The sequence below is a fragment of the Nelumbo nucifera genome, chromosome 6, assembly GCF_055504915.1.
Source record: "Nelumbo nucifera cultivar China Antique chromosome 6, China Antique-T2T, whole genome shotgun sequence".
Classification (NCBI taxonomy): domain Eukaryota; kingdom Viridiplantae; phylum Streptophyta; class Magnoliopsida; order Proteales; family Nelumbonaceae; genus Nelumbo; species Nelumbo nucifera.
Genome location: NC_142654.1, coordinates 63,688,837 through 63,760,925, shown reverse-complemented (window position 1 = coordinate 63,760,925; position 72,089 = coordinate 63,688,837). Strand labels below are relative to the sequence as shown.

Below are 72,089 nucleotides of genomic sequence, written 5' to 3'. Positions count from 1 at the left end.
GAGATGGTATGGGAACCTGTTTGACCAAGTGGTATGTTGCCCTGTTATAATTAATTAAATTTCAGCACAAAGTATAGGTAGGGCTGTGTTTGTCCTTGCTTCAACCCTGGTGGGATTTTGCATAATTGGACGCGTTAGATAATAAAATACCTATTTAGGTACTTCACCTAACAGCTTAAGCTTTTAGGTTGAATGGTTTTTTGAGATATTTTATTTTTTCTTTGCTTCATTTCATTACAGACCACAGAAGAGGGTGCTTTGATGCTTTACAGTTTAGATGCTTAGTAATTTAAGTCTTCAAGATGGAGAATTTAATCAGGGTTTCACACAGACTTGCTCACTCTCTTGCACAGTACTACTGACTCTCCTCCTAGTTGTATTGTTTCTTTAATATCTGAGGAGGCAGTCTTCTGTACTCACCCTGTTTTTGTTGATTGATGAATGATTGCTGTACAGTTGGGGTAGGTGCCACCGTGCTGCCAGCTCTGAATCAATGCCAATTCAAGGGCGGGTATGAGTGCTATAAGTGGAGTTATTTTAAATTTTGAATTGTTGTAGGTCTGCAGTTCAAATCAGAATTCTAAAGTGGAGTACAGTCTAAAAATCTCAAAAAAAATGGTAACGACGCATAGTCAATCTGAGACTATGAAGGCTATTGTTAGATTTCATCAAAAAGAAATTTACTAGATAATTTGGAGTAGTGAAATCTTTAAGACTTAGGTGGCGTTTGATAGAACTTTTCAGACATCTGAGGTCTGAAAAACGTTGCTTTTCAGACCTCAGACCCGTTTGGTGTCTCCTCACAAATAATATCTTTTAACTTTTCAGATTTCAGATTTCAGATTTATCAAAGGCCACCTTAATACAAATATGCTACATGAAATGATAAATGTGATGCAGGAGCATGTTTGTAAACGTTGCAGATCAAGACTGAATACAGCCTGTTGTTTCCACATTACAACAAGACATACAATAGAATTTATCCAATTGTTTATTTGAAAATGTGAAGGTCTTTGATTGGTCAATCATGTCTGTTATGCTGGGTTTGGGCTCCATTTACCGGCTTCTTTCCTGGGCTTGGGCTTTATTTAGACTAATTAAAAATTTAAAATATATAGTCTAGGGATGGGCTTGGAACTGGCTGCCCAAGGCACGGCCGTATGCACCTCTACTTATCAAAGATTGATGCCAGTCAAAAGTTCTATCATGTTATATTAGTTTATTGAATATTACTTCTTTGACAGAAGGGTTGGGGCTGGACAGTGTACTCTAGGCTGCGTTTGGAAGGAGAGCAAATGCTGAATCTTTGCAAATTTGTATTCCGGTTCAGATTTGCATCCGTTTGGTACGAATATGAATTTGCATCGATAAATGATACAATTATGTACATGTGTCAAGTTTTGCCTCGAGAATGAGAACTGAGTTTTCTCCAAAAATATCAAAGCAAACTATACTCTCATTCACAATCGAAGGAAAGAGGCAGATGGTTTGCTTCAATTCTCGACTGAAACCCTTAGAAAGAGACGACAATGGCTCTGTTTGAACTACGAAATCTACCATCACAGACTTAAAAAAACTAAGGATTTGGCCAAGACGTTAGTAGATCTTGCGACTTTGACTGAGATCTAAGCCATATGTTGCTTCTTCCTCATATGATGGAACTCAATATCAACAATAATTTCTATTCTTACTATCTAGTTTCGATATACTTATATTTATGAAAAATTTGCATCCAATATTGCAATACAGGTTAGATCTACTTATCAATTGTTTTGTTTGTTTTTGTTTCTAGTTTTTAGGTTACCTACCCTATCAAAAGCGAGGTTCAACCATGTTGTCCAAAGCTTCACAGCAAATCCCTTTTTCTTCAAGCATTTGAAGGGAAAACCTTGGTCTGTTGTAGATTTTATTCTCATCTTATCCTCCTTTTTTAGATATGAGAAGCTTGTTTCCTTTTCTCAACCAGCTAATGATAGATTTCTATTAATTAGGTTCAAAGTTTGGTTTGTGTGCTTTATGGTTTTTTCTCATGCTTGTTTGAGTTTCCAATTCTATGATTGTTCATATATGACGTTTCCAATTTTTCCAAATAGATCCAAGTCGTAATTTAGTTCTATGGCTGTTCATCCTTGTTTTTGTTTGCTAAATGGGGTTTCCACTTTACCCCCTATTAGGATGGGTTTGGTATGTGTTTGCTAAGATCCCAAAGCAACCATTTAATTACTGTATTCCAAAAATTTTGGAATGGAGGAGATACTTAGATTTTGGAATTTCTTGGATTTCATGACAACTTAAAATCTAGAAGTAGCTTTTTTTTTTTCAATGTTAACAATTTCCATTTCTGAAATGAATGCAGAAACCACATCAACATGTGGACTCTCTAAAGATGGGCATGGATTTCCATACCCTTAGTCAAAATCCCAATTTGTTGAAGACACAATTTCACAAATAGGAAGTAATATGCCATTTAAAGATGCAATAAAAAATAAAATTGGAGGTTAGATTAATTGTTCTAGTAGATCCTTATCCTATTGTATTAATAGTATCATATTTGGGTGAGTACCAGTTGTCATATTTATTGTATATCTTTGGCAAAAGCAATTTGTTTCAGCTCTTAAATCCTTATCCTATTGATACAGTTCAGATTTTGTCCATGTGCAAGAAACTTGGCTGAGCCAAACTATGCATTTTGTAAGGGATGTAGCAACAACTATAATAATAATGCCTATTTCAACTATACACAACCTTAAATAGTAGTTCTATGCTAATTTTGTATTGATTAACCCAGTTTCAGGTGAAAATAGAAATGATACCAAACATTACTTTTACTCACATCATTCATCATTCACTATTGGTTCCCATAAAAACTGATATTACTTGTATTGTATATCATGTACAAATTGGGATTCTTATCAACAGATTTGACAATGATAGAAAGAAAGAATCAAAGTCTATGTGTGAAAACATAAAATGATATTTTGATCACTATTCACCTACCCACCATAACTTTTGTTTGTTTGGAAAATGAGTGTATATGACCATCTCTTAGTGGAAGTTTTTTAACATAATTTCTCACATAACATAATGCACCCAATTAGACTAATAACTAGGTTTTCTGTTATTTGGGTAAGCCCCATTCAAGAAATCACGTAGATATTCTCTTAATTACATCTCTGCTAGTGGCAGATAAAACCTTTTGATTCTGATTCAGAATGACTAATAAATAAAGGCTAAGTATCATTTTTCTATAGAATTTTTCTTTGAAAATTTTGGTATATATTCTCTCTTTGTTTGAGAGAAAACTAGCATATAAAGAAATGAACATTGCATGCAAAACAAGTAAATAGGTATCATAAAAAGCATGTTTCATAAATAAGGCTTCAAATGACCTTTAAATTGTGGTGTGCATTATCATGTTGTGAGGAACTATAATCAGCCAAGTTTCATGAACAATGCTGTAGATGATTTTTCCCTTCACACATAGGTTAATAGGTTGTAAGGAACCACAATCAACCAAGTTTCATGAATAAAGCTGTAAATGGTTCTCCTTACATGTATTTCAATATGAAAAAAGGAAGAAAAGAAAAATAAAAGGAAAAAGGAAAGGAGTGAGAGGGATAAATAGAATATGGTCTTCCATCTCATGTGGGAAGCACAAGGTATAGGAAGGAAACCAGATTCCGTACCTTCTTCTTTCTTTTTCTTTTATGTTCTCCACACCAATCTTCTTCTCTTTTCTCTTCCCACTTATTTCTTAATGCTAGAAATCCTATAAATCAATTGGTATTAGCCAATAAAAAGGCATTAGCCCCTTCTCCTTGTAGGAGAGGGGTTTATATAGAGGAGGTAGGTGGTTAATTCCCCACTCCTCTCTTCTTAGAGTGTCAAGTATCACTCCACTTAAAATGGGTTAAGGAGGGAAAAGAAAACTCTTCATTTCTAAAGTGACAAGTGTCCCCCCACTTAAAGTGGTTAGAGGAGGGAAAATAACTCTCTCTCCCTTAGGGTGACGTGTCCCCCCACTTCAAGTGGTTAAAGGAGGGAAAATAAATCATTTTCCCTAAGGTGACATGTGTCCCCCCACTTCAAGTGGTTAGAGGAGGGAAAATAACTTTCTCTCCCCTAGGGTGACATGTGTCCCCCCACTTCAAGTGGTTAAAGGAAGGAAAATAAATCCTTTTCTATAGGGTGACATGTGTTCCCCCACTTCAAGTGGTTAGAGAAAGGAAAATAGTCCTCTTGTTAGAATAGGACAAGTGGCATCTCCTCATGAATAAGTGGGACACCTCATAAGAAATTAATCAAAATTGATTTATTCTTTTAGGGCCTACTTTTCCATTAAATAGACTCTATTACAGGCCCATTAAATGTTTATTGCATTATAAATAAGCCCAATTAATTTGGGGCCTATTGTTCACTAAATTAGACTGCAGGCCCCTTTCATTATTAAAATGTTTCAGCCCACTAAAAGGACAGACTGGGCTTATAAGAAAGTCATTTTTTTTCTTCTTTATTATTATTTTTTTTAAGTTGTGATTGGGAGTATCTTAATAACCTGCTCCCAGTCCAACAAACTTAAGGACTTAAGTGCTCCATTGAGCATTGTGAGCTCAAGAAATGGCTTGGGGTTGCAATGTTCAAGCCATTTTTAATTGATTGGGACATATTTTTGTGAATCAGACTTGATTAAGACTTACAGTTGAAAACAAAAACCCCACCAATGGGCTTGAAATTGTAAAAGAAAAGTCCTATACATATATTGTTGGGCTTTCTTTTATTATTATTATTATTATTGGCCCGTATGACTTAAGTGTGGCCCATTATCTAATCGACCCAAAAAGATTTTATATAAGGCTTAAAGAGTAATTATGTATGGATCCATACATAAAGTGTGGTCCCATGTTTTAAATTGGAATTGGCCCAAGTTATGTGTTAATGAGCCTAAAAGCTTTTAACGCAAATGGGCCTTAGTAATATGTTAATGGGCCTTAAAATCTTTTAAATAACTTAAGTATGGATCATTATTTAAAGTGTGGTCCCCTACTTTATGGGCTTAAAAGAAAGGCCTAATTTTTAGTTAAGTAAACAAAAGTCCTATGATAAGGACTTCTATTTAGATAAGTATAAGAGCTTTTAACTTCTTTATCTCATTACTCCAGTCAAAAGAGAGAAAAGAAAAAAGTCTCAGCCTTATTGAGTCAATCTCTTTTACGTATAGGCTCCAAAAAGAAAGGGGGACATTATTTCTCAAAGAGTTGTTGCACCTTCAACAAGTCAGTCTTTTCCAAATTTTAGGTATGCTATTAAATTTTTGTTTAATTAAAAAATAGATAACCTCTCTTTCTTTTATGTTTTTTTTACTATTGCTGAATCCTTGAAATCATTAAATAGGATTTTATTTCAACCATTTTTTTTGGACTACAGTCACCAGAAAAAGACTGGTTCTTGAAATCATAACATAATTATGATTTTTTGCTAGTGGAATCATTAAATAGGATTTTATCTTTTTCCTTGATTACTGTTAACAACAAAAAAAAGACTGAATCCTAAAGCTATTAAATAGGATTTGATCTTTTTTTTTTCTTACTACTGTTAAAAAAAAGGTTGAATATGATTGTTTTTTTTAACTGTTGTTAATAGGAAAAAGGCTGAATATGATTTTGCCTCTTTTCTTTTTTTTTGACTTCTATCAATAGCAAAAAAGCTGACCCTTTAGATCATTTAATATGGTTCTATTTGAAAGGATTTTAGTTCTGATATTCCCCTAATCCTGGAGTTTAGAATTGCGATTTATTTTTTTCACTAATGAAAGGGACTTAATTTGATCTTCAACATTGTGCTTTGGGGTTGTTTTACAAGCATTCCCAATCTCCCTGGGAATGTTCATGGTTGCCCTAAAATATTAGGGTAAAACTATTTTAGCCCAAGTCATATTTAGTGATCTCCAGGTGTAGATCACAAATAAAAAACGAAAATCAGATTAGAAATAAGATCAAAAAGATTTTAATGGTTTTGATGATATCATTGAGAATTAAGAACCCATATAAGAATCAAGGTATAGATGATTAGGGATTAGTGGTTCTGATGATCTCCAGGTGTAGATCATCATATAGAACCAACATCAAGATGAATGACTCTCAATGATTAAATGAAATTCAGGTTCTCATGATCTCTAAGTGTAGATCATCACATAAAACCTATCAAGAGTTAAAATGCTTAAAATTAAGTACATGTTTTGATGATCTCCAAGCGTAGATCATCACATAGAACCCATCAAGAGTTAAAATGATTAAAATCAAGTACGAGTTCTGATGATCTCCAAGTGTAGATCATCGCATAGAACCCGTCAAAAATTAAAATGATTAAAATCAAGTACAGGTTTTAATAATCTCCAAGCGTAGATCATCACATAGAACCCATCAAAAATTAAATTGTGATTAACAAAGATTTGAAGATGATTAAAACTAATCAGTCAATATTAAAGGTTTTGATGATCTCCAAGTGAAGATCATCAAAGGCTTCATTGAAATAAAGGTTAAAGATTAGGGATATGGATGATTAAATGCACAGATCATTATATAGAACTGATCAAGAATTAAAAATCAAGATTAGAGGTTCTGATGATCTCCAAGTGTAGATCATCATGTAGAACCTATAAAGAATTAAAGAGAAAAAATGTATGTTTAATGAGGATGTGGTTGGATCTAAATATTAGGCTTTACATACCCGTTTGGGATTAAGGCAACATAGTTCGTGTACTGCTCCAACAGTTTAACCACATGAGAGCGATTAGTGGGGCATTATAGTAGTTTTACCATGTACTAATACCATTGGTGGTTCATCCAAGTAGTTTAGCCACATACGGACATGGTGGTCTGTCCAAGCAGTTTAGCCACGTGTAGACATGGTGGTTTTACTCATCAGTTTAACCACATAAGAGGCATTGGTGGGTTTTAATCAAGGTTCAAAGTATCGATATGATACGCCCTGTATCGGGCATATCGTGTCGTATCTTTTGAAAATGATACGGTCCGAAATGCCTGTCCCCAATTTTTTTAATAATAAAAAATAAGTTATAAGCTTTCCAAAAAACCAAACTTTGAACCTTGGTTTTAATTAAGTATAAAAACGCTTAAGGAATTTTCCATTCACACAAGGATATCTAATTTGGCCTTCAGAGTTGGATAACTCATATGCCCCCTTTTGGAAAACTTTAGTGATGATGTATGGACCCTCCCATTTGGGTTCAAATTTTCCTGAAGTCTTCTTTGTGATTATGATAGGCTTTCTTACGGTTAGCACTAAATTTCCCACCGCAAATGACTAATATCTCACCCTTTTATTAAAGACACCTGCAACTTGAGCTTGGTAGACTTCAAGTCTTTGTTGAGCTATGTGTCTCTTTTCATCAAGAGCTTCAAGTTCAACAAGCCTTATATTTACATTTTCTTCTGGATGTATGAGTTGTGTTGCAATCTTTAAAGAGGACAATTGAACTTCTAGAAGAAGAACAACTTCTGCCCCAAATACCAAATTATAATGTGTGCATCTACTGGTTGTTTGCATTGTTGTTCGATATGCTCAAAGTGCTTCAGGGAGGTGTTCATGCCAATCTCTTTTCTTCTTCGACACCGTTTTCTTAAGTATTTTGCAAAGAACTTTGTTGAAAGCTTTTGCTTGTCCATTTGATGAGGGGTTATATGTTGCAGATGTAGAATGCTGGAATTTATATTTCTCAGATAGCTTTATCATGGCCTTGTACCTAAAGTATGAGGCATTATCCGATATAATTTTGGAGGGAATTCCATATCTGTATATGATATGGTTTTGAATAGAGTTGGCAACATCTATTGCCCTAACTTCTTTTAATGGAATTGCCTCTGTCCACTTGGAAAAGTAATCCGTGGCAGCCAAAATATATGAATGTAACTTATAAGATGATGATTTAGAAGGACCAGTCACATATAATCCCCATGTTTTAAATGGCCATGATAGAGAAGTAGGATGAAGAGGCATTAGTGGTTGATGTATGAAATCTCCATGTAATTGGCATACTTTACAGAAGGATGCAATTTTTATTTGCATCTCGAACCATGGTAGGCCAATAATAACCTAGCCCCTTTAATTGCCCTGCTAATTTTGGCCTAGCTTGATGGGCTCCGCATGTGTCATAATGGATTTCACATAAAGCATTTTTTGCCTTTTCATCAGATAAGCACCTTTGTAGGATTCCTTCAAAGGATCTTCTATGTAGTGTATCGCCGAAATATGTAAAGCGAGGGGCTCACCGTCATATGCCAACCCTTTTCTTTGGGTCAATAGGCAACCTTCCATGTTGTTCAATGATAGGTTGCCTCCAATCTATATCTTCCTTAATTTGGTAAATTGTGACCATGCTCACATATGCAATTTCTTGTAATGAGTTCCTTTGCCTTTGATAAGTGACACAATTCCTCACGATGTAGATAACATCCAATATAATAGTGGGCCAATAATATCCCAACTCTTCTAAGTGTCCTACCATCTTAGGGACATCTTGATGTACATTGCAATTTTCTGCATGTACTTCATGGAGAGCTTGCAAAGTTTCATCTTCAAACAAGCAGTTTAGGAGAATTTCGTTTATGGATTTTCTATATAGAGTGCCATTTAAATACTTGAAGTGAATAGCTTGGCATTGTACATTAACGCTCCTTCTGGGGTCTATTGGAATAATCCCATACTGCAAATAATTGATTATGGGTTTCTTCCAGTCTGTAATTTCTCCTTCTAATTGTATTGTGACAAAGTTCACGAATTCCACTTCTGTATCTCTTTCATTTACAGATGGATACATTTTTCACCAATAGCGATTTGTAGTTCTTTTCCTTCTAGCAAAATGAATGACATGGCCAACTTGGCCAATACATCTGATTTGTCATTCTCTGATCTTGGTATATAACCAATAGAGATATTGGTGAATTGAGTTACAAGTTCTTGTGAATTGAGTTACAAGTTCTTTGGCCTTTTTGAAATAAGGGATTAAATTCAAATGCTTATCCCCATACAATTCATTTAACTGGTTAACAACCAATTGAGAATCTCCGTACACTTGTAAGTGTTCAATGTTCATCTCCCATGCAATTTCCAACCCAACAATAATTATCTCATACTCAACAATATTATTTGAGCATAATGATGTTAGGGAGAATGGATAAGGAATCAACTCCCCTGAAGGTGTGACAAATACAATTCCTACCCCTACCCCTTGTTTTGAAGAAGCTCCGTCAAAGTAAAGTTGCGAAGGCTTCGCTACATCTACATGCAAAACCTTCTCATCTGGGAGATCTTCTGAAAACTCCATATCATAAGGAACGGGATGAGCTGCTAGAAAGTCAGCTATTGCTTGCCCTTTGATTGCTTTTGAAGGAGTATATTTGATCTCAAATTCTAAAAGGATGAGAGACCATTTGGCTAGTCTTCATGTTAAGACCAATCGGGAAAGCAAATATTTTAAGGGGCAGGCCTTTGAGATTAATAAGATCAGGTGCAAGCAAATAATGTCTTAATTTTTGAACATAAAACACTAATGCTAAGCACACATTTTCAATTGGAGTGTAATTGAGTTCTGCTCCTACTAAGGTTCTACTCAAATAGTATAGAGCATTTTCTTTCTCTTCATCATTATTTTGGGCTAATAATGCTCTTAGAGAGTTTTGTAAAGTTGAAATGTATAAAATTAAAGGCTTTCCCTTTATAGCCGCTGCTAGCATAGGAGGTTTTAGTTGATAATCTTTAATGCTTTGGAAAGCATTTTGGCATGCTTCATCCCATTTAAAGGGTGTATTTTCCTCATTAGCCTTGAAAATGGCTGACATCTTCCAAATAAATTGGAGATGAACCTCCTTATATATGCTGGCCTTCCTTATAAATTCTGCAATTCTCGTAAATTTCAAGGAAGAGGCATTTCTATGATTGCCTTAATTTTTGCATGATCAATTTCAATTCTTCGATGTTGCACAATGAATCTAAGAAATTTTCTTGAAGTTACCCCAAATGCACATTTTAAGGGGTTCATTTTAAGTTGATGTCTCTAGAGTCTATCGAAAACCCTTCTTAGATCATCTAGATGATGTTCTTTTTTTCTAGTCTTCACCACTAGATCATCAACATAACATTCCATAATGTTGTGAAGCATATCGTTGAATTTGACTGCCACGGCTCGCTGGTAAGTAGCTCCAACATTTTTAAGCCAAAGGGCATAACTGTGTAGCAAAATATCCCTTTTGGAGTTTGAAAAGTAGTTAGCTCTTCATCTTCTGAAGCCATTTTAATTTGGTTATAACCTGAAAAGCCGTCCATGAAGGACAATGCTTCAAACCTTGTAGTAGCATTCACTAGCAATTCTATAATAGGTAGTATTTTATAATAGGTAACGGAAATTCATCTTTTGGACATGCATCATTAAGATATCTAAAATCTATGCAAATGCGGATTTGTCAATTTTTCTTTTTAACAGGCACGATATTAGCAAGCTATGTAGGGTATTTAACTTCTTTGATAAAACCAGCTCTTATTAACATGTCAACCCCATATTCAATTTGTACAATAAGCTTAGGTCTAAAGCGATATTGAGCTTGCTTTATAGGATGGTTATCCTTAGAAATAGTTAATCTATGTACAACTACCTTTGGATCTAATCTTGACATGTCTTGATATCCCCAAGCAAAGACATCGTTGTATGCTTGAAGTAAAGATTCATATGATGCCAACTCTTTCTTGGTGAGTAGAGCACTAACAAAAATGGGCTTGGGGTCTTCAATAGTTTCAATGTTTATTTCTTGAAGCTCATCTACATTTGCTTGGCCTCCATCTTCAAGCTTTTGTGGTGCTGGTTGAGCTTTCTTGATTTCTTCAAGACTTTCACCTTCAGGAAGAACTTCAATAGATTGAGTTTCCTCTTCCTTTGAAGATTCCATTTGTTCAAATTTATCATAGTCAAGGTTTATATCTTCCACTTCTACTTGAGTAGTAGAATTTTCAATAAGATTCATACCTTGTCCTCCTGGATCTACAGATTAAGGTTATTTGGTGGAGATGTAGTTGACTTTTATTTTGAATTCTCCACCCTCCTCCAACTTCTTAATGGTAATGTTAGGTTGTCACTTATTTTCTACAATTTTCCAACTATTTTTGCCAATCCCTTAGGATGGTCATATGAATCTGTTGAAGACAAAAACTCATTTCTTTTCATGCTTAACATCTTTTAAGTCTCCAAGTCATTTGAACACAGAGGCTTGAGGCTTTATTTCCTCTTGAGTAAAAATAGCCTTTTTACAATTTGTGAGTATTGAAACCTCTAAAGTTGATGCTGCATCACTACAAATAGGATTGCCGTTATCCCTATTCATAGTCATAAATGACAAGGGCTTAAACTTGCGGAGAACAATCCTCTTATTTTTCCCTTTCATATTTTGAAGGGAAGTTGATACTATTAATTGAGTTTATGGGATTGATTAATCAATCCTCCTTAATGGACATGTGTAGCTTGTCATTAATGTTGTCATAAAATCCTGTAGTGATGTGAGGGCTTTCTGCCCTTGGCTTCTTTGACTCTTAGGAGTGTACCTAAAAGCAATTATAGGTTTAGAGTGAATTGACAATTTTGGCTCTTCAAATGTGATCCTGACAATCTTGATTTTTGGGGTCTTTGGTGGATCCTCATGCATTGAAGGTTTGTGCTCCCTATTCATGCTACTTCTTGTGACTCCTTTCTTTGGAGAAGTCAATGATAGATCAATAGTCTTGTAAAATTTGGCATCTGCATAATGCACCTCCTCCCCTTGGAATGGATTTGGATCAACAATAACCTTCTTTATTTCTTCATCTTTGTTGATGGGATTACTCCATATGTATGCAACCAAGGACATCCTAGGAGGACATTGTAGGATGTGTTTGCATCAATAATATGAAATAGGGCATTTGAATACAATTCCCCGGTTTCAACTTTTAAGGCAATAGTACCAATTGCCTTTTGTCCTTCTTGATTAAATCCTTGAATAGTTAGATATGAAGGAGATAGTTGGCAATGTATCATACCCATAACCAATAGTCTTCAAGGGCAAAAGATTTATTGTAGATCCACTATCGATGAGTATTCAAATAATGGGTGTATTACCCACTATGCCTGACACATATAAGGGACGGTTATGATACTCCGTTCCAAACTGCAAATCTTCATCATCAAAGGAAATGCATGCCATACATAAGGCACACATTTTATGATAACTTGGTTGTGCTACTACCTGATTCACTTCATCTTTGAATTGTTTAGGATCTAATAATGCTTGAACCAAGGACCTTCTTAAATTTGGAGAAAGCTACAATGCATCATAAACACTTAGCTGAGCCATAATTCGCTTCAAGTGAGCAAGAACATCATACTTGACATGCATTCTAGCTTCTTGTATAGGACGAACTCGAATTGGTGTTTCTAATTGTGAGTTATTTGTCCTATTTTCTATAACAAACTCCCCATCCTCTTTTTCTTCATTTCTACTTGTGTAGTAGAGTTATCTGCCTTTTCAATTGCCTTCTTACTTGAAGAAGGTTCTTGTGTAGAAGGAAGACAGTGCCAACTATATTGTAAGGTGATTTGGTCCACTTCATTTTGCGTTGTAGGCACATCTTATTCTTGACAAGATGTCGTATGACATGGCATTGTTGAGACCATCTTCACTTCATCAAGGCCTTCATCAAGTATTTCTTTTGGAATATATTCCTTTAGAGTAACATGGAACCTTGGGGGTTGTTCATATTCATCGTCGAAAATTATCTGAGACTTCTTTCTGGACTTTCTTTTCTTATTCTTCTTGGGGACCTTACGTTTCTTGAAAGTGATTCTTAGAGAGATAAACTTTTCTATTCTTAAGGGTTTAACTACCCCTTTTGGCTTTTTGTTAACAATTGTCTGCCAACTTTCTTCATTCTTTGAAGTAGAGGGATTATCAAAACATAACATGCTTGGATACGCCATTAATTCATATAAAGAAGGGATAATTGGAGCCTTTTTTTCTACAAGAGATATACTGTTAGTAGTTGCAATAGTCTCTTTTGTAGGAGGTTCAGCTAATTCAATTTCCCCTTTGTTTATCATTGATTGTATAATGTCCTTAAGGACAAAACAATCTTTTATGGGATGATTGACCATCCTACTATAAGGACAATACTTTGGGTCCTTTGTCTTGTTGACATTATTTGGTCACTTTGGATATGGTAATTTAATAGCATTTGCTGCCATAAGGTCATCAAAAATCCCTTATACATCTTCATTTTCAAAGGAATACTTCTTTTCCCTTATTTCTTGTAGAGTCATGGGCTTAGGAACATCATTTCCTTTAGCCTTATCATTCATTTTCGCCATTCTTTTTAGTTTCTGAAGGATGATTAGGCTTGTGTGCTACAATCTTTTGCCTAGCAATTTTCCTTTCCACATTGCTGGCTTTAGAGACCAATGCATCAAATGATTGTGGTTTTGCTATACCTACAAAGGTAGCAATCTCTGGTGAGAGATTGTTAGCACATATTTGTACTGTTGAAGTTTCCTTTAATGGCTCAACACATTGAAGATTTATGTTTCTCTAGCGTGTAATGAATTCATTTACACTTTCATTTGGCCTTTGTTTCGTTTTAGTCAATTTTGTAATTAATAATTTCCTCTTGGAGTTCATAAATTGTGCTAAGAAAGCACATTGCATATCTTCCCATGTGATAATTGATCCTAGTGCTAATTGTGTGTAACAGGTAAAAACTGCTCCTTTTAAAGATTGCACAAATTGCCTTATTACTAAGGCATCAGACATTGCTGATTCACCGCATGCAGAATAGAAATGGGCCAAATGTTCATGGGGAGACCCATTTATTCCATCAAAATTTTCAAAGTTAGGCTTTTGATATCCTGAAGGAAATGGGAGTGTATCATAGTGGGCAGGATACAGTTTTCTGTATTTGAAGACTAGTGGAGTCAATGATGCCTGAAACTCCTTAATTCCTTCTACAATCAATGCCTTTAAATCTAATTGAGAAGTAGGGGTAGGAACCGGAATAGACTGCTGTGAAGTTTTCCTAATGGAACTGCTAGCTTGAGATGCCAATTGTGCAGCTAGGGATGCAATTTCAGCATCCTTTTTAGCCAATCTTCATTGCATATATTGGATTTGTTCTTCTAGGCTTGAAGTGCTTGTTACAAGAACTGGCATAGAAATTGGTTCCTGGTCATTTGCAATGATTGCACTTTCTTGAAACTGAGAAGATACATCTTCCATAGACTCTATGTCTAGAATTAATGATTTAGGATTGATGCTGTGCAATCTGGGCACTCCTAGGTAGCAACTGACTGGCTCCTCGCTGGCGACGGACGGTACCTGAGAAGAGAGCGGTGAAGGATTCCTGGGGGACTTGCCCGGTGGGAATACTCCGATGCTTAAGTTAGAACGCTGGAGAAAGTAGTAAAGAGTGTAAAGAAGGCTAAGAGTGTAGGTCGCGCTAGATCATTGAGTTAGCTCGAGAGAAAGTTTGAGATATTCAAGATAAGATATCAGATCTTCGAGAAAGCCCTTTTCTTCAACTAGGGGGCTCTTATATATGAGTGTTCTTGTCAAATTAGGTGTAATTGCCACTGGACCTTTATCGCAGCCGTTATCTTCCAGGGCTGCGTAGGTAACCGTTGCAGTGTACTACCCAATCGGATGAGTGACACGTCTCGAAAGGACAGACACGCCACCACCTGTCAAGAGATGTGGGCGCAGACTTGTCGGGCTGGCAGGGACTGTGCCGTCGGTCAGGAGATGTGGCGTATTCTGATGGGTACGGTCTTGTCAGATAGAAGCTTCCTGAAAACATCGCGTCGCTTAGTAGCGAGTTGCCCTGTAGCGAGCTATCCTGTCGCGAGCTACCTTGTAGCGAGCTCCTGAGGGTATTGCGAGGTGATTCCTCCTGAAGTGGCCCCTTAGGCAGTTTTTCTACCTAAGTATTGGAGCGAGCTGGTTACCCTAGCTCGCGATCTGGGATAGATTTGTCTTGGAGTATTCCCTTTCAGTACATCAGGGGTCCTTGAGCTCGCGCTATAGCGGGCTCCCTCTATAGCGAGCTATGATGTAGCGAGTTGTCTTGCGGGCCCGTTACTTAGTCGCGGTCAGGCTGTGATGCTGAGCCGTTACTTATGCTGAGTCATGTCCACGTGTCACCGTCTCAAGGGGTCGGGTCAAATCACCCTTCATCAAGGATCTTTATACATCGAGTTGATTTTTTGAACTATGAACATCTCATTAGTTGATTCTAATTGACTGCCTGAACTTACCCTTGAGGTATCATCCCAACTATGTGATAATCGAGCCTTCGCTCTTGTGATGGGTCCTCTATAGTGTTTAAGTTCTTCGGTGGGCATGGTGTATGCCCCCGGCTTGAAAAAGATTTCTACTTGCTTTGCATACATATATCCTGATATGAATGCCCATTTCTTTGCTTCTATATCTGATTTTGATTTTTGTGATTGTTTTGCTACAAAACCAACAAGTGACATAGAGGCTTCAACTTGAGATTTTTTAGTCTTTGAAGATCTTTTAAACCTACAAATGATATTGGAAGATTCTCTTGATGCGTCTTTTGTAAGGGGAGAACTTTGATTGAAAACAACTTTCTTTCTACGAAGGGTAGAGTCTTTTCCACTTAATGACCCGAGTTCAATAACTCAAGGTTTCAACTGTAATGAAGTAGAAGCATTTTCATTCTTTTCCTTTGAAACCTCGGTAGAGGTTTTGGAAATAGAGTTTTCTTTAGAGATGATCACCATCGTGACTGGTGCTTCTAGAGGAGTTGGCAAATTCACGAGAATGGTTCTAATCATGATTTGAGTTGGGGCAACCACTCTAGTCCTTGGTTTGGTAGACTTTATTTGAGAAACCACCTTTGAGTTTGTGATCTTTAAGGTTGATGAGGCAACCTTTTTGGTTACCTTTGCCTTGGAGGCTTAAAACTTGCCCTTTTGGCAGAGTTGAGCATAGCCTTTACACGTAGGCTATTTCTTGCAGAAGAGGTCTTAGTGACCTTTCTCTTTTTTTCCTTCTTAATTTTCTTCTCGGTCTTAGGAACCGAGGACATGGTGGCAGTAACAAGGGGATTCACATCCACAGTGAATGTTGCTTTGTGGGAAGGCTTCTTTGAGCCTCCCATTTTCTCATTTTCTACAGTCGTGAGTTCAAAGTAGTGAACAATTACTTTTGGTGCCATGAGTTTTTTCTTCATAGGCACAACACAAATATAAGGATAATGTATGAACCATCACCATTTTTGAAGTTTTAGCCTATTTTTTCATTTCAACTTCTTTCACCAGAGATGAAAAGGAGAATGGGTCCCACCGAGCGTGCAAAAATTATGTTAGTGGAAATTTTTTAGCTTAATTTCTCACATAACATAATTCACCCAATTAGGCTAATAATTGGGGTTTTTGTTATTTGGGTAAGTCCCATTCGGGAAATCACATAGATATTCCCTTAATTACATCTCTACTAGTGGTAGAGAAAACCTTTTGATTATGATTTAGAAGTAACAATGAATAAAGACTAAACTAAGTATCATTTTTCTACAGAGTTTTCCTTTGAAAATTTTGGTATATATTCCCTCTTTGATTGAGAGAAAACTAGCATATAAAGAAACGAACACTGTATGCATAACAAGTAAATAAGTATCATAAAAAAACATGTTTCATCAATAAGGCTTCAAATGGCCATTAAATTGTGGTGTGCATTATCATGGTGTGAGGAACCATAATCAACCAAGTTTCATGAACAAGGCTGTAGATGGTTTTTCCCCTCACACATAGGTTAATAGGTTGTAAGGAACCATAATTAGCCAAGTTTCATGAACAAGGCTGTAGATGGTTGTCTCTTTACATGTATTTCAATATGAAACAAGGAAGAAAAGAAAAATAAAAGGAATGAAGAAAAGAGTGAGAGAAATAGATAGAATATGGTCTTCCATTTTATGTCGAAAGCACAAGGAGTATCATATTGAAAAGGTGTAGGAAGGAAACCAGATTCCCTACCTTCTTCTTCTTTTTTCTTTTATGCTCTCCACATCAATCATCTTCTCTTTTTTTCTTCCCACTTGTTTCTTAATGTTAGAAATCCTGCAAATCAATTAGTAATAGCCAACAAAAAGGCATTATCCCCTTCTCCTTGTAGGAGAGGGGTTTATATAGAGGAGGGAGGTAGTTAAGTAACTCCCCACTCCTCTCTTCTTAGAGTTGCAAGTGTCACCCCACTTAAAATTGGTTAAAGAGGGAAAAGAAAATTCTTCATTTCTAAAGTGACAAGTGTCCCCCCACTTAAAGTGGTTAGAGGAGGGAAAATAACTCTCTCTCCCTAAGGGTGATATGTGTCCTCCATTTCAAGTGGTTAAAGGAGGGAAAATAAATCCTTCTCCCTAGGGTGACATGTGTCTCCCAATTTCAAGTGGTTAGAGTAGGAAAAATAACTTTCTCTCCCCTAGGGTGACATGTGTCTCCCTACTTCAAGTGGTCAAAAGAGGGAAAATAAATCCTTCTCCCTAGGGTGACATGTGTCCCCCCACTTCAAGTGGTTAGAGTAGGAAAAATAACTTTCTCTCCCCTAGGGTGACATGTGTCTCTCTACTTCAAGTGGTCAAAGGAGGGAAAATAAATCCTTCTCTCTAGGGTGACATGTGTCCGCCCACTTCAAGTGGCTAAAAGAGGGAAAATAGTCCTCTTGTTTGAATATGACAAGTGGCATCTCCTTATAAATAAGTGGGACACCTCACTAGAAATTAATCAAAATGGATTTATTCTTTTAGGGCCTGTTGTTCCATTAAATGGGCTCTACTACAAGCCCATTAAATGCTTATTGAATTATAAACAAGCCCAATTAATTTGGGGCCTATTGTTCATTAAAGTAGACTGTAGGCCCCTTTCTTTATTAAAATGTTTCAGCCCACTAATAGGACCGACTAGGCTTATAAGAAATCCCTGTTTTTCTTCTTTATTATTATTTTTTTAAGCTGCGACCGGGAGTATCTTAATAACCTGCTTCTAGTCCAGCAAACTTAAGGACTTAACACCATCCAATTGTAAAAAGCATATTATTAGAGATTTAAATAATTTGCACTAGTGTATTAGGTGGGATATTTAGATTTTTATGTAGTGTTTTTTTTTCAAATTTAATTCTTCAATAGATAAGATATTTAAATTTTGGAATGTTTTGATTTTCACGGCAATCTAGAATCTAGAAGTAGTAGAATTTTGGAATGTCTGAAGTATTCAATAACTTCAAGGTAGGGTAAAATAATTACTTGAAGAGTGCAGATTGAATAAGGAAACTTTGAAGTGTGTGGCAGTATTTCGAAGGTGTGTGAGGCTTTTATTCTTGAAGTCCATGTAGAACTGAGGCCTTGAAATGAGATTTTGCTATTATGGGCAGTGTTATAATTGAATTTTTGGCACCAACATTCAATACTCAACTATTCAACTTAGTATGGTTAAACGTTTTGTCTACAACCACCAAAAATATGTAAATTTAGAACCCATATAGATCTTTTTAGTGCTTCAGAAACTTATATTTGATTGTGGTTTATGTTTGTATTTACTAGTTGTAATGGTGCTTCAAAAACTTGATGATTTGAGCAGGTTGATATCTGATTTAAAACTTGATGGTGAAACAATTTGTTAATTTATATAGATTGTTGAATGGACATGTTGCTTTTCTTTATATTTTCCAGCTATTCTTTTCATTTTTGTTTAGCTAATTAGGTTGTTCTTTTCTGTTTGTTGGTAATCAGATTGCTAAAGTGAACAACTTTGGTTCATGGATAGATGCAATCTGGGTGACATAGGTTTTGGATAGAGGTGGGTTCGTGGATAGGTTAAGATTTTGGTATTGGGTGTGAGTATAGCATTTTGGGTTCATGAGAGCATATGCCCTGGGTTTAATATATGGAGTTTTGGGTTCATGAGAACATAGTGGCTGGGTTTAATATATAGTGTTTGGGGTTAACAAGAAAACATATATGGCGATTTGGTGATGGCCCCTCTGCCTCAAAATCAGAATTCAAGTTCATGCATACCTGGTCCCTTGGACCTGCGTGCAAACTGTAAAATAAGTCCAGTGTGCGCCTAATCCATCAAGCCAGCCCAATCCATTAACATCCTGGCAAGAAACTAAGCCCATTGGTTAATTAATTCAAATATAGTGAAAAAACCGTAAAGTTAGATTTGATAGTTAATTAATTAAAATTAAAAGAAGAATTGATAGTTAATGGCAGCTGATATATATTGAACTCAGCCTAAATCCCAACCATTTAGGGTTGGCCACACGAATCCTATCCCACCGCTGTGGTTCATAAAGAGTGTAAAGGCGGCTGAGATATGGACCAAAAGGATTGGTACTACAACCGTACAAATAAGTTGGTTAATCTAGTAAGGAAATCAACGGTGGCGGAACTACATCCATACAAAACATGAGGACTTGAAATGAGTCTTGTTGGGTGCAAATTCATTGAACTCAAATGTATTGTTTCAGGCATAGAAGGAAGAAACAAATAATTTGACTTGTATGTCCACCTTGATGTGGTGGTTCAGTAACAAGGAACATCTTCGCCATATGTACCTTGTCGTCATAAGGGTGTCAATTAGACTGAATTTGATCCAATATGATCCGGTCCAATATGGATCCATTAGAAATGAAGCAGGTCTAATCCAATCTAATGAGTACTTTGGACTGGTCTAATTCAATTTCATAATCATCCAATTTGTTCAAACTATTCTTATAATTTAGATTGGTTGCAACTCAAATAACCTAGTCCATTGACACCTGTTTTTTTTATCTTTGACCAGATTGGTTCAATCCGACCTATCCATTATAAATCCATTATGGATGGGCCAGGTCCAATCCAGTCCAATAATTTTTTGTTGCACAATTATATTTGAATTGGTCCAATATCTTATTGGTCTGACCAACATAAAACCGGTCCATTGACACCCCTACTTATCATGCATCATCTTATTTGGTCCAATGAAAGCAGGAAACTAAATTTGAACTTAGTATGTGATTACTTGTCTATCCTTGACTCCTTATATATACAGTCATATAGAGAGAACCTCCATTAATTATTAGGCCAGTACGGCAGTACTAAGCACCCTCCTCGCAACCTAAGGTCTATGGTGAGTTTTAGATCTTTATCTTGTTTGTATCAGCATGGTTCAAGGCCATGGTAAAATCTAAGGCTGCGTTTGGTTGTAGTGCAACTTTATTTGCATTAATATAAATGCAAGTTCTGGTTTGATTTAGTTTTGGGTTTTATTATATTTTGCTTCAAGTCTTATTTTATTTCGTTTTTTTTACTGAAATCATGGTAAAATTTGAAACAAAAATAAATCAGAATTTAGATCCAAATCATTTGCACTACTATAATTTTGCACCGGTGCAAAAAAATTTACATTGCAACCAAATGCAGCATAAGGGGCGGCTTAGAGAGATGACAAGAAGGTGGAAGAAAGTAGCCATTGTTAGCGGGAGAAGAAACTCATTGCCCAGATTGGTGATAGATATATGCAACGAGTCGGTTAGCAATAAGGGTATATGGCACCTATATAAGAGAGGTTTTCGTATAGTTCCCTTGGCATATGCCAATAGCAATTGCATTCATAGAGCTCCTTAGGCCCCATTTATTTTTCGGTAAGTTATTTATCTGGGTAACCTAGGTAAGTGCATTTATCCATATTCTTTTATTTTTCAGGTAAATAAAATAATGACGACCATTCTAACTATAAAAATTCCATAATCAAAATGGGCATTTTTGTCCCATCCAAGTAATGGCAACTTCCCAAGATGGGAAAGTTAATTTACCCACATAAAAGGTAAGTGATACATAGGAAAATAAACTTTTCCTGGTCCCCACATAACTGACTCACAATCTCATTGACCAACTTTCCCCTCTCTCAAAATCCCAAAAAACAAAATAATGTACTGAGAGGAATTTGGGTACAAGTCATATGCTTAATGACCAATCATCTAGATGAAAAAGTGTTTTTCTGCTTTTCAAAAGTAAAACTAAAAACATGTTCTCAAGGTTTTCGAACCGCCGTTGGCCCGGATGATTAGACCGTTCGGCATGGGAACCGTCCAGGCAACCAGTTCCGTTTTACCCCAAAGCTGGTATTTGGTCAAAAGCCGTTAAAAAAGTCAACAACCTGTTGACCCAGGCGATCGAACCGTTGAACTGTTCATTGATTTTGACCATTTTTTATTTTTTAATTTCTTTATTTTTTTATCAGAACGGGCCATCTGTTCCAATCAGATGATTGAACCGTCAACCTGGAAACTAGTGGCCAGAACGGTTCCACTCCTAGATCGTTTTTTAAAAAGTTGCATGTTCTTAAAAATCTTGTTCCAAAAGCATGTTTAATTTACTATTGGACCTATTTACATGTGAGTTGGTGTTCCCCACGATAGCTTCAAAACAAACTTTATATCTACAGGATTTTTTAGTACGTATTAGTATCCCAAGTCAACCTTGTATGTTTTTGTTTTTAAAAGCAGCTTTTTGTTGGATTCAGGGTATTTTCTGAATCAAAGAGAAATTATTTTTGATTTATCATGAAAAAGAATGCGTTTTTTATTTTTGATTTTTAACGTTGTGTTTAGAAACGATGTAACTAAGTGTGAATGCAAATATGTAGTATAAAATGGTTCAGATAAATTGTAAAATCGGGTTAGTTTTGCACTGACAAATTTACCTTCTTATCAAATAGACTCTTAACTCTAATGGATACAAGCATGAATTCCAATAAAGCATATGATTTTTTTTTTTTTTTTTTATCAAAAGCCCACTTGGATGCAAATTTACTTATCTTTTATTGAAGTAGGATGTCGGTTGGCTGCAGATCTTTCCTCCCCAGTTGCATATTCTCAAATGCATCCAAAAAGAGGATGTCGGTCGAGCTACCAAAGTTAACCAGAATCCGCTTTACCTCGAAGTTGTTGATTATCATCTTGAAAACGGGGGCGTCGTCCTCGTACTCGAGCTCCTAAACTGAGTTTCTTCCCATTGCACTGGTTCATCCTACCACAATTGAACTGCTAGTGATCATGTTGATCACTCCACAAATAGGTCGCTCCGATGGTGGTGGATCCCAAGGTGGATGATCTTGATCCCTATCCTGGTTCCTGCTTGACTCTAGCACTTCTCTTGGCTAGTCAACAAGCCGGCTCCAGTTGTTGCGCTTGATGAACTGCTTTAGGTAGCTGCGACGGATCAACTCCTCGATCTCGTCCTTCAAGTTTCTGCAGTTCTCCATGTCATGGGTGGCCATCTCACCCTGGGTGGCCTCTCATCCTGGGTGGCCATCTCACGTACTCGGTCGTCTTTATTTGCATCAAAATTTCGCCCCACTTTGCATTTAGGGCGGTGTAACTCCGGTTTTGAACTAGAGGGGTTTTGGAATGCTGGCCTGATCTAGAACTTCGATGGGGGGACCTACTTCTTCTTCTTGGCGACTTGGTTCGCCTGTTGCGAGGTGACCAACTTCTCTTTGGCGACTTACTCTTGCACCATTGCTTACTGCTTCCTACTTCTTCTTCAGCTCGCTTCGTCTTCCCAGTTAGCTCTAACTGGGATCCTAGCGCCTCTTCCGCCTTTGTGAACTTGTCGGCATGGTGGAGGAACTCCTCCATAGAGGAAGGAGGGTTCAACTCAATTTCCTAGTGCAAGTCAAGGTGGTGAACGCCATTGATCATTGTGGTGAGCTAGACTGCTAGGTTGAGGTTCGGAATCTAGAGGCACTCCAAGTTGAACCTCTCGATGTAGTCTTAGAGCGTCTCATCTGGTTGCTAGTCCACGTTCAGTAGGCAGGTCGCTAATTCTGGGCACCTCTTGCTAGTGGCGAAGTGTGTTGTAAAAAGATATGTGAACTGGTTCTAGCTTTTTATTGAGCCTGTGGCCAGTCCCAAGTACCACATCCGAGCTGTACCCTAGAAAGTCGTCGGGGGCCATGCAAAGGCTTGCATCATTTGCCCTGTGAAGCTACATCAGGGACTGGAAACTATCGATGTGGTCGATTGGATTTGTTGTGCTGTCATATGATTCTAGTCTCGGGGCTTTGAAGTCCTTAGGCCATGGGGTCGTAATGATATCAGGTGCAAGTGGAGAGGTGCGGGTCATCTGCTGTATTGCTGGTTGGGGGATGACTTGGCTTACTTCATCTTTTCTGTCTGCCTCCTCATTGTTGGTGGGAGCGAGGTGACTTCTCCTAGAGTGGTTCTGGTTGTTGTTGGGTTGTTGCTGGTGCTACGGTGGTTGCTGTGTTACCAGGGCGGCAAACCGCTCCTCCCACGTCCTCATCTACAAATTCATGCCTTGAACGTATTGCACCAACTCGTGGAACTAGCGCATGTCAATCCCAGTAGGAACCATAGAGGGCTCGACTGGTGGGAGAGGTGCATTCACTTGGTGTAGGGGGAAAGCAGGATTTGACATTGCTGGTGCACTTGGCAGAGTCAAGGGCACTATGAACTGCCCAATGGTCATGGAGTGGACTTCAAGATGTGCTCTGGGCTGGTCTTGCCCCCCTACGACCTGGTTGTTGTTGGCGAGTTATTTTTTGCTTGAGGAAGCCATTGAAGTAATAAAGATAGCAAGGGAGTGAGAATACGACTTTTTGTTGCATGTTCTCATAGACGACACCAATTGATGATGCATGATTTGAGTGCTCCTTGTTGGAGGACAGCTCGAACGTCGGACTAGTGATGTGGATGGGTTGAATTGCAAGACAAGACAATCAGAGTGTTCAGGGGTTCTTTACCTAGTGTGGTCACTCTGATGCTTAAGTTAGTGATGGAGGTTTTGAGAGAGTTGATAGCTTGAAACCAAGAGAATGTGAGAGATAAACCACGCGCACCTTGTGAAGTTGGGGGTGAGGCCTTTATACAGGCAAGTTGTCGTGGGCCTCATGATGCGTGCCCGGGATCACCAACCCGTCTGGTTTGGAGTTAGTTTCGCACCCAAAGATGGACTTTGTGTAAGCTGATAAGGCTTATCAGGTTCGTTCGATTCGAGCGGAGTGAAGATAAGATCCATTGGTGTGCGTTGTGATCCCAAAGAAATCAGAGACAATTGGCTTACTTCTAGAAGGAGGCTACGTGGCACCTTGGTAAGTCGATAGATGTAGCGAGCTGCTCGGGCATCGGTCTAATTAAATGGCCTGAGGTGACTTAAATTACTTAGATATCCGAGGTCACTAACGTGTCATTATATCACATCAACGCTCTAGGTGTCATCATATTATTCAACGGGCCAAATCGTTCCTCATCAGAAACCTTCTAACATTAATTTTAACTTTCAACCCAAAACCCAACCTGACTTGAGTAATAATTGGATTGGGTTAAGATTTAAAATCTTGGGTGGGAAATCGGTTAGGATTAAGGATGAGGTTTTAAACAAACACATCAGGTTGGAGTATAAATACATATAAAATAATACAAAATGTAAAGTTTTACATTCTACATATTTGTATTTATACTCCTTCCAAACTGAGTCTTTAGGCGCAAAGAACCGGCCAAAAGTAATGGTTCTTACTCTTTATTACCGACTTAGCAATATAATTTTGGGCTGAGCTTCAGAGTTTTGGGCGTTTTGGCGGGAGTTGGACGTCTAGAAAGCTAGGTTGGATAGCGAAGCAAGCAAAGTGCAAAGAATGAAGTGGTCACATCACATTCACATGAATGCCCATGGGTTATGGGGTAATGAGTTATGTCCTACCTTCCCAAATCCAACGAACCATCACTACCTCTGGTCTTTGTCTTTCATATGGTTCACGTCTCCATAATTCCTACATCTTTTTCATTATCCATTATTTTGCCGCGGCCACTCTACATCTTTACGTTTTACTTTTATACATACATGAAAATTTGGTAAGACAGTAAAAGTATAAAGTACAAACACAAAAATATATACGGCACAAATACATACGAAACAATATAAAATACAAGATTTTGCACTCTATATGTTTGTATTTATACTCCTTCCAAATTGAGCCTAAGGGAGGAGCAGGGTCGGCTCCACACATCAGCGAGCCAAATCCGTGGGCGGTCGTTGAAGAAGTGCCATGATCGGAGTATAACAAGATCGACGATGGAAGATCGTTAGTTTTCATGTTAGTCAGCGCAGAAGCGGTAGAAACTAGAAATTAAGGGGCAGCGATGGATGGTTACGTTCACTGAATAAACTATTTCCTCACATAGTTGATAGCACACCAATAGAAACAAACGACAAGGGATGAAACGAACAGTAGTGGACCACGGCCTTCAAACATTCCAATTTTCCAAATCTGTTATCCAATCGACCCATGTGGCCTTGCATCCCATGCTTCAATACTATGGTTTCAGCTTTCTTCCTTCACAAGTATATATAAAGCAATCACCTCAATTGCTCTCCCTACACAAAACCCACAAAGCTTCTCATTGTTCATCATCAGCAAATTAAGTAGTCAAGGTCTCAAATAAGAAGCCATGATCAACCCCAAGAGGCTCGTAGAGATGGCTAGGAGGTGGCGGAAGGCAGCCGCCGCCGGGAGTCTAAGAATCTCTTTACCAAGAGCCCACGGCCACGGCCACGGCCACCGGGGCGCGGCAGTGGCGGATAAAGGCCATTTCGTGGTGTACACAATTGATAAGAAGCGGTTTGTGATTCCTCTGCAATATCTCAACCACAGTATTGTCGTGGAGCTGTTCAAAATGTCTGAAGAGGAGTTTGGGCTACCGAGCAATGGGCCTATTACCTTGCCTTGTGATTCTGTATTCATGGAGTACGTTGTTTCTTTTCTTGGGAGTCGTCTCATCGACAGTTTAGAGAAGGATTTGCTCTTGTCCACCATGGCTGGCCGATGTTGTGTATCTTCTACTTCTTCTCTTCCCCATGCCCATCGTCAAACCAACCAGCAACTACTCGTTCATGGATTGTAAAATTAATTAATCACCATTTAATCCAGAAAAAATATTAATTCTTTTCCAATTGTATTTAATTTTTGAGGGTAAATGAAGCTTTGGTTTGGCTTTGGCAGTTTGCCGTATTTAGCCAATTAGTAGACTGTATATAATATAGGTCTCTCTCTCTCCTTGGATCAGCCAGTTTAGCTGAATAGACAACCATAATATAATTCTTGGTCTCCTGCTCTCTCCCTTCTCGCTCTCAAGTGGATTAATGAATACTCGTATAGTGCATTAATACTGTAATATACGGTACTATAACTCTCAAACTCAAATAATATAAACTCACAATACCGTAATATATTATATAGACTATATATAGCCGTTAAAAGTGGACTTGAATGTGAAAATCCACAAGATTTTGCAACTTAAAATGAAATTGAAAAACCTCATGATCTACCTTGTGTAAGGAAGCCCAAAGCTGAAAGTGAGTATGAAAGATTTCTTTGGCTGAAAATAGGGGGTGTCAATTAGATCAGATTTGATCCAATCCAATCCGGTCTGATATGAGTCCATGATAGATGGACCAGGTCCAGTCCAATCTAATAAATATTTTGGACCATTTTGAACCAGTCTAATTCAATGTCTAAATCATCCAATTTGTTTAAATTTGTTTTAACTTAGATCGGTTCCAATCCAAACCTAGTCCATTGACACTTGTATTCTTATCTTCTCATCAATGGACCAGATATTGGTTCAATCCGACTTAATCCAATATAAATCCATTATGGATGGACTAGGTCCAATTCAACTCAATAGATACTTTAGACCAATAATTCTGCACCAGTCCAACACAAGGGTGATATTAATTATCACCCTTGCATTTCTCTATGAAAGTCACTAAACACCATCATTGTTTACCATCTCACCAGTGTCTAAACCACAGCAAATACATATAATCACCGGGGAACCACTCTTGCTCTCAATGTCGCATTTTTCATAGGCCCAGCCAAGCCATGACCAAGGCCCAGAAGTTCGTTCCATTTGCAAGTAAGTGGCAAAAGGCAGCTGCTATTGGGAGATCTAGCATCTAGGAGAAGAAAGTCATTCCAACCGAGAGAACTAGTGGGCTGGGCTCGGATGGGCTTGGTTGGGCCTTTCTCTGCATGCCTCATGTATGTTTAGTTGCATTATGTGCCAGTGCTGCTGACTCAAGACTTGTGTTTGTTATTCTCAGTTAGTCAATTACAATATTTCTTGTGAAATAAATATTAAAAGAGTATATCAATAGTGACATATATGGTACATACCTTTGTAATATTATGCCCATACTTGCTTTTGGCCTCACGTCCAGACGCCATCTCCGGAACTTTAGTTCATATACTTTCCTCTCTCCGCTGTCTCTTCTGATCTTCTCCTTTCTCTTTCACGTGCATTGCTTATTTGTTTTGTTAAAAAAGGGTATAATTATTGACTTTTTTGGCTGAGGAGTAGAAGAAAAGGGATAAAATTAATTATTGATTTCAATGGCCTGCAACAACTGGATGAATCCAACGTGGCAAAGCACAATATCTCGTTTGGCCCTTCCCGTTTTATATCCTACTAGTTGAGTGGCGTGAGATCACATCTGCGCCTCGCAGAGCATGCCCGTACGGGTCCCTCACAGCACATCACAACCGTCTATTGAAAATATCTGTTGGATTTTAATTTTATAAGAGATTAAATCTAATGGGTTTGATTGGTCAATTACATGAGAAATTGCACTTGCACATTTGATTAAAAAAAATTAGTTTTTCTCTTACAAAACCCAGTTTTGAATTTGTCCCACATTGGAAAATTATAAGTTTTGTTTTCAATATTTTAATAGGAGCTGATTTACACTCCTTAGAAATAGTAGAGGAGAGTATGGGGGTTTGATACCACGCAACACACGTGCATGCGTGTGTGTGTGTGTGGCGTAATGAGGCGCACTTTGCTCGCACCTGCATGGCTCGCGAATGGTGGCTTTGGTTTTGGTGCGTTGCTGACCGTTGATCACCGTTGATAAGATCAACGGTCACAGTGTTTGAAATTGTGACTGTTCAAGGTGCCTTCTCTAAACCAGCACCTACCTTTTCTTCGTAACTCTTCACAAACTATTTAAGAAGCATGAATCAGACTCTAAAGACACACAATTTCGAAACTCACTTTCTCTCTCTCTCTCAGTCCAGTCTGCTACAGTCTCATAGAAGGTTTCTTCGGAGACTCTTCAACTTTGCTGGTTGCAGATTCTCGCCCAAGGCTTTGTTGTATCCTGGGAACTGAGTGGGGGCAAATAATGTTCTAAAGACAATGTCTTCAGACGCGCCTCAAAGCTTCTCCTCCAAAGTTTTAGTGACCCCATTGTCCAATAACTTCTCTCAATAAAAAGTAAGGGAGATGTTCCAAATACACGCTCATGTGGGGTGCAGATATAACTCGAGTGGCACGTGCAAAAGAGGAATCCAGACCTAGTAGGTACTTTCAGTGAGCAATCCAGATAAGGTTATTGATGAAGGGCGATTTGGCCCGACCTCGTAGCCTGGGGACATGTGTACATGACCTGGCCCAGTGTACAGCTCAGCTTGACAACACGACTGCAACTCGACGGGAGAAACACGCCGAGTCCAACGCTGGCCACTTGGCGAGTTAAGCAACTCGCCCGGGACCGACGCTTGGGTAATTTTGACTCCCACCAAGTATAGAAGGTCCCGATTTCTCCCAGGGGCCCGAAGCTCTCCCTTCCCGAAGTGGGTGATGTTTTAGAGCTATACCTCTCGGCGAGTGACGAGGTGGTAAGCTCAGTACTAATAAGAGTAGATCGGGTCCAACGACCTGTCTATTATGTTAGTAAAGTGCTGCAAGGAGCAGAGACGAGGTACCCAGAGATAGAAAAGTTAGCCTATGCACTGGTTATAGCAGCACGAAAGCTCCGCCCATACTTCCAAGCTCACACTACCATTGTCCTCACCAATAAACCTCTGAGGCAAGTTTTGCTCAAGCCCAAGGTCTCAGGAAGGTTGACAAAGTGAGCCATCGAGCTCAGCGAGTACGAGCTCTAGTACAAACCGCGAACCGCTATCAAGGCCCAAGCCTTGGCAGATTTCATCGCAGAATGCACCTTCAACTCCGAAGTCCCCAGGCCGGTAGAACACGAGGCCCCCAGTACGAGAGAGCTCGGAGTTCCTGGACCGGTTGAACACGAGCACCGTGAAGTAGCAACCAACACGGCATCTCTCCTAGTTAGGCTAAGCCCGAACTGGGATGATGAACCCTAGATCCTTCACATAGATGGCTCGTCAAATCGACAGGGCAGCGGGGCTGGGATCGTTCTGTACGGACCAAGTGGTGTGAAGTTGGAGTATGCACTACGCTTTGAGTTCGTGGCATCCAACAATGAAACAGAATACGAGGCGTTGCTAGCCGGGCTGAACCTTGCAAAGGAAGTGAAAGCCAAGCACATCGTCGTCTGCAGTGACTCCTAACTCGTGGTAAATCAAGTTCTGGGTGAGTACGAAGCTCGCGAACCGACTATGGTAGCATACTTAACCAAAGTGAGAGAGACTCTGCTCAACTTCCGCTCACACTTCATCCGGCAAATCCCGAGATCAGAGAACACTGAGGCCGTACATCAGGACCATGCCCTACCAACAAAGGATAGCTTGGTACTACAACGCCAAGGTCAAAAAGTGAACTCTCTGCATTGGCGATCTGGTTCTCCGCAAGGTTATGGTGCCTAAGCCCGGTGTTGGCAAGCTCGGTCCGAAGTGGGAAGGACCCTACCGAGTAAAGCGAGTACTCAGGGAAGGAACATACGAACTCGAAACCCTAGAAGGGAAACAAGTACCTCGGGCGTGGAATATCGTCAACCTAAGACTATATTACCCGTGAACCACCGAACTGAGTGAACCACGAGTCACTCCTTTCTAGCCTTAGGGCCAATTTTCCAAACAAGTGACAACCTCGACAACACGAGGTCCAGTCACCCCATCAACAGGGGCAGACTCCAGGAAAACGGTTTGGTGTGACCACGATTCACTCCCTCCAGCCTAAGGGTCAACGCGCTAGGTTAACTGAAGACCTCGGCGCTATACATGACTCTACCGCCTCGCCAGGATAGGCTTAGCACACCAAAGACCAAAAGCGTCTCAAGAACAGACCTTCTGACTCCTAGCCTACCTCGGTATACGCGGCTAGAGGTAAACGCCAACCTAAATAGCTAAGCAGGTAGGTCGGGCACGCACCTTACTATGCCTACCTCGGCGTACGTCGCTAAAACCTGATGATCACCCCTACTAAGTGCAGGAAGACAGTTTGGGGTGACGGCGGTAAAGGGTCGCTCACCTCAAGGACTAAATTTACTAAACAACTAAGATAAAGCAAACACTCTGGCAGAAGTGAATCACACAAAGGAGAATACAAAGAAACAAGAAATGTGATTTCATTACATCTGATTTCATTACAAATGTGATTTCGTTACAAAATCTGGGTCATAAATGTGATTTCATTACAAAATCCCAAATACAAAGAAACAAGAAAAGGGGAATACAAGGAGCACACAACTATTTAGAAGGCTTATCAGCCTTACTCGGGGCCTCTTCGGGGGCCTCCTCGGGGGTGTCAGCCAGGTCGGTAGTATCGGCCTCCTCGTCGCCGCCCTCATCGTCGGAATCTGGGTCATCCGCGGCCTGACGGGCCATGTCGTCGTCTGTAATATTATAGGTGGTGAAGGCACTTATGTCAAGATCAGGGTATGCGCGCCTTATCCACCACCTACCGAGCTTGAACCCCCTATGGTAGGCCTTCGACATTACGTTGTCAAATCTAGATGACGTGACATAGTCGATAACGGCCTAGGCCTTCGCCTCCCCGAGAGCTTCGTCGAAGATCTCGGTCTTCTCCTTAATGTCGGCCTTGAGGTACTCCACCTCGTGCTCCAAGGCCCCCTTTGCTTCCTTGAGCCCCTGCACCTCAAGTTGCGAAGCCCTCTGACACGCCTTGAGACTCTTCACTTCGAGCTTCAAGGCTTCTTGACCCGCTCTGAGCCCATTCACCTCGGTCTTCAGCCTATCCCTCTCACGGGCCAGCTCCTCCTTCTCCAACAGCAGGGCTTCGATAGAGCTCTTATGGGCAGTAGCGTCACTTTCCAAATCGTGAATCTTGCCCCAAGCTGCCCTCATCTCCGTGTGAGCCGCGCGAGATGACTCCTCAGCAGCCAGAGCATGCCTCAAGTGTTTGTCAGACTGTAAGGTCAACGCGTGCATAGCAGTGTTCACCTGGCAGAAGGGGGTTGGTTAGTACTAAAGAAAGAGGAAGGAAAGAAGGGAGAGAGAGAGGTGGCTATTAGGGAGTGAACTCATCACCATGGCATGGGTTGCAGCGCGGGCCCCGAGCTGACCAGGAGAGAGTTCAGCCCAATCCACAACCTTCGCGGTGATAACAGCCCCCTTACTTCTTTCAAGGCTGATATCGGGATTCATAATGCTCTTTGCCTCCTCCTCAGTCCCCGAGCTGGACGCCGCCGTATCTGCGGCACGATGGGCCGATCCCTTGGAAACCTCGGCAGTAGCCCCGGTGGGATTTGGGACTTCAGCGGCAGCCCCAACTGGCTCAACAATCAACTCTGCCGTCGTTTTAGGCCCCCAAGGTGGTAGGTCCCCCTCCAAGTCTATCACGGGGGGGGGGGGTATTAGGGAGTTCGGGCCCCGAGGAGGGGACCTGCGGGAGATTGGGTTCAGGGGTAGGGGTTCTTGAGGGTTCCACGCGTGCCTTCTTGGCAGCCCGCTTCTTTCTCTTCTTCATCTGACAGAGGAGCCTCAGACCGGTATCCTCTCTTCCTCCATAGGACCTGCAACAGAGCTCGGCGTCAATAAAATTCGAAGACACTAGGCGGATTGAACAAAACGCTAAGGTGGAGATCGACCTACCCGGGCTCAAACCGTTCTGAATGAGCTTTTCGTCAGCAATGTAGTCCCTGTGATCGAACCTAGTCTGAGCCCATGAATGAAAGGTCTCCCACGTCTTCTGGTTAAGAGCAATGCTAGGAGCTTGAGTGGCCACCCTCCAGTTGGTAAGGAATGGCCACTTCGTGCTGCTCCGGACTACAAAGTAGTCCCGCTTCCAGGTCGGGACCTTGCTTGGGAACTTGTGTAGCATTTTGAAGCCTGGGCGAGGGGACAGGGAGTAGGTTTGCCCATGCTCGGGTGGAGTGCCAGAGGCACTCTTTTTTATTAGCAGGATGGAGTAGAGGATATCTGCGTCCAGAGAAAAGTTTTGCTCGAAGTAGAGGGAGGTAGTCCTGACCAAGTTCCGAATAGAATTGGGGTGGAGTTGGTCCAGCGTGATGCTGAAGTGCCTCAACACCTCAGGAATAAGGCGGTGGAGTGGGAGACGAAGCCCGCCAACTAGTTGTTCCCTAAAGATCATGATCTCATCTGGACCGTGCTCCCTAGGGAAGTTGCCGGTGGGAAGACTGTACGAGTACTCCTGGGGTAGATTGAATTGCTGGATGAGGTGTTGAAGCCTCTCCTATGTCATGATGGATGGAACGAACTGGTCCGGCACCCGACCTCGACGAGAGGTAGATGCCAGTTTGCCCGAGGTCACCTGAGCCTCGTGGGAAGGACGTGCGACGACAGGGTCACCCCGACCCGAGGTACCCACCTCGGGTTTGTTTAAAAGACTGACCCCACTAGACATGGAAGGAAATGAACTGAGGAAAAAAGGAGAAAGGGAAACTCAGGGACTCACCAGGAAAACGATGCAACCGGACTAGGAGACCCGAGCTGAAGACCCCAGACGCGAGCTTACAATAGACGAAAGGTACTTAGCGGCGAAAGAAAATGACCAAGGTCCCCTGATATTTATAGCCGATGGGCCCGTGCGCCAACGGCCAGGTTCGAAGCGATCTAATGGTCCTCAAGAAAACCGACTGCGGGACTCTCAAGGCGAAATCTGTTTAGCGCGTTTTTTGGCGTCCGCGAAGTCCAGATCGCGTAACGTCCGCGCGTAAGTTGTACGTGACCCAGGTTTTCCTTTTGAACGAACCGAGTACTGGAGCGGTCCGGCCAACGAGCCACCCGACAAAATGGCACGAGAACCAAGCCAAATCCACTCGGCGCGTCATGAACTCTCCGCGCTGGGTCGCCACCCCCAACACGGGGAGTGGGGGGAAATTGATGAAGGGTAATTTGGCCCGACCTCATAGCTCGGGGACACGTGTACATGACCTGGCCCAGTGTACAGCTCAACCTGACAACAAGACTGCAACTCGACGGGAGAAACACGCCAAGTCCAACGCTGGCCACTTGGCGAGTTAAGCAACTCGCCGGGGACCGACGCCTGGCCAATTTTGTCTCCCACCAAGTATGGAAGGTCCCGAGCTCTCCTAGGGGCCCGAGCTCCCCCTAAGGGGTCCGAAGCTCAGGGCAGTACATGACCCTGGCTCGTGATTAACTGTCCCGACTACACCTCGGGGCAGCATCGTCCTCCCTCCCCCAGTGCCGGCATCTCGGCACCTCGGTACAAGGACAAACCTGCCCTAGACAGTCCGGTGTGTAGTAGCTCGGTAAGCTGTGGGGAGCCCTGCCTGATATCCATACCCACCAAACCCAGTGGCAGGGCTCTGATCTCTCGCCAGGCGGCGCTCTGTTTGCCTCCTCTGGAGGGCATGACACGTCTGTTAGGCCTGTACTTGGCAATGGCAGTTTGTTGCGGTAACCTGTGCCTGCCACACCTGCCCTGGCAGTAACAACAAGGGCGAGGGCGGTTATTACAGGTATGACATGACTCCAACATAAAAGAACCCAAACCCACACAGAGAAAAGGTATTGAAGTTTAAGCACTTGGAGCACTCTTACTCTCTATTCTCTTTGAGATTTCCTTCAATATCGGAGTGTTCCCACCGGGATATCTCCCTGGGAACCCTTCACTTCCTCCTTCCTCTTAGGTGCTGCTTGTTCCAGAAGACAGGTCACAACTAGCTAGGAGTGCCCAAATCGTACAGCATCAGTTATATTTGGTATCATTGCGGTTTTTACGTTTTGAATTTATCAATACAAATTTTTGATAATTTTATATAACCACAAAGTACTCTTAATACATAATCACTTCACCTTTCAAGCACTAGTGCCTCCAATCACAAAGTACTCTTAATACAAATTTTTGGAAAATCTGTTTCAATCGGGTCTTAGCACTAGCAGTACTACTAATATTCTCTATAGACTCAAAACTGAACCAATTATTAATTGGGATAATCATGTCTCACCCTATTAAATCCTATTATAATTTCTATGATAAAAAACAATTTAGAAACTTCATTTTTATATTAAAATGACAATATAATAGTAAAATAATAAACCATTTATATGTCAATAAAACAAGCATTTGAACCAAAATTATCTTATAAGCTGTCCATGAAATTTACTCACTTATAAAAAAAATTCATAAAAACTAAAAAGCATTTATACATTGTTAATCATATAACCGGTTTGAAACAGCAAGCACCGGTCCTAATCCAGTTATTAATCAGGACACAAACTAGCCGGCTAGACCCAGCCCATTGATTAGTAAAGGCACTTTGTTTACTTTTACACCATTGATTAGTCAAAATGTCCAAATGCATCTACAATGTTAATCACATTACAATTAGTTCCTTCAATATATGAGTTCATTCATCAAAGCCTATGTTGCACAAAACCCAAAAATACAGATTCGAATGGCATAATAAAATGAAGTAAAAAACAAAGAGAAACAAGAACAGAGCACACACAGATTTAGGTCCCCGAGCGAAGGAGCAAATTAAAATCACTATAACATCAACAATGGTAAAGAGTAAAAAAATGTACACAACTCCTCGCTTCATAAAACCCTAAATTCCAAAATACACCTACATTTCTACTTGTCTCTCAAGTCAAAAAGATGAATATAAAAGAAAACCCTAAACTACATAACTTTTCATATTCGGGTTGAGTCCATAAATTGACTATAGATTGGATCCGTACCACTGCAAGGACTCCGCCACTACGGCCAAGTCCCAAACTCTATGTTTCCATTACAAACACTACGAAAATTTACCTTTGAGTTAAGCAATAAAGAATTGGAGGCACAGACATAGCTGTATTGTATTTGGTGCGTAAGAAAATAAGTGATTAAGGGAAACTTGTAAAAAATATGTTTTCTTATTTAAATACTTTTTATCACAGAACCGTGGACGTCCCCCTAGAAATGTTATAGGACAATGCAGTACAAGCAATGGCATTTTGTAGGCAACTTTGTAGGCAGGCTGTGTCTAACCAACCAACTCTGACTCGTGCAGCGGCTTAGAAACTAGAAAGTGACGAACCTAGCTAACAATTTGGCTGCGTCCAACCATTGCATTGCTTTGTTTAAGTTGATCATCATCTGCTACCTACCACTACTACCAGGCCAGAACCAGATGAACAGATTATAAACATCTAAGCTTCTTCCAGCACATGAATACCTGATTATGTCGGAAGTCGAAGACAGGCTGGGTTCAGTAATAAGACATAAGAATGTGCGTGTGTCGAGCTTTAAGCGAAAATCTGACCAACAAAACATATACTTGTTTCCATTCTTCTTCTTCTCCAGGTATTATAGCGCCTGAGCCTGATGAGGTTGAGATTGAATACCAAACATGTGGCTCGACCGGACCAGATTCGGCATAATCCAAATTAAAAGGGACCCTCTTCACTGCACTCACACACTCATACTCTTCGCTTGTCTTCTGAATTCTTCCCTCACGTCTCATTGGCCAACAGATATGGGTTTCCAAAGACAAATTAAACCCACTACGCACCAAGCGCATCGCTACAGTCCAATATAACAACTTATGCAAGCACATGCACCTAGGATGGTGCCCCTCATCTCATGCAGCTAGACACAACCATCGTGATTGGTACTCAGGAAGTAGATAATTAATTGATTCCTTCACTTGAAAACATATATATATATATATATATACACACACGGTCAGTCTGAATTAGGTCAGTCATCCACACCCAAGTCCAATTAAACCCGGCCACATCCTAAATCTGTTTCCTTGTTTGTTTTGCTATTATATTCAGTAAGAAAATTTCCAATTTCCAGCAATGATCAGCACCAAGAAGCTCCTTGCGATGGCAAAGAAGTGGCAGAAGGCAGCTGCCATTGGGCGGAGAAGACTCTCACTGGGCAGAAGCAGCGCAGATGGGGAGGCTTGTTATAATAACCCCAAACAGCCAGTAGCTAGCAAAGGCCACTTCGTTGTATACACAGTCGATAAGAAGCGATTTGTGGTTCCCTTGGCGTATCTCAACAACAACATCATCAGACAACTCTTCAGGATGTCCGAAGAGGAGTTTGGACTACCGGGAGAAGGCCCCATCACATTGCCATGCGATGCAGTTTTCATGGAATACGTTATATCCTTGCTTCGTCGAAGAGTGCCTCAACACTTGGAGAATAGTTTGATTACATCCTTGGCCACAGGACGCTGCTTTGCTTCTTCTTCTTCTTCTTCTTCTATTTCTCAAGGCCAAACGCAGCAACAAACACTTCTCCATGGCTTTTAATAAATAGCTTTAGTGTTTTCAGCCTTCTTATACTTCTGTAAATATAATTAATCCGGCACAGTTTTGATCCAATATATATAAACATTTATTCTTCAATATATACAAAAAAATTAACATGGAGCATATTTCTTTTGGTATGTTGTAGATATTTGGAAGTATGGTCGTTGTAATTAAAACGGATGAAGCCAGGATGCACTAAAAGAAAGAACCAACGCATGCATCAAGACGAAATTTTAATTTGTGGTACAATTGAAGAATGTTACACAAAATCCAAGACTACATATTATCCAAAAATGAATAGAAAACAGAGATAAAAGAAAGAGAGAGCACGTACACAGATTTAAATGGTTTGGCTTATAACTTAAGTTAATTCACTATAGAATTAACAATGGTGAATAATTAATATAGAACTTTGCATATTCATTCTCTCTCACAAAAATGCTAAACTCCAAATTCATCTAAGTCGCTCAATTTTTCTTTTTAAGACTGTATATAAGAGAAAGCCCCCCAAAATATAACTCTTTGTATTTATTTGGGTTGGACTCATAAGCTGAATAAGAATCAAATTTGAACCGCACAAATCCTATACTAATTCCATTACAAATCACTATAAAATTTTGGTAGAGAGAGAATACTCCAAGACTATAAGGATAAGGATCTCTAATTAAAAGCAGACATTTTCTATTAAGAAAGGGAATCTTTATCTTTATGTCGACTATTAAGAGAGTACCATTAGGATTTTGCCTCTGAAGCGTCTTGTCACAGTTAATTGTTAATAGTAGGAATGCCAATCTCCCATAGGAAGGGGTCACCAACCTCGGGGTCTATCATCCGTTCGTTACAACGGGAGTTGCTATTTCATTCTCATCGCAAGGTGTTGATAGTGCATTGGACTAATCTCGGACTTGCGATATCATTTTATGTTTGTCGCAAGTCTTAGGTGACGTGTAGGTCCGATGAGATATTTTATATTCATCGTAAGTCTCAGATGACGATTTATGCTCATCGCAAGTGCATGAGCCTTATATTACCTTGATAAAATGTCGTTGTACCATTATAGAGGTGTCCCAATTGAGATTTTTCCATTTTTTTTAATATCCCACCATAATCCCCATAATAGTGAAGTACATGTACTAAAACCCAAATAAATAGCCGATGTCATGAGTTGTTAAACACCACCACGTGGACCTGAAACTGAGGTCAGAATGGAGTCCACTGAGTTCCGAGTCGACCTGGCAAAGGTTTTCATGCTCATGTGAATACCGACATCTGCTGTATACGTAGCCAATAATTTTGGTCGCATCACTGGGATAAGGAAGAGGATGCAAAGCACATGGGAAGACTGTTATCTAAATAATAAATCCAAGAGAACTAAACTGAGAAAGTTGGGGCCGAAGTAAAAGAAATTAACAAACGACGATACAAAATATGTAATATCTACGGAACTGGATTAAAGATTTTGTTGTTGTTTCATATATGTATACGTGTTCTTCTACTGCTAACAGCAGCCGATGGATGATATATACACTAATTTTGAAATGAGATGGCAGTAAATTAATAAGTTGGAAGTATGTTTTGTTAAAACGGTTATGCTCAGTTCGGAAGAGTACAAAATAATATTTAATACAATAAATTAATATAAGGTTTTGCATCGTACATATATATATATATTTGTATATTTAACCCTATTATATTACTCTGAGCAAACTGAGCTTTAACAACAAAGAAACACATAGAATGCTTCCATGTCGGACTGGGTTGCAAAAAATTTGATCTCATTAAGTGGATCAAATATGGATTAGTCACCCCATTAGAGACGCTAGTTTCAGAGCGCGCAGCACCGATACCAATCAAAGGAATTAGGAAAGAAAGAAGATTATCCATCCATGCACTCATATTATAAGCGTACCTTGCTGCTACGTACTCAGGTTGGATGTTCAGGGAAGAAAAGGATGCATGGACGATATATAAGGTGTAGGCTGAGATACAAACACTGTTTGTTTATTCTAATGTTCACTGTAAGCTATTCCGTTTAATTGAACTGATACTTTTTCAAAATAATCTTCTTTTATCCAATATATTAACACTCAAAAATGAAAAAATTAGTTAATTATCCAATTGACCAATTTATCAGTAAAAAAGATATCCAGAAAATGTAGCTAGGCAGCTTGGATGTGATGCCCTACCAACTGCTACTGGTGCATGCCTTGGGCCTGGATGATCACTCAACCACATCCAAGCAGGCCCACCTCCTTAATTAACATAACAGCGATCAGTATTCTTTCAAATCAATCCAATGGTCACAGCATGGTATGGTTTTGCAATTTTCCATCCCATCCTTGATCCTCTAATCCAAGACAAGGAAAGCTACTCTTGCGTGGTGTGTCTCCTCTTACAATTGTATATAACTGACCTACCCCATGTTGCCTTCTCCATCCACACTAACTCAATCAATCTGGCTCAGAGTTCTCAGACCAAGTCTAGATCTCTTTGGCAGCCATGATCAATCACAAGAAGCTCGTTGCCATGGCAAGAAAATGGCAGAAGTTGGCTGCCATCGGCAGGAGAAGGATTTCATCAGCAAGGGCTACAATGCACCGAAGAAGTGCAGCGAATTGGTGGCCGATGATTAAGGGCCATTTCGTTGTGTATACTGCTGATAATGGACGTTTTGTCATTCCCTTGGCTTATCTAAGCAACCCCATCTTTATAGAGTTACTCAGAATATCTGAAGAAGAGTTTGGTCTACCAAGCGATGGGCCCATTACGTTGCCCTGCGATGCAGTCTTTGTGGAGTACATCATCTCCATAGCTACTTGTCGGTGCCTGCCATCTTCATCTCTCCATCAACAACCTAACCCACCTCTACTTGTCAATTAGTTTTGAATTTGAAGTAGTCTCACTACCATTTGAGACTAATTTCTACTTCAATTTTACACATTTGTACATAACGATTGACAATGTAAATTTTTGAGGCAATACAAATATATATTCTTTATTCCTAAATTTTACTTCACACATTCCCATTTCAAGTGTTTGGTTGACGGAATGGAAATTCCATTCCCACTCTAGGCAGAATGAGAATCCCCCGTATGGGAGAATGGCCATTCCAGTTTATCGTTTAACGTTTAAGGTTTCAGTTTTTTTTTTGACAAAAATAACCCTTTCATTTTCAACACTAGACAAAGAGAGCTGTCACCGAACAGAGGCTGCGAGCAGAACTCCAAATGATCTTCTGTCACTGAACTGACCTCCGGCGAGGTAAGACCGCTGCCGAACCATTCCCCTCCTCCTTCCAAATCAAATGCCCAAGCTCTAATTCGGGATCTCCTTCTTCTTCCCTTGCCTCCTCTTCCTCTTCCTCCTCCATCTTCCTTTTTTTTTTTTTTCAACTTACTGAAATATGTTTTTTATTTTTTGCAGATCCTCCCCTGCTCTATTCGGTATCGATCTACATCTTCACTGCTACCATTAACGAGCTTTTCACACTAGTCAGTACATCAGTCAATGATCCACCTTTTCTGTTTCAACTTTTTATAGTGGCCATTTTCTCTTTGTTTGATTGTGCTTGTTGTGATCAGAAGCGTTCTTTAGATAATCTTATCTAGACCCATTTAGGGTTTTGAATTACCGAATTGAATCTTCTTAGATATGGGGTTTCATTGGATAGAACCATTGACTTCTTCAATTTGGATATGTTTTTCCATGTTTACCTTCGTCTCTGTTTGTATTTGATTTGATTTGATTTTTAGCTATCTACGATTGTCCTGCACGTAGATCATTCTGGTTAGTAGTCATGTTATTATGATCCTGGCAAGGAAATCCACTATATATTTGTCAATTAAATTTGGAAATTTGCGTGTAGTCTCAATTAGATTGATCTGGATTGATTGTTGGTGATGGGTATTCACTCATTCCTTGTTCTTGTGTTTTTAAGTCTTCTTTGATTAATTGTCTTCAAATTATTTTATTTTTAACTACTTAGGCCTCTTAAACCATAGGTGTTACCAAATCCTAGTGTTACCTCCAATCATTTGGCTTATTCATCCTAGTTATAGGAGTAATTTTCTGTTCCTCCACCTTCTTGATTGGTTTGTATGAACACGACTTGTATTGAAGCTAAATGTGTCTCCTCCTTCTTTGTCAATTGAAGGATAAACAAAAAAAGAACTTATACGAGTGAGATGGGTCTGGGATTTATTTTTCTTTTAATCAGCTATGCAGTTCAATAACTAAAGGAACCACCATCTTATTTACTCCAAACTAGTTTTCTTCCCTGGAATTTTAAATGTTGTAGGACAGGATTGTGATGATAGAAGCAATACTTGGTGCTCTCTGTGTAGATTTTCTAATCCAAATCCTTCTTGGATGTTCATGTTGTCTTTGGTATTTTCTTGTTGTTTGGTGAAGTAAGTGTTCTATTTTGCTTATGTTGCAAGAATCAAAATACTTTGTACATCATGTCATATTCTTTGTTGGTCTTCATTGCACATAGCCAAATAGGGCTCCAAGTCGGATTGAAGAATTTCAACTACATGGGGCTTGAATTAGAGTTCAAGCCCATTGAAAATTTAACAATTCCTGACCGAACCCAACTTGTAAATCTATGACCAAACTATAGTGGTTGTGTATCAAATGATAAAAAGTATTTTGCATTGGACAAGCAGATGATGAAAATATCTGTCAGGGATTTTACCAAGGTCTTAGAAGGTCCACTACAGGTGTAACTATATTTTTGGATGATGAGTTTTTTTTTTCATTTCTTCTATCATTTAGTGAAATGGTTGTGTAACAAAGGGCTAACCCTCTGTAATGCTGTTATTTCTCTCTTGTAGGCTAAACGAGGGGTTGCTGGGCAAATTTACCAAAGCACCATCTTTGTAAGTAATAAAAATCAAAAGGAGAATAGTGGTTTCTTCTGCGTTAAAGCTCAATTGTGTAAAAGGATTAAGCCATCTAAGGATGCACTTTAGGAGAACAATGTATGGCTTAAATTTAGTGATATAATTTATTTGTTAGTGATATTGTCTTATATTTTCAAGTTCTGTTGAATGCACTGGATGATGCATCAGGTCCGCCTGGTTTCATGAGTCCATGCCATCTCCAAAATCTCCCCTGTCACCTAAAAGACCATGAGAGGCGAAAGATAATAACCATAACTGTATGTTTGAGAGTTTGCTACCTATGTTTTTAGCATTATCAGATACAAATATGATTGGAACCTTACTAATTTTGGTAGCCTCAATGTAGTTAGCAGAAATCACCAAGGTAATGGAGGTGGAATATTCTCTGTTGGGAAAACCCTTGAGAATATATCGTTTAGATGTTACAGTGAAACTTGATTCTCAGATGAAAATCATTACAGGTTTGGTGTTTGCAGTTGCATTGTAGGGGGCGTTATTTTATCAGATTTTGAGAGGGAGGAAAGTTGGTTCAATGGGATTTTGGTTCCCATTGACCAAGAATCCCATGTTCTTTTTTCAGATTTATGTGGGGACCAGGGAAAGTTTATTTTCTTAGGTATCACTTACCCGGGTAAGTAATACCCATTTCTTAAGTGGGTAAATAACTTTCCCACTTAGAGGGAAAGTTGCCAAAACTTGAATGGGACAAAAATGCCCTTTTAATAATGATTTTTTATGACTAAAATGGTCATTGCTTTATTTACATGAGAAATAAAAAAACATGGGTAAATGCACTTACCCGGGTAAGTGTTTCCCAGGAAAAACTTACTCAAGTAAACTACATTTACCCAGATAAATAACTTACCGAAAAGCGAACAGGGCCATAGTGTTAAATGGTAGGTTACATTCTAACAACTTCTCGGTCTTAATTTTTTTCCTGTAGTTAAAAGTGGAACATCTTACCGAGGTTCATGGTAAGAGCTATGGAGTCTCAATTACCCAAGTCTTTTCCTTTTATGGATCATTCTTTTTGGTAGCATAAAATAGGATATGTATGAGTTTTGCTTATAATTCCTGGAAATAGAAGATAGAGACAAAGCATAGACACTTTTGTTGCTGTATCAGGAGCAAAGACTGAATGCGGAAATATGATCAAAAGGCCTTTTATGCTGGTAGCAGAAGGTGGAAATGATCTTCCATGGCCCCCAATTCTCAAGTGTTAGTCCCGCTGGAACTTTTTCTTCTACAATAGCACCTTGTCTAGTTAAGGAAACTCCAGTACCATAAGAAAAAACACTAAAAGACATTAATCCAACAGAAACCTAATTTTCTTCCTTCAGAAAATTCTTTTCTGCAAACTCAGAATCTTCATCAGCACAACATGGACCAAACCGATGCAGCATATGGAAGTTTAGCATAACAAACACATATCTGAACAATGATTTTTATGTTTGCAGAGCTGAATAATGATTTTACAAAAATTTATGGTGGATGTTTTTTTGTGATATTTATATATTTTTTTCTTTTCATTTCTTTATATTTTCTCTATACATGCACTTGTTAGCATGTTGCTAGTGTGTGTGTTCAAAATATATAATAAGTGGATTCTTTCTAATGTTCTTTAAACAGGGGAAGAATCGAAATTTTTGGGTAATTACGATTCCGGCTTCTAGTTGAACCAAACAGAAATGATCAGAATCCGATTTTGATTCCTGAGTGAACCAAACAAGCATCGGGAATAGGAGATTTTGATTCCGATTCCAATTCCAATTCCGGTCTTGTCCACGAACCAAACACACCCTAAGTACAAGAGACAACTTAACCCACATCTTCTTACAAAGAATTAATAGTATTTTATTAATATTTGTTTAAAAAAAAAGAGTATTTATATTATGGAATAGACAACTTTGGATCGACTTAAGCAAAACTTGATCTAAGATTTGACACCAATCTGTCTCACTAGAGAACGAATTGTTGTGTTTGTTGGTGTATAGAAAAAAATGGGCAAATTTCTTAAACTATCCCTACTGCTTAGTTAATTGACTAACTATACCCTTATTGCTTAACTATTGTCTTGCAACGCCCCTACTGTTTCTGACAATTGCCTAAAACATCCCTAACAATTAATGCTCCGTCATAAACCTAATTATTCACATGTGACATCACGTGATTGTTATATATTTCAAAAATTTATAGTTTTTGCTGAGATTTGAAGCCAATCTGTCTTAGTAGAGAATGAATTGTTGTGTTTGTCTATGCATAGAAAAAAATGGGAAAATTTCATAAACTATTCCTACTGTTTAGCTAATCGACTAACTATAACCTTATTATTTAACTATTGTCTTGCACCACCCCTATTGTTTCTGACAATTGCCTAAAACCTCCCTTACCGACTTACCGTTAATACTCCGTCATAAACCATTCATATGTATCATCACGTGATTGTTATATTTTTCAAAAATCCCTGCCTTACCCTTTCATTGGAAAATGATTTGCTTTGGTTTCAATTTCGGAATCTGAATTTGGATTCGGGTGAGTTCAATGAAAGTGCACACAACGCTTTCTTGTAAGTTGTAAATTATCACTCTCTCAATACCTTCGGGATCTGTCATCTTCCACCTGCATATTGGATGTAGAACTCGGTGGTGGTGGTAGTCGTTCACTGTCTTCTTTGTGGTGGAATCATATTTTTCCATAGACAAGTAAAACATGAAGGGCTTTTGGCACGGATTTCAAATGACAGGGTGAGTGTTGAAGGCACTATGCAGTGTAGTCAACCTTCCCGTACCAATTGAGAAAAGTTTTTGAAGGCATCTCAATCTCTCGGGGTGAGAATACACCCCAAAATATCTGAATGGCGAAACCCCAAGAAACAGAGAGTGCCCGACTCTTTTCTTTGTCAAAGCATATGGACTGCTACATGAGGCCAGCCGAGTCGAGCTTCATTGGCACCGCCATTCGTTGCAATTGAAGGAGTTTCGGCCTTTCGAGTTTCTCTATTATCAAGAAGTTTCAGAGAGGGAGATGGCAAGGCATTTTTTAATACTTGGTGTAATAATGGGAAATCTTGTTTTGCGAAAGAGAGAGAGGATAACTCTTCAATCGCTTTGCTTAGTTGCTTACTGACAATGATAGTCGCAGTTGCTTACATCTCCTCAGGAAGTTCTAGTGCAGATGGTTCTTCAATCCCAACTTTCTTATGATGTAATCGATGAAAGAGAGTGGGGTCACGGGGTTCATCTTCTAGTGAAGCGTGGAGAGCACTGATACGTTGAGAAGGTCAGCAAGGACCCATGTCAAGAACCCATGATATCGAGATTACGTTGCATGACTTGCAGGACGTGTGGCATATGCATATTTGTTAGTAGGACGTTTGGCATATGCATATTTGTTAGTTGTTGTTAGTAGGACGTTGCATGACTTGCAGGACGTGTGGCATATGCATATTTGTTAGCAGGACGTGTGGCATATGCATATTTGTTAGCTGTTGGTGCATAAGAAGTAGTCAAATAAGTGAGGAAATATCTCACAATAGTTGCGTTAGTTGCTGTTGAATAGGCAAGGAGTGTTGCTAAAGTATAGGATAGGGAGTTGCTAAACTTAAGGAAGCACTGGACGTTGAGGCCTTGAGTTTAGGAAAAATTGTTGAATGGCTTTTGTATTTAAACCTGGTATTAGTTGAAATCAAATAAAATTACAGGCTATTTTCTTGCCTTAAAAAGAAGATCTATCAGCTTGGTATTAGAGCCAGGTTTATGATGGGAAGCCATAAGGAGCGAATAGAGAGTTTGGAGTCAAGTGTTGGAAGTTTGCAGGAAAGTTTCATCCGTTTGGAGCTGGGATTTTGTGAGAAGTTGCAGCGACTGGAGGCTGTGATCAGCAATCTCACTGAAGCTGCCGTGATACAACCGGAACCCAAGTCCAACCAAGTCTCTGAGCAAAGTGGATATTCATCAAATGATCAAGGTCGTGAGCATGCAGGAGGAGACCGCCCCATGTTTTCTTCAAAACTCACAAGGCTGGAATCTCCCAAGTTTGCAGGAGAAGATCCCATTGAATGGCTCAATAAGGCGGAGCAATTTTTCAGGTTTCAAGGCACTACAGAGCTACAGAAAGTGCCCTTGGCCTCCTTCCATCTTGAAAAGGAAGCAGATCAATGGTGGCAGTGGTTGTATCGAGCTTACCAAGAGGAAGGAAAAGAAGTTACGTGGGACGTCTTTGTAGATGAGCTGTGGTCGCAATTTGGACCAACAGATTGCGAAGATTTCGGTGAACCTTTATCCAAAATTCGACAGACAGGTTGTAGGTACGTTTATGGGCGGCCTCAAGACGGGAATTGCTGATGGGATTAGAATGTTTAAGCCAAAGACCCATAAAGAAGCCATTAGCCTAGCCAGGATGAAGGATGATTAATTAAGCCGGCAAAAGAAGGTGACTAGGCTTCCTACTGCCGCTGTGGTGAGTTCGACTTCGACCAACCCTAAGACAGCCTCATCAATGAAGCAGATATCATGGGAAGAGATGCAAAGACGACGTGCACAAGGACTCTGCTTCAAATGTGATGAGAAATTTGTTCCTGGACACAAGTGTAAAGGTCCGCAGTTGTTGCTGTTAGAAGGAAACCTAAAAGAGGATGAGGAGGTACAAGAAGGCCTCGAAATTTTGCTTCATGCTCTCACGGGATGGTCCACTGCTCGCACCATGAGAATTATGACTAGAGTCGGCTCCCATGAGCTAGTTGTGCTCATTGATAGTGGGTCGACACACAATTTTATTAACGACAGAGTTGCGGAGCTATTGCAACTTCTAACAATCCCAACCGAACCTTTTAATGTGAAGGTGGCCAATGGTGCACCTCTCAAGTGTCAGGGGAGGTTCGATTAGATTGTAGCTACAAGGTACCCTATTCACCCTAACTCTTTATTTCTTACCGCTAATCGGATTGGATATGGTGCTAGGGGTTCATTGGCTCAAACAATTTGGCACGGTTATGTGTGACTGGAAAAGAATGACAATGGATTTCACGTGGGAAGGACGTCACCATCGCTAACAAATATGCATATGCCACACGTCCTACTAACAAATATGCATATGCCACACGTCCTGCAAGTCATGCAACGTAATCTCGATACCACGGGTTCTTGACATGGGTCCTTGCTGACCTTCTCTAGCAGTTCCATTCTCTGAATCACTTTCTTCTCAAATGCACACTTTGTCTCCACCTAGGTAAAGAAAAGGAAATCCAGATTATATACCAAGAAGACCAAAAGCCCAATTTCTTTTCGACTAACCGAACCTCCAAATAGCATACCCAAAATTGAAAACCGAACTTAATAAAACCAAAATTTAAAACCGAACCAAACCGTTTACCCGAACTAACTGAACCGATCAAGCGGAAACTGAAATTTCGGTTTGATTATTCGGTTTCAACCAAACTATGCTCACCCCTAACTTGGACGGTCAAACTGTTAAACCATTTGACCCAGGTAACAGTTTGTGGTTCACATTTAAATTGAATTTAAATTAAATATCTATACTACTTTTAAAAATTATGAATGACCTCAAGAATATTTCTGAAATTTTTTGAGGACAAAGTTTACCCTTCTATATTTAAATTTATTGATAAAAAATGAGGGGAAAAAGGGTAATCGGTTATTGATATTAAAAGAGTTGAAAAAAGGTAAATTTAAGATATTCAACCATTCAATTCCCTCTCATTAAATTCAACATTCAATTCCACCCAGTCCCAATTCCTTCACTAACATTAACTAGAACCATAGGTACAATTGGCATGTACCTGAAAGGTAAAAGGGTATTACCATTTGCAAGACCTTTAACCTAAATTGCCTATCCTCCCTAATCTTTTAGAAAACTTACCAAGTGGGTTCAATGGACTGCCAATCTTCATTCAAGTAGTCAAGGAGGATATCATCATCCTTGGGAAAAAGGAATCTTGTGATGGGAGACAGGCGGTTATAGATGTACCTTGCACTTGCATGATCTTTGGCTCCCTGTAATTGGAAAGAGAAAACATTTCAGGTAATTAAAATGGACTTATGGAGGTATTAACTTAAAGGAAGGTTTACTTTTATTCATCCAAACCTGGTGCCATGTGCCAAATTGACCATTTGGTTGGAAAAGGTTTATGTTGTTACTGCCTACATAATCTTGTGCCATTCCAATAATGGTACTCATGAGTCTCTGTTCACCATGCTGGTAAGCTGAATGCTCAAAGACAACCTGAGAACTGAGCAGTTGAATTAACTTAATTCCTGTTTTGTGCGAGACATAATATGTATTTTAATCAGCCAAAGTCCATGGTAGAACCAGCATTGTTTACCTTGTTCTGTGCGGGACAGACACTCCTCCTGCCTACATAGTCTGCATTCCACACAGAATCAGTTTCAAGTTTCATTCTTCAATCCAACCTCAATTAACCAACCCTTAACTGAAAGAAAGAAGGAAGAAAACAATTAAAGAGCGAGCAGTGTGGTGTTTGGACTTACTAGAGCAACTGCATCTCTTGCAGCTAGAGCCAAGATATCTGCACAGGAGACAACACCGGGGCACACTGACTCTATTGCTTTCTTTGCATTGTCAGTGACATAAAATGCATGCAAGGAAATGTTAGGAGGGCCATCCTTTTCAGCTTGGTTGTTTCCTACAGATTTCAACAGCACCGAGCCATCACAACCCTTCAAAAAGCAAAACAGGAATTAATTCAATTCAACTGGATGAAGTAGTGCTGGGCTGCTGGCTGATTAAAATACAACTTGTTTTAACTTTCTCTTGTTTTTGGCATCTTAAAGGCATGACAATCAATCATACATTTTTATCTGCTTCCATTTTCCAGGATTTTGTCACCAAAGTTTCTATGGAAAATAACTAATTATGTAGGGATTTTGAAATTGTGTAAAAACCCATGAGGACATAAAATATAATGTCTCTTGACAGGTCATACATATTTTTTTCTATGGTGGGCCTTACTGTTGCATTCCGGCATGCATGTGAACTTGGTTCATCAAATTAATTAACAAAGATCTTCCTTTCTTGTAATATTTAAATGGGGACATCTTATGTCTTTGTAGTTACAAGATATTGAGACAAGAAATATCAATTCCCATGATTTGGCCTTTGTGTCTAATGCTAGGCCACCATTAAAGACTGAGTGGTCAACTGGGCCTATATTAATGCAATGGTTGATCCAAAAACCTCAACAATCAATATCTCAAGCCCTAAACTCTGAAGTTTGTAATGAAGTGTTTAATGTAGGGTGACCGAGCTGGAGCAAGAAATTGGGATCTGTAGACCCGAAATTGGCTTGGAAGTTTTGATTGATATATTTAAGGCTAAGGTCATCCCTGAAATGGGGCCAAAGTTGTACTTGAGAAATCAAGATGCAAAAGTTAAATGCTTCATGCTGCTTTAGATTATATGACTTACTCTTCATATAATATATTATATTATATGACCGAGTTGGAGCAAGAAATTGGGATCTGAAGACCCGAAATTGGCTTGGAATTTTTGACTGATATATTTAAGGCTAAGGTCATCCCTGAAATTGGGCCAAAGTTGTACTCGAGAATCTGCTGCATCCTATATAAAGGTCTAATGGCCACCCCTACAATGGAGATAGCAATTCAACCCAAATGGAATTCCTGATGCATATGGGTCTTGATTCCTTAATGGTCAATTGATGCCTGATACTCCTTGGTTTCCAATTTTGCAACTGTCGAAGCAGTTATTATACACATGTGTATGTACATGTACATATAGATACAAGGAACTAGTCTGTTTATTTGGTTATTTAATCAAGTCTAAACAACATAGGAATCTTCTGTGAGACAAGATCTTTTGGGTCCCAAAAGAGAAGAAAACACAGTTTTGGTTCTTAATGAGATGAAATAGGGTTAGATCTGATCCAATCCATTCAAACAAATGCAATTTTTAAAATCCAAATCCCCATCTGTTTATGTAAATAGATGGCCAAACTGGAAAAATCAAATCTCGGACTTATGGACATAGCAGTATGTCCTAGTGATTTTTGCACTTTTGAATGGGATGCTATTCATCAATTTACTTTTGTTTAATTGTGCTTATGAGTCATATAATTTGATTCTGTGTGTCATTGATGAGTTCTGTTGTTTTGACAAAACTTGCTTCCATTTCTTGGACCACTTCTGAGAACAACCAGTGAAGCACACCGTAACTTCTCAGTGATCAAGAGCTTGCGACAAAGTGAGAACTTGCAGGTGAGTGTGAATGTTATGAGTCAATGTGCAGTATCCATTGCACATTGTGATTCTTCTATACCAAACATTAATTCAATTGTATGATTCTAACAGTTCTATTTCAAGTTCTTCTGGACATTGTCAATCACAAATAAGGGCAGGAATTTTATACAAATAATGGTGGAGGCTTTGTAAATGACCATATAATGGTTGCTCAGACCAGCCTGCTATGTATACCATGTGTACTGGCATGCCTTTGGTAGATAATCTTCTGCTTTACCTGACTGTTCTGGAAGTTTAAAAAACTTGAAGATTAGACACTCTGTACAGGGCTGAGCCGAAACCTCATTGAAGTCTGAATCTTAAACAGACTAGTTATAGACTTATAGTTTGATTTTTCAATTTCTTACTTTGATGCCCTCAAAATTTCTATAGCATTACTTGAAACCTACCAGAGAATTTGCTAAATTGAGGTATTTAGGAAATCTACTTGTTTTATGAAGCAGGTGAAAGAGGAACTGTATAAACAAAGGAGCACAGTTGTGAAGATAAGCAGTGATGAAGAGAAAGGAATGCTTAGCACAACTAACTGATTGCTCTGATTGTATATTCCTAATGTGCAGTCCCTTATTTGTAAAGAGATACTCGCACAGTGAATCCAACTATGTAAATAGGTGGTGGTCTCTAGATCATACAAGACTTCCTGTCATCCTTCTAAGGACACTCTTTTGTGGGGTGGATAATCATCTTACGGCTTCATTTATGTTGATTAACCCAATCTTATTCATGGAAGGCAACATGTTGATAGTATGAGTTCCATGATTGGACTTTGAAGGACAATCTTGTGAACTAATGAAATATTTATTTGCAAAGAAAATTAGAGAACGAGAATGCTGAAAAGTAAAAGAAATCAAATGCAAAGCCAACTGAATAAGAACCAAACAACAATAAGACAAGAACAATAAAATTTGATAGAAGGCAATGTACCTCTCGGGGGAATTCAATATCTCATAGTAAAAGACAGAGAAGTTCAAGGCCAGGCCAAGCCTAGATAATATTTAAAAAAAAACATTATTATCAAGCAACAAAGTCCTAGATAATATTTAAAACCAAATCTTCTTAAAGGATAAAATGGTATAAGTAGAACCATTAAAAATAAAATAAAACAAGGAACAGTTTGAACATAATCAAAACAACAAAACAACCACCAAAAAATCCTAAATATTAAGATTGATTTTTAAGTTATTTGGAAACCTACCAAAAATAACTGCTTTTCTTATAATGAGAATCTCAAGGTGGAGCCTGTCCTACCTTTAGTACTTCTTCACGACCAATTCATCAGATCTCAAGGTGAAACCTACCAAAAAAAAAAACCGATGACAAAAGTTATTTGGAAACTGATGACAATCTCAAGTTATAAAGTACATCAAGTTATTCTTTCTTATAATGACTGCCGCTATAATTAAAAATAATTAAAACTAGTGACCCATTGAACAGGTCAGCTTGGTGAACTGTTCACTGTCCAGGTCCATGGGTCATTGACTCAACCAATAGCTTCTGTAATATGGTGGTCTGGAGGTTGATTCAAACCAGGATTGTGGCTGGGTCATTCCAACAATCAAGATAATGAGATTGAAAACACTCTCAGAACAAGAAGTAAAACCATAAGACACGATAACAGAAAAAACATGGCAGCTACTCAATGTCAATGTAACTCACACTACCAGCTCCAACTTGAGCCAGACTATCGGCTAACGAACTAGCCAATTTGGGACCAGCCAAATGATATGTCCACTGTAGCTGCTAAAGAAGCCATATTAATGACTGTTGATTTGCTGGCTGTGTAGCTTGAATGGACTGTTGAATTTTCTGCATGCTAGAGAGGATTTTTATTTTCCTTTCTTTTGTCTTATTTTCTTTCATTCCCATCAAAATATGATCCAAAGGCTGAAACAGTAAGAATCTTGTAGAAGTAGTCCATTCCTTAAATAACTAAAAGTGTGTAATTTCAAATTTGTTAATGTTAATGGTGAATATGTGAACTACATATAATGACATCAGAGAAACTGAAACAGTGTTACCATATGCTGGGCCAAAGAAGCCATATTAATGACTGAGCCCCCATTACCCGCAATATTTCCTACATTTCAAGCCTCCGGGCCCACCGTCGGTTGGGTAATATTTAGAATATCAGTTGGGCCAAGAATCAGCATTCAAATAACAAACATATGACCCTTTAATTCGGCTGAATTTGATTGGGTGTGGACTGTGGAGAACCAGAAAACCCTCTTTGATAGTTCCGTCAATTATGCTGATTTTTGACACAACTAATGTTTCAAATGGGCTATTCACACTGGTGGGCCTTGACAATTGCAACATTTGACAAGTGGCAAATTTTAGGGGCCTAGACGGCCAGACCCATGTACAGGTCCTTTGTACTCAGTAAGAAAAGAAAAGAAGAAGATGCTAAGAGATGATGAAAATGAGATTTAATGTAGTCCAAATATAATCTAAACAATAATAATATGATAATGCTGAACCAAGTTCGACTCAGATTCACCAAAATAAAGAAGACCCATAAATTTGATTTGGAGAGAGAAATTGCAGAAAGCAAGATGCAAAGCTTTTACTGTACACTCTTGTTTATTGGTAAGAAGAGCAGAAAGTAAGGTGCAGGCCAGATGATTAATCCTTTCAAGAAGACCACAGAATGGTACAGGGAACACAGATGATGCATAATTAAAGGGAAAGTGAATTTAGAAAGACATCAAGCCTTAAAAAAGGAAAAAGTTAGAACCATATTATTTTTTGGGTAATCATATTGTCCCTTAACTTTCTGCTTCTCTTAATATTTTTACAGCAAATAAAATGGTAACATCTGAAACTAAATAAAAATAAAAGAACAGTGGAAATAACAATACCTTATTTTCATTCATCCACAGCAGAAGGGGTGTTGTATTCCACCATTTCTTTTATGATGGAAAGTGGAAACATTGTTTTTGCCTTTTACATAGAAATTGAACTAGTCCTCTGGATAAGTAGACAAGGGGAGAATGTGAAATTAGCCAAAGAAAAAGTATTAATTATGATTACTTGCTTGTAATGCTTCCTTACTAAATTTATTACCATATGCTGACAGAAAGAGCTAAGTGGGGATAGAAGCCTATGCACTGCCCTGAAAAGTTTTTGGAATGGCATTGAATTAGTTTAAGGATGATGGTCAGTCAGGATCACTCGTCCTGAATGACCTACGACTGCGGGAGCCCCTCTGCCAATTATAACTCATTGGCTAGAAGAGTTTAAAGAATATAGGAAATTGTGTGTGTGTGGTGGAGTATTCCCATTGATTTATTGCTTTTTATAACTCAGGCTATTTCCTTGAGAGAGATGGAGGATATTTCTAGTTTAATTCTTAAAAATAAAAAGTATCCAATCTAGAGCTACTTTAATTCACCCACAACCATTCCAGTGTTCTTTTTTATTAGAAAACTAAATCTACTGTTCGAATGTAAGCTCATTAAATTCATGCATTGACTATGCAAAACCACAAATATAATTGTGAAAAAAAATTAAAATGATATTCTAAAGAGAAAGGCCAAGTAGAAATAGTGTCAAACTCTTAGAAATGGTCCCAAGCAATTTTACCAATTTATAACCTAGGTTTTCTATTTATTGATGAGGTTTCAGCAAAATCTAAACATTTAAAAACATTTAGGAACTATATTAGGATCAAATGCCAATGTGCGAGATCGAGAGATTTACCTGTCGATCTTCATTTACAGATCTTCAGTTTTTTTGCTCTTTCTTAAATCAAACAGAGAGAGAGAGAGAGAGAATCGGTTGTTAGAGGAGAGGGCGGGAAGAAGACGAATCGTGAAGAGGGAGAGGCGTGGGGTGTGTGACTTGTATGGGGGCAAACGATTGATCTTTAGCGACAGTTTTAACCGACTGTCGCTAACGATCAATATTTCTAGTAATAACCAGTTCGAAAATTGCCGCTAGAAACATATTTTTAATCAACATTTAGAGCATTTTTAATTTCCATTTTGTACTTTCATTATGGTACCTTGGATTATGCCATTGGTTTCCTTATACGTTTCTTTGAAACTAAGTATTATTGTATCAGTTAACATTTAAATTAATTTGATAGCAGAGATGGCTGACTTAAATTTGACAATTCTGATATGATTTTCAGAAATTATTGGCATCTAGAAGCGTTGGCGTTAAAAACAAATTTTCTAGTGTCAGGTAAAATCCTTCTCTTTAGTTCATCCCTACCGTCTTATGATGAAGTTTGTCATGAATATGGTCTTAAGTTTTTCATGTTGAATGGTGGTCTTGGAATGGATGAATGATGAGAGGGAGGTACTCTCGGACATTAGGGGTGGAATGGATAAATGAATGCATACATTGGAGTGATTTTTTCTTTGCAGGTGACCTTACCCCTGAACCCACTCCTCGTAACCACTGCAACCCACCACCGAAAACTGGCACAAAATCAGCTCTGAAACTATCAACCTTGACCCATACCACTGGCACAAAACCTCACCCTTTGAACCCTTCCATCTGTTGTATTTTTGCAGCAGAACACCAGCCTTGAAACCATCATCATCAACCCATCTAAGAGCTGAAAGCCAGCCCCAAAGCCGAAACCATTGGCCGTGACCTATACCATTGCTGCAATTTGCAACAAAAAAAACTGGTGTGAAACCAGCCCCGAGCCCACTTTCTTCAACCCGTCCACCTGCTGTATTTTTGCAGCAAGTTTTTGGATCTGAATCCGCTCTCGGAAACCTGCGCCATCCCTGCAATTTGCAGCAGAAAATCGGCAAGAAACAACTCCAAACTCACCTTCCTTAACCCGTCTATCTGCTGAATTTCTCTTAGCAGAAACCAACTTCAAACTAGCTCCCAGTAACCTGTGCCACTGCTGCAATTTATAGCAGAAAACTAGTACAAAACCAACCTCGAACCCATCCCAGTAACCCGTGCCGCTGCTGCAATTTGCAGCAGAAAATTGGCATAAAACCAGCCCAAACCCACCTCCTTAAACCCTCCTATCTAATTTCTTATTTCAGTCGAAACCAGACTCAAACATCGCTTCCGGTAACCCACGCCGCTGTTGTAATTTGCAGCAGAAAACTAGTGCGAAACAAGCCCAAACCCAACTCCTTAAACCCTCTTATCTACTCAGCAGAACGAAAACTGATGCCAAACTAGTCCCAAACCCACCTTTAAACCTTATAGCCACTGCTTTTTTTTTTTTTTAAAGCAGAAAAACAGACCTGAGCCACACTCCCTCCGCCTCAACTTGCAGTACGAAACCAGATCCAATCTGCCCAAACTTGAACCCAACCTAGCTGAACCTAATTTCACCTAACCCAACGTATTCAAACCAACTTAAACATAGACCCAACTCAACTTAACCCGACCTAACGTAGCTGAACCTGACTTGGAGTCCACAATTTTAGAATTGAAAGATGCTTTAAATAAGTTCATATCTGCTTTTTCACAGGTGACATTGTGCTATTTACATCTCTTCATATTAGAATATTTTTTAAAAAATATTATTTGGGAAGTAAAATTTCATTACTTATTGCAGAGACCCTTGAACTTTCCCTCAAAGCTACTATTGCTTGACGTTCATCCTTGGTAATATTAGAAACTCATATAAAATTATTTATTTCATATTTCTTGCTATATGTAATAGATAGACAAAATCTATTAATTTACAAAAATTATACTTATTTATTTTGTTTTTTTTTTCTTTTTGTCGCTTTTCTTTACATGATGTAGAGGAAGAGAGGATTGGATGAAGATTATAAACAACACTTTGTTTCTTTATATGTTAAAAGGAATTTCTTTTGGACTATATTTGATTTGTAGGTTGTCCAAAAAGAAGCCATCTAGTGAAAAGGAAGAAGGAATATAATAAGGGTTGAATGTTGTGTTTTTGGTTTCTTTTTGTTCTTAAAATGATGATGGAAGTCAATTAGAATTATTCACAATTTATGGATAAGATGTATCTTTTGGATGAAACATATAGGTTTTATGATTTGATTGAAGAATATATTTTCATGCATGTGTATTAATTGAAATTTTTATGAAACAATATTCACAATATATTGCACTTTTTAAAAAAAAAAGTTGGTACCTTTTTAGAGGCGGCCAAAAGTGCCTCTAAATGTCAAGGCATATAGCTTTAGAGGCAGCTAAAAGTGCCTCTAAAAACTTGAAACCTTTTTAATTGAGATTTTTCCTTTTCTTAGATTTTTTAGAGACATATAAAATTGCCTCAAAATCATTTAAAGGCATTTGAATGTGCCTCTGAAGTGAACTTTCAGAGGCACTTATAACTGTCTCCATATATGACTTTTAGCATTAAAGCAATAGAGGCAGTCATATGTGCCTCTAAAAGTCTTTAATTCTCAGCCAACCGCCTCTAAAACATTTAACAACAGTGCTTTTAGAGGCAACACTTGACCGCCTCCTATTTCTTTAGAGGCATTTGGAAGCTTAGAGGCAGTTATGGCTACCTCTAAAGATAAATATTCCAGTAGAGCCTTTTGTTAGCTTTTTAGTAACAAAGACATTGAAGTTACAAAAATATCCTTATTAGTTACTATTGTTAAGGCATTACCATACATATTCTAAAGTTTCAACTTTACCCCCTCACTAATTTATTTTGCCTAACAATTTTCAAAGATTAAATTTGCCTATTCTTCTTGGATGAAGTAAGGTAAAAAGGATGAAGTGAAGTAAGAGGAAGAAAATCTTTTTTTTTTCAAGGCATTTTAGTAAACTAGTAATTAAGCACGTGCATTGCACGTGAAAATTTTTTCTTCATATTAATTACTTGAATTTTATATAATCATAGTTAAGATAAGAATTAAAAATTCACAAACGTAACAATATGATTAAAAATAAACTTAAATGTTTGTAGTAAATGTGCACGTGCATTGCATGTGAAAATTTTAAATTATAATAACAAATTATTATTATTATAATTAAATTTTGTATTCCATTTCTATCATAAATAAAAATAATTTTTATTTTAACAATTATTTTTATTTAATATGATGAATATATAACATTAGAAATGTTCCCAAATGTTTTCGACAAAATTCTGTATTTTTTCATTTTTTGTGTTTCATATTTTTCTAAATATTTTTTATTCAATTATGACTTCATGAGTCTTTTGAAAAGTTGGATCATTGACCCGCCGACATGACTACGACAAATGAAGACTGGATTGGTAAACCAAGAGGTTAGCCCGCCAACATGACCGCAGACTAAGGACACTATTGCCGATGTATAGAAACTTCACACCCCTTAACACGTTGCGGTCTAAGATACTGATGCAGATCCGTGACCGCAACTTCGTTAGGTGGCCTGAGAAGAAGAAAACCCAGGGCTACAAGATAAATTAAGACAAGTTCTACAACTTCTACCATGACCACGTCCACGACACTGAAAGCTGCCACAACCTTCGTTGCCACTTGGCAGACCTCATCCGATGCGGATACCTTTGTGGATTCATCAACATCAAAGAACAAAAACCTAGAGAAGAACCACATCGTGCCAACAAGCCCGCAGCCCGTGCTCCTCCAATTAGAGTCATCGTCGTCATCTCGAGTGGAACAACCCCTAAAAAGGAAAATCTAGGCACAGAAAATCTACCCCGGGAGCCGAACCGCCAGAACTAAAACATACCAACGACCATCAGCGCGTGAACAGTAATGGCGACTGGACTATACAAAATTCAATAAATAATGAACCTCTTCAAGCACAAACGACCAAACACCCGTACACAGCTCGACTTAACTACACATTGACCAACGACCACAGCTTGATAACCTCACAAAAAGACCCGACCGACTGCAAATGGTCGAGGCTAGAACATTATCTCAATGGGTACCACAGGAACGACATCCCTGCCATGGCAAAAGGACGGCCATCGAACTCCGCACACCCACCCGACTCGCAATCGGAGCAAAGCTAACCGAGGACCAAGGTTAGCCCAACCAAAGAGTGCAAAGCTCTCCAAGACCAGAGGCCACCGAGCTCCCCGACAACGTTGAGAGCTTCGAATCACCGTGACTAGCGTAAGACCAAGGCCACTAAGCCAGGAACTTTGGCCAGGGAAGACCGAAGACCGAGGCCAAGCCAGAGACCTTAGCCAGCAAGAACCAAAGACCTCAACCAGCATAAGACCAAGGACACTAAGCTAGGGGCTTTGGCTAGTGAAGACCGAAGACCCCAACCAACACAAAACCGAGGCTGCTAAGTTGGAGACCTCAACCAGACGGTACCGAAGACCAAGGCCATTAAGCTAGAGACTTCGGCCAACAAAGACCGATGACCTTGGCCAGTATGAGACCGAAGCCACAGTGAAGAGTTCAAAACTCCAAGGGAAAAGTACAAAAGCACAGTCTATGGTTCCCCACCGACCAACCTAATTCTGAAGAGCAACAATTTAGAAAAAAAGTGGGGAAAAGCAACATAAAGAGTGCTCGAAAGAAAGGCCAAGTTTCTATTAATGTAGATGACGCAGCGTGGAAGCAATGAGAACCAGAGCTGGCTATGCAAGCACTGGGCGTTCGCTAGCACCTAGCGAATAACACCGATTTCTCTAGGAGAGAGAAAAGGTGGCGAAAACTCAAAGAAGAGAATTTAAGAAAATCTGCAAATATGAAGTGTGTATTAACTGAAAATTATCAATATTTATAATACATCTTGGAAGTTGTAAAGTAATTAGGAAAGAGGGTTAGGATAGATCTAATCTGCATAAATCTTGGGCTTTCTTGATCTTGATCTTGATTGGCCATCTTGAGCTATCATGGTAAGATCGAACCTCCTTGAACTTGATCCTCCACCGTCCGATCTCCCTGGTAGTCTTCTATGCATGAATCTAGGAAGTCTTTGGAAATCTTGATGATGCTTGGAGTCTTGCTAATCTTGATAGTCTTGGGAGTCTTGGAGTTGTTCTTGCTTATCTTGAATTCTTGGACTAATCTTGATAGTCTTGGGTTCTTGGATCCTTCTCTATCTTGACTTCTTGGATCTTGCCTTATCCTTATCCTAGAGCTGCCGCCCCCAAGGATGAGATGGGCTTTCTTGGGATGGGCCTCCATCATTCTCCCCCACTTGGAGCGAACTCGACCTCGAGTCGTGACTAGGATAGGCAAGTGATATTTCTAGCAGGTACCAGTGAAGGTCGGCAACGTTGAAGGTCTTGGATATACTCATATGATTTGGTAGGTCCACTACATAGGCATTGTCATTGATCTTCTTTATGATCTTGTATGGACCATACTTCCGAGGTTTCAACTTGTTGTAAGTACATACGGGAATTCTTTCCTTCCTTAAGTAGACCATAACCTCATCACATACATCAAACACTTGAGGCCGGTGGTGCTTGTCTGCAGCCATCTTGTACTTGGCGTTGGTTTTCTCTAGCTTTTGCTTCACGGCCTCTTAGATGGACTGGATCTGTTCTGCCATCTGTTCTGTTGAGGTACTGGCGCTGGGTATTCTAGGTAGCTTCACTAAGTCGAGTGCATGGTTAGGGACCTTCATATACACGATGGAGAAAGGGGATCTGCCTGTAGAACTGTGCACTGCATTGTTATAGGCGAACTCAGCCTGGGCTATGGCGAAATCCCACTATTTTGGCCTCTCCCGACATATGCTGCGAATTAAATTCCCTAAGGTCCGGTTTACCACTTCTGTCTGTCCCTCTGTCTGTGGATGGGCTGTACTGTTGTAATTAAGTGAGGGAGTTCATTTGGTAACTCCTTAGGAACTACATCATTAAATTCATCCAGTAGTCCCTGTACTTCAGTTGGAATTTTATTTTCATCATTAACATCTTCTCTTTTTACTACTAACAAATGTATTTCATGAGTATCATTACATTCTTTAGCAAATTCAGCATGATGATGGGTGATGGTAAGGAAATTCTTCTCATGTGCCTTTAGAGTATTTGTAATATTTTTTTCTGCTATGGGTAACAAAGTATAACGTGTACCCTCTTTTTCAAGTTGGTAGGTATTTTTCCTACCCATGTGCCTTGCATCTGTATCAAATTGCCAATGCCTCCCTAACAAAATATGGCAAGCATCCATATTTACAATATCACAATATACTTCATCATGGTACTTACCAATTGAAAAAGGTACCTTGCAGCGTTCTTCCACTCGTACGCCACCTCCTTTCTTGATCCACCCAATTGTGTATGGGTTGGGATGTTTTTCAAGAATCAGCTGCAATTGTTAGATGACATCCCTACAAATAATATTTTCCTAACTGCCACTATCAATAATTAAATTAAATAATTTTCCCTTGATAGTACATCTAGTACGAAATAATTTGTGCCTTTGAGAAGTATCCTTATTTTTCTAGGACAACATTAATTTTCTTACCATACAAGTATACTCATCATGTTCATATGGACCCTCTTCATCCTCCCCATCAGGTCCACAATACACTTCCTCCTCAATATCTTCTTCCTCCTCCCTTTCTACCATGTTAACTGCCTTCCTCCTAGGACAGTCACTGGATCTATGTCCTACCTCATTACATTTAAAATATTTAATAGAAGCAGGCCTTGCATAAGGGTTACTGGGTTTAGGAGGGTTGGAAGGATTACCTCGAGTATGTCCTCCTGTAGTAGCCTTACCGGCATTACTTGTGCTTGTCGGGTGAGAATGTTGTACTGTCGGGACTGATTTGTTTTTGTCGACAGTTGCTGGTTTGTTGTCGCTCCCGCTGTACCGGCGGTAATTATCACTGCGTGCCTTGTCTTGGAACATTAATTTTGCTTTCAAGGCTAGGTTCCTTGCTTCCTGCACACTGAGAACCATCTGTACACCAATTTTGTCCGTGATGGACGGTCTTAACCCGCTCAGATAACGGGCTGCCTGCTGGTTATCACTTTCAAATAGCTGGTTCCTTTCTACTAATCTTAAAAATTCTGATGTGTACTCATTAACAGTACGTGAACCCTGCACACACCTTTGATAAGATTCAAACATATATTGTTCATAATCAGGAGGTAAAAATCTACTTCTGATTAATTGTTTCATGCGCCTCTAGGTTCGAACAGGACCCCTTCCTTCTCTCATCCAGGTCTCTCTCATCCATTCCCACCAAATAGATGCGCCACCCTTTAATCAGAAAGCTACCGGTTTTACCCTTCGTTCCTCTAGTATCTCCATGTAATCAAAGAACCTATCGACTTCTGTGATCCAATCCAGAAGTCCCTCTATACCAAGATCTCCACTAAAAGTAGGAATATCTACATTGAGTTTAAATTCATCATTATTCCTATGGGGATTGAAATTACTTTGATTGTGCCAATTTCTACCGTTTCTATCGTTGCCAGGAAGAACTGGAGCACCACCAAATTCCAAATCATCATCATTGTCATCGTCCAGGACTGGTCGTCGTAGCACAGTATAGACGGGTGGTCTATCGTGGTCGTCTCCCTCGATTTGCTGTGGATGTTCCCGGTTCCGTGGAGCAACCTCCCGTAACAAGGTTCGTAGTTGTTCAGCCATCTCTGCCAACTGCTGATCGATGTTACGTGTGGCTGTACGTTGTTCTTCGATTGCTCTCCAAACAGCTGAAAACCCCTAATCTCTGTCACGGGGTGGGTTGCGACTGCTACCGTCTGGGTTGGACATGACTGGGCGAATTCCCTGCTCTGATATCACCTGACGCAACGTGGAAGCAATGAGAACCGGAGCTGGATATGCAAGCACCGGACGTTCGCTAGCACCTAGCGAATAACACCGATTTCTCTTGGAGAGAGAAAAGGTGGCAAAAACTCAAAGAAGAGAACTTAAGAAAATCTGCAAATATGAAGTGTGTATTAACTGAAAATTATCAATATTTATAATACATTTTGGAAGTTGTAAAGTAATTAGGAAAGAGGGTTAGGATAGATCTAATCTGCATAAATCTTGGGCTTTCTTGATCTTGATAGGCCATCTTGAGCTGTCATGGTAAGATCGAACCTCCTTGAACTTGATCCTCCACCATCCAATCTCCCTGGTAGTCTTCTATGCATGAATCTAGGAAGTCTTTGGAAATCTTGATGATGCTTGGAGTCTTGCTAATCTTGATAGTCTTAGAGTTGTTCTTGCTTATCTTGAATTCTTGGACTAATCTTGATAGTCTTGGGTTCTTGGATCCTTCTCTATCTTGACTTCTTGGATCTTGCCTTATCCTTATCCTAGAGCTACCACCCCTAAGGATGAGATGGGCTTTCTTGGGATGGGCCTCCATTAGTAGAGGAGTTGATACACTTATTATAAGCTTAGCATACCGAGCTATATAAAAAAAAAGAGAGCATATCAATTGTCCGCTGGAGGATCCTCGACTTGCTCCTAGACATCGGTAACAGTGGCATCCCCATCAGGCTCTTCAATGTCAAATGGGCCAAACCCTTGGATGACTTAGGCCACCTTCGAGATGACAAAGAGTGAATCCCTCTTGCCAGGATTTGGTGGCATAAACGTCTAGATCATTTTGATGAGCCTCCAAAGCCCTATACTCGGAGACAACCTCTTCCTTCACTCAAGCAATCCTCGCCTCTGCCTCCTTGAGCTCCCTCCTTAGTGCATCTTGTGCTTCCTTTAGATCGTGAACCTGGCCCTTCAACTTGTGGACAGTATCATCCCTCTCCTTGACACCGCGCTTCAGCTCAGCCAACTCCTCCTTCAGGTGGGCGTTCTCTATCTCTCAAGACTCATGGAATCGTTGCAACCCACAGAGACGGTCGACGAGGCCGATGACCGAGCAAAACGACTGTAAGACATTGGATAGTTAGCATAAAAGAAGAGAAGCAAGGAACATCAAGTAAAGCTGAACTCACCGCCATGGTTTGATGTATAGTCGTGCTCTCCAGGAAGCTACTGGTGCAACTGTTGGCTTCTTGCCTGATACCGGGAGCATCACACCCAGGTCAAGTTGCTCAGCCACCCCTTCCGTCTTTAAAGTGTCCTCTGGCGAAATCGACCATTGCGGCACATATATTTCGGTTGAACCCTCAACTGCAGTGCGCTCTAGAGCCTCCCCCCTCTACGAAGAGGACCGCCCTAGTTGAATCGTAGCCTCCTTGGAGTCGTCGACCACCATGACTTCCTTCATCGAGCTCAGGGGAGCATCGCCTTCCTCGCAGCTGCGGTCTTCATACACCGAGCTTTCTCTTCAGCACCAGCCATGTCCAATAGAGTTTGGACAATTCAACACAGTTAGACAAGTTGTATACAACAATAAAAAAAGGAAACAAAAAATGGGGACTGCGTAACCCACGAATCGGACTAGGATTGATCGGCTGAAGCGCACATCATTCCAGCCATAGTCAGCAATCGGGATGATGTGTAATCCTTGATGTGCACTTGCACTATCCTCCTCACAGCAACTATCTCCTCCTCTGACAGATCGACCTAGGAAGGGCCCTTATCCTTGGTCCTCCGGATGAATAGGGCAAGGGAGAACAGCCAACCTCCTCGACACTTCACAAAGAAAAAACCGTCTTTCCAGTGCTTAATGGAAGAGGGAGCCCCGACAAGCACCTTGATGTTTGTCGTAGCTGACAAATACTTATACCCTTTCTTGTACTTCTTCAAGTGGAGAAAATACCTAAACACCCCCTTAATGATTAGGTTTAAAAGAGAAATAAAATAAGACAAGCTAAATTGGTAAAGCAAAGCACTTGCAATTTGGTCTTGGGGCAGAGTTGAGGGCACCAAGAACCAAGCAAAATGAAGTGGATGGTTCATGTAGTAAGCCCACCCACCTAGCCGCGCCACGTTGGATGTCCAGGTGAGAAAAGGATGGGTAATGGATGTTGTATCTAAAATCCAGACATAGAATATGTATCCCCACCATGCACTCATCATGTTGACTATATTGTACTGTTGTTTCAAGGGATTGCCTTCATCATACTTCAGTACTGATGTACCAACAATTTCATAGTCTATGAGTTGGCAAATTGGCCTAATATGTCGTCTGCCGAACAAATCGAAAAGAAGAAATCCAATATCAGATGTGATGCCCCGCTACCTAGATGAGGCCATGATCATTCACACAACAATCTGTCATGCCAAGTTGGAAACCTCTTTACTCTTGATGCTATTAATAATCCAATCATCACATGACATGCAACCCGACACAAGGAAAACCCTTCTCTGGCCTGTCTTTTGCTTACAATTATAAATTACCAAGCTATACCCATTTCTCTTTTACTCTTGCAAATGTATGTTAGTGTTCTGATACAAGAGTAGTACTTGTGTTGCTGCAACCTGATCATTTTATCTTGAGAAGTGCCCACCTCTTTAACCTAAGTCGAATTGTGATTGTAATTCAGTGGCTTTTGTCAATGCTATATATTGATATGTATGGTAAATAGTAATTAATGTTTTATAAAGTTAGAGTTAAAATGAAAATTAAACTTTTTCACTTGAGGGCTTAATTTATGTTTTTATGAACCTACAAATATATATAATATATATATATATATAGTCTTCCAAAAATCAACATGTTTGGCGACTGGAATATATTTAGCCATCAAAATTAGGAGTGCTTTTAAAAGATTAGTTTCCCACTGTTAGCTCCATTTATCTTAGCTTGTCTGAAATATTTATTGTTATACAGATGTAGATAATCTACACTCTCAAAGAGTCAATGTCACCATAACTGGGGACCATTTTATAACAATCATCTACTACCAAGCGATGGGTCTATCACACTGCCTTGTAAATCAAGTGGAGACCAGATCATCTCTAATCAATACAGGCACAATTGTACATTGATAATACTTGTATAATTTTGTGAATATTAAGGAGGCAGAAATTAAATTTATTATAGATCATCTCGACTAACATACCAATTGAACCACGTCTGCTCTATGCCATTCTCGAGATTCTCTGTCGTCTCAGCAAGTAATTCAATCACCAGCAACAATTTTCATAACTGAAGAATCGGCAGTTTTTGGCACCTCAATTTTATTAGGGGGACGGACCCAGTATCCAGTGAGTCTATCTACCTAGCTTGGATGTGATGCCCTACCAACTGCTTCTGGTGCATGCCTTGGGCCTGGATGATCACTCAACCACATCCAAGCAGGCCCACCTCCTTAATTAACATACACATACAACCATCAGTATTTTTTCAAATGCAATGGTCACAGCATGGTATGATTTTGCAATTTTCCATTCCATCCTTGATCCTCTAATCCAAGACAAGGAAAGCTACTCTTGCGTGGTGTGTCTCCTCTTACAATTGTATATAACTGACCTACCCCATGTTGCCTTCTCCAACCACACTAACTCAATCAATCTGGCTTGGAATTCTCAGACCAAGTCTAGATCTCTTCTCAAATTCTTAGTCATGATTAATCACAAGAAGCTCGTTGCCATGGCAAGAAAATGGCAGAAGTTGGCTGCCATCGGCAGGAGAAGGATTTCATCAGCAAGGGCTACAAGTCACCGAAGAAGTGATGAAGAGAAGAAGTGCAGCGAATTGGTGGCCGATAAGGGCCATTTCGTTGTGTATACTGCTGATAATAGACGTTTTGTCATTCCCTTGGCTTATCTCAGCAACCCCATCTTTATAGAATTACTCAGAATATCTGAAGAGGAGTTTGGTCTACCAAACGATGGGCCCATTACGTTGCCCTGCGATGCAGTCTTGGCGGAGTACATCATCTCCTTGGTGCAACGACGCCCCTCTCGAGATCTAGAGAAGGCTCTACTTATGTCCTTGGCTACTTGTCGGTGCCCGCCATCTTCATCTCTCCATCAACAACCTAACCCGCCTTTACTTGTCAATTAATTTTGAAATTTCTACTTCTATTTTACACATTTGTACATAATGATCGACAAAAATCTAAATTTTTGAGGCAATACAAATAGTTTTTTTATTCCTACACTTTACTTCTACCATTACCAACAGAAGAAAATTAAATACAGGAGACAACTTTACCCGCATCTTCTTGCAAAGAATTAATTGTATTTTTATTCATATTTGTTCAAAAAAAAATAGTTTTTGTTCGTGTATAGATATAAAATTTGGGCAGTTGAGATCGATGGAGGCCCAACTTACGCCTGTCCAGTAAAATGCCTAACCTGAGTTCTTCTGGGCCTTTAATGAAAAACCAGTCCAAAGCTCAGAATAATCTCAAGGGGTTGGTGGGACAAGTCAAGATTGATTTATTGGTGTCAGCTTATATGTTAAGGCCAGCCTGCTAATTATGAATTCACATCTGCACCATTCTAATCTGTAACTATTAAACCACCGATCGAGAAGAAACAACTCAATGGTAAGTGGTTTAATTAGCTCATGAGTCATCAGGCTCGGACCAAACTACGGGCTTCGTTTCTGCCCTTCCCTTATTTGCAGCGGGCTAAGAACTATAGGCGTTGTACGTGGGCCAGTCGAGAACAGGACGATCTTATTTCCATCCTATGCTTGACCCCAATTTCTCAGTCGCCCTAAGTACGGCTCATTGGATATTTAGGCCATATTTGATTTACTGTTTTGGGCCTCATTCTCTTAATTCTTGTTCATTCTAGGCAAGAATAGGCAAAAACGAATAACATTAGAGTGTTTGGTTACAATATTTTTGTCCAAGGCCACATTCTTTTTAGAATGAAAAATCAGTCCCATAGAACAAAAATTGACTAGCCTGCAACATGAAAAGCAATCATGCCCCATCTTGTTCATTTCATTCTTCGAGAAAACACTTTTATGAAAGCACTTTTGTAAAAGTACTTTTACATGAATACACTTTTATGGAAGTACTTTTACGAAAACACTTTTATGAAAGTACTTTTTATAAAAGCACTTTTATGGAAGCACTTTTGTAGAAGTACATTACTAACGCAAGTACTTTTATAAAAGCACTTTTACGAAAGTACTTTTATAAAAGAAATTTTGTGGAAGTACTTTTACGAAATCATTTTTACGGAAGTACTTTTATAAAGTCACTTTAAAAGCAATTCTATGGAGGTACTTTTACGAAAGAACTTTTATAAAAGCACTTTTAAGAAAGTACTTTTATGAAAGTATTTTTACAAAAGTACTTTCATGGAAGACAAAAGCACTTTTATAAAATCACTTTTATGAAAGTACTTTTATAAAAGAACTTTTATGGAAGTACTTTTACGAAATCACTTTTACGGAAGTACTTTTATAAAATGACTTTTACTAAAGTACTTTTATAAAAGCATTTTTATGGAAGTACTTTTACGAAAGCACTTTGGTTCATAGCAATATTTTCTCATTCTGCCTAGTTTTACCCATTCTTTTCCATTTTAGAATTTCATCTTGGGTAAGAATGAGAAAGAATGAGAATTGAACCAAACATGGCCTTAGTTTCTTGTTTAGAATCGGGAATATAAACCTTCAACGGAACTTTCATCATGAGCCATAACATAAACAGATATAGTAAATCCCATTTTCTAGTTAAATACTCCTTGGCCTCCCCAAGCCCCAACTTTGATACTGTATTTTGGTTATTAGTTTGGTCTTCCTCACGATCTCTAAGAAGGATATTAAGACCATAGTTATGGGTACAGGGTACCACTTATTAGGTTAGGGGTGAGTAAATGGTTAGGTTCTACCTAGAATCGAATGGAAACGACCTCAAACCGGTCTTAAACCGATTCTACCCAATCTTTTATTGGGTTCCATATTCTTGGAACCGATATCCCCATGTAAGCCAGTTCCAGGGTCTAGGGGTTTACCCTACCTGAACCGGCTCGATGAGCTGGCCTTGGTGGAACTTGCCTTGGATTTGAATTTTCTTTGAAATAAATGCCAAAATACTTTTGGAAATTTGAAGATTTGAACCCAAACACTCATTGTTACAAAGGCCATAGTCTCACTTGACCATTGAGTTATTTAAGTGATTTGATCATTTGAATATTTCAATGTGTACGATATGTGATATAAAAGGTAATATTTATAAAATTTAAATTTAAATTATAAGTTTTGAACCATATAATGATAATCTATACATATCAAGTTACTTAATTTAATCAATAAAGATAATATAAGTTTTAAACTATATATTATATTTAAAACTTTTGAGAAAATGAAGCTAACTACAAAGCAACTATAGCCGGCCAACGTGCCACTTGTCGGCTTCTCGGGGAACATCATCAAACCGGAGGGAAGAATCACCCTACCAATCTAAAGGGATGAGAGATCCATCATATGGATGGTCAAACCCTGCAAGAAGGTTGGGCGAAATTTAAAAAATTTCTCTCTCTCCCATCTGGGAATTGCATTCCCTATTTTAGAAAATTGCATTTTCAAGGATTCTTCTTGAACCAAATCGGACCAGATCTGAAACCAAAAGGGAGGAGAGGGATATACCTGATTCGAAGTAGCAGTAACTCCCAATGAAGGTGTTCACTTCCAAGGAGATAACCAAAACCTGCTTCCACTGAAGATGACACAGTGTGTGGTGAAGTAGGATCCGCAGGATGGTTCTTTAGCAAGAACCAAATTCTTCAGCAAGAATGGAGTAGAGGGCTGGTGAGCACGACTTCAGATTGCTTCTTCTACCAAGAAGCAATATCAAGAACAATTCTTGATCACTCCCACAAGTAGAGATCGAATTGGGTAGGGGCGGCAAGAACAGGGAAGAACTCTATAGATTGTTGTCTTGTATCTGGTGTGTTTTTCATGTCCGCCCTGCTCTCTTATTTATAGCCTTAAAGAGACAACCTCCTAATCTGATTAGGAGTTTCCTGATCCAAATCTTTATTTGGATATGGACTCTTTAAATGATAAGGATAATCCCTTATCTTATCTGCAGTTTAAGATCAACTTAATCTTAATCAAATTAGGAGTTTCCTGATCCAAATCTTTATTTGGATTTGAATTCCTTAAGTGGATAAGACTTATCCTCTTATCCTTATCTACTGATCCAAACCCAGATCCGCCCCTATTTAATTAATCTAATTAACCCAGTTCGAAATTGGGATGTAGGCAAGTTTATGTGCTCACTTAACCTCTTAACTTGCTGCCCAGTTGACTTTCTTTGCATGGCATGGGATCCAAACATTGATCTACACATCAACCACATGGGTTCAACCTAGCCTTTGTTACAAGGCCTGGCCGAATTTACTGTAGGAGACAGTGAACCCCTGAGTCCATCACTATGAACTCTTAATGGGCCCAACATTTACACTAAATGGTCATCGGGTCCAGTCACCTTATGAAAACCCAAGGACTGTGGGCAGATGCAGGATTAACCCATCAGGTATTACCCTCAATGTTTTTACACTTAACCTCTCAGCACATAATGATCAAACACTACCCGACAAGAGAGGACCTCTCCCTCAGCTGCAAGGAACAATGCTGCACTTTCTACTCACATGGATCCCGAGAAATAAAACCTTTTGCAAACATTTCGAAATCATTATATATATATATATATATATTTTGCAAAAACAAATTTCAACAGATGAAATCAACTCCTGACAGTTTAGGTTTCCATCAGAGAGAGTGCATTTCCGATCATTCACTTTGTTCGACAAAGGGGCTGATCCTGTCACTATGATCACCCAATCAGATGAATTCTCAGATTGTCCCTACATACCCAGGTTTTGACCCCCTCTAAGGATCTCAGTGATTGGCATATCAAAGACAGCCTGATCTGACACCTAGTGCAGTACCATAATCGAGTCTAGGGGTCAGGTGTAACATTCCGGTTTTGTCCATCTATCTCCAATGTCTAGGGCAATACTAGAACTTTGGTCTGGTTCAGGGTTTCAAGAAAACTCACACTACATGTACCTCATGTCTCACCCTGACAGCTGAGACAAGCCACCCCAACCAACTTGGCGGCACATCAGTGTCAGCCTTGGTAGGATAAATCTCCCCAGATCTATCCAACGGCTGTGAAGATTCTAAACTAACACGAGTCTCATAAGTGTCTAGTTTAAGGGTATTACATAGAAACACTCCACAATGATATGAATCAATTATGTACTTTATTCATTTACAATAAATGACATAATTTACATCAATCTGATTGGAGCTAAGGGCATACACTATCTAACACAATCATGGTGGGAACAGAGCCTTGGTAGGTGACGAGGATGACCAAGCTCCTACTTGTGAAGATCGGTTCCCCCTACAATGCCATCACCGGTCGGCCGACCCTTCATGCATTCAAGGAAGCCATCTCCTCCTACCGCCTCACCCTCAAGTTCCCCACCGAGCACAGTGTCAGAGTCGTTCATGGGGATTAGCAGACAACCCGATAGTGCTATGTGGCAGCACTAAAGGGCAAGAATTGGTAAGCTTCTTCAAAACTAATGCCGATGTCTTTGCTTGGTTTGCCGCTGACATGCCTGGAATTAACCCTTCGGTCATTACTCACAAGCTGAGCATGGACCCAAGATATAGGCCAGTTCAGCAAAAAAATATGAACTTTGCATAGGAGCATTGGAAAGCCATCGAAGAGGAGGTTGACAAGCTACTTGATGTCGGCTTCATCCGAGAGGTACATTACCCTACCTGGTTGTCCAATGTGGTCATGGTAAAGAAGGATAACGGGAAGTGGTGAATCTGTATTGATTTCACAGATCTCAATCGAGCATGCCCCAAAGAAAACTTTCCTTTACTGAGTATCGACCATCTCATCGATGCCACTACAGGTTATAAACTACTGAGCTTCATGGATGCCTTCTCCAGATACAATCAAATCAAGATGCACGCCAAGGACAAGGAGAATACCTCATTTATCACTGAGCATGACACCTACTTCTACAAAGTCATGCCCTTTGGCCTAAAAAATGTCAGAGCCACCTATCAACAGCTTGTAAACAAGGTTTTCAAGCATCAGATGTGGAAAAACATCGAAGTCTACATAAATGACATGGTTGTGAAAAGCGTGAAGGCTGACCAACACACCTCGGACCTAGTAGAGATCTTTGCCACTTTGCGGAAGTATAACATGAAGCCGAATCCCAATAAGTGTGCTTTTGGTCAACTCGGGAAAATTCTTGGGCTTCGTTGTCACGCAACGGGGCATTGAAGCCAACCCAGAGATGATTCAGGCTATACTGGACATGGCACCACATCGGTTTACCAAAAAACTTAGAGACTTATTAGCCAAGTGGCTGCCCTTAACCGGTCATGTTGAAGTCGGCCGACCGTTGTTATATATTTATGTATATATATGTAAATATGTATGCAACATTTACATATACACACATATATATATGTATAAATATATATAATTACGCAGGGCTCGCGCCAGGTTCAAGTTACCTAAGGGCTAGGCCCGAGCCTAGCCCAAGGACAAAAAATCAAAGCCCAACCCATGTAAAATTCTGGGTTGGGCCGGTTCGGGCTCCAGATGGGCCCGCCCAAGTTGCACCCCTACGAGTGAGCCATATGCCTATTTGACCATCTTGCAAGGCAAGAAACTATGGGGACCTCGGCTATGGCATCGACCAAAGACTTCAGCTTACCGTGAATAAACAGACTAAGTACTTCGCTAAAACAGGAAGTGTTCCGTGACCTCGGCTAGGCACGTCCCCACGACCTCGGTTGGCCATAGGCTCACACCCCAAGATCCCCAATGGCAGGTGCACACATGGGAGGCCCAGGATGAGGACATGTGGCGTAGGCCCTATCACATCCTGGCCGTCTGCTCAAAACGAACTCCAGGCAAGTTCAAGTATAAATAAGTGGCATCACTCCCCAAGTAAGCTATTTTGGCAATTATTGCTCTAAGTTCTCTAGCTCTCGTCTGACCCCTTGCTACTCCCTTGCTAACTTGACCGTTAGAGTCTCCGCCCCCAAGGGTTGAGAATTCTTCTCTTCTCAGAAACCTCAGCAAATCTCTTCCTTTATCCTCAAGACCCTTATTTCTCTCAAGCTCACACTAGAAAACATGATCAACAACAGGAAGCTTCTTGCCATGGCAAGAAAGTGGCAGAAGTTGGCAGCCATCGGCAGGAGAAGAATCTCATCACCAAGAACTAAACTGCAAAGGGGTGTGGATGAGTGCGGTGCAATGGTGGCTGTTAAAGACCACTTTGTTGTGTACACGGCTGATCAGAAACGTTTTGTTATTCCATTGGCGTATCTCAACAATCCCATCTTCATTGAGTTACTCAGAATGTCCGAAGAAGAGTTTGGACTACCGAGCGATGGGCCTATCACATTGCCATGCGACTCGGCGTTTGCAGAGTACATCATCTCAATGGTGCAAAGACGTCCTTCAAGAGACTTAGAGAAGGCATTAGTTGTGACCCTATCTACATATCGGTGCTCATTATCTTCTTCTCTCCATCAAGATCCCAGTAATTGGCCTATACTTGTCAATGGTTTTTGAACAAGCCATATATTGCTATGACC

The 72,089-nt window shown here is 39.6% G+C and overlaps 3 protein-coding genes, 1 long non-coding RNA gene and 3 pseudogenes across 5 annotated transcripts; 6 read left to right on the top strand and 1 right to left on the bottom strand.

Annotated features, from left to right (window-relative positions):
* Nucleotides 1-8,290: 8,290 nt before the first annotated feature.
* On the bottom strand, nucleotides 8,291-8,836 carry LOC148791139 (uncharacterized). The gene has a single exon (XM_088890401.1). The coding sequence runs from the start codon at nucleotides 8,834-8,836 to the stop codon at nucleotides 8,291-8,293; it is 546 nt and encodes a 181-aa protein (XP_088746527.1).
* Nucleotides 8,837-25,580: 16,744 nt separating this feature from the next.
* LOC104587081 (auxin-responsive protein SAUR68 pseudogene) lies at nucleotides 25,581-26,006 on the top strand (annotated as a pseudogene).
* Nucleotides 26,007-35,583: 9,577 nt separating this feature from the next.
* On the top strand, nucleotides 35,584-36,820 carry LOC104587080 (auxin-responsive protein SAUR68-like). The gene has a single exon (XM_010244532.3). It carries the CDS (start codon nucleotides 36,098-36,100, stop codon nucleotides 36,557-36,559), a length of 462 nt encoding a protein of 153 aa, XP_010242834.1. The 5' UTR covers nucleotides 35,584-36,097; the 3' UTR covers nucleotides 36,560-36,820.
* Nucleotides 36,821-39,058: 2,238 nt separating this feature from the next.
* Nucleotides 39,059-39,439, top strand: LOC148791138 (auxin-responsive protein SAUR68 pseudogene; annotated as a pseudogene).
* A 23-nt stretch (nucleotides 39,440-39,462) lies between these two features.
* On the top strand, nucleotides 39,463-50,571 carry LOC104587079 (uncharacterized). 2 transcript variants are annotated; one of them, XR_016077852.1, is made up of 5 exons: nucleotides 39,463-39,820; nucleotides 39,983-40,050; nucleotides 41,395-41,439; nucleotides 42,407-49,715; nucleotides 50,201-50,571. It is a non-coding gene; the product is annotated as an uncharacterized LOC104587079 (long non-coding RNA). The 2 variants fall into 2 exon arrangements; XR_016077851.1 differs by having other exon boundaries at nucleotides 39,464-39,820; nucleotides 41,395-41,443; nucleotides 42,640-49,715.
* A 14,138-nt stretch (nucleotides 50,572-64,709) lies between these two features.
* On the top strand, nucleotides 64,710-65,631 carry LOC104587078 (auxin-responsive protein SAUR64-like). Its single transcript, XM_010244531.3, has one exon. It carries the CDS (start codon nucleotides 64,884-64,886, stop codon nucleotides 65,535-65,537), a length of 654 nt encoding a protein of 217 aa, XP_010242833.2. The 5' UTR covers nucleotides 64,710-64,883; the 3' UTR covers nucleotides 65,538-65,631.
* A 5,991-nt stretch (nucleotides 65,632-71,622) lies between these two features.
* On the top strand, nucleotides 71,623-72,066 carry LOC104587125 (auxin-responsive protein SAUR64 pseudogene; annotated as a pseudogene).
* Nucleotides 72,067-72,089: the final 23 nt, after the last annotated feature.

Bases quoted from the DNA above. Each gene is read 5' to 3' on its own strand.
- LOC148791139 (XM_088890401.1), bottom strand. From the start codon at position 8,836: ATGTATCCATCTGTAAATGAAAGAGATACAGAAGTGGAATTCGTGAAC.
- LOC104587080 (XM_010244532.3), top strand. From the start codon at position 36,098: ATGATCAGCACCAAGAAGCTCCTTGCGATGGCAAAGAAGTGGCAGAAG.
- LOC104587078 (XM_010244531.3), top strand. From the start codon at position 64,884: ATGGTCACAGCATGGTATGATTTTGCAATTTTCCATTCCATCCTTGAT.